Genomic DNA, 72,089 nt, shown 5'->3' with positions numbered 1-72,089 from the left:
TTGTTTGGGACAAATGATCAGTGACGAAACCTGTTCAGTGTTTTGTTCATGCCTATTTATATACATAGATGTCTATTTGTATATATATTACATAAGTCTGCACCTCCTGTATGGTCTGCAGCACCTGTCTTTGTTGTTCCCTGGTGTGTGATTTCAGAAATGTGTTTGTCAGTGCCAAACAACAGCTGAAAACATGCAAACAAACAAGGTGGTGTGCTTTTTGGTGAAACTGCTGAAATGACCCTTTTAACCTTCCCCAATCTGACCTTTGACCTATGATGTCAGCACTTTTTTTCCCCCAGTGCCACATATGCACACCTAAAGAGGCGGCCCCACGCAGCGAGCTTGAAAGCTTTTTAGCTGAGCCGGGGGCCTTACAAGGACAGGCACTGGCCAGGCCACCTCACAAGGGAGCGATAGACGAGGTCACTCAATGTGAAGCCGCCGCCGATAACATCTGCATACTGCACATTTCACACACACTGAGAACTCCCCGCACGCTTAAGCGACCCCACACACACTCAGTCAGCCTCGTCCGCCCTCTGATAGCCCTTGCAGAGGATGAAGACAAAATATCAACCTGTGTATCGCGTTGCAGAAATTAGGCACAGGGTAAATTGGCACTGGTCCATAATGTGTTACTAATAGTTAATGTTGTCAGTCTAGCAGTCTGGGAAAGGTACACCTTGTCAAGTTGACACAAAAATCAACAGATACAGGAACTCTGTGTGTTCATCTCTGCCCATTACCTTTTAACAAGACAGCCTTCACACATTAAGAAGGAATATTTCTAATGTTGCATGTTGTATTTGTGAGGAATTTAAATCCTGCAAATGTAAAACGTGCCAACTATAACAACTCTTACAGTACACATTGTAATACAAAACAAATACAGTAAAATATGAAATGCAGCTATATGCTTCAAGACAGCTCTGTGGTATAGTACAAAGAAAAGTGTGCAGGCACGTTTCATTCCCAGTAAGTGAAACAACAACACATGAGTCACTGCAAGTGTCCTGCAACCCTAATCCTTGGTGTTCTCTGAACATAGTGGGAAATTGTTATGAAATTCACATTTACAACAACTGCCACATTCTCCCTGGCCTTCAACCTTTAGTTCACTTCCCAACCCTGAAATACCCCATATTTCACAAATATTTTAAGGCAAGCAGTTGTCATGACTCCAGGAACAAACTTTTTTGATTTGTTGTTTTGCCTAGCGCAATACTGTAAATACCACTTTTGAGTGTGGTGAATTTAAACCCCAACTTCTCTCTCCATGGGGGGTTAACTGCGTTAACTCACGGCACATGGCAGGGACAAATCCAGATCTTGGCCGCGTCAGTTCAAATCAAATGCGGAATGTTTACAAGCGGGCATCTGCTACCGTTGATTATACAGTAAATAAGTTGTGAAATGAAACAAAAACACACCACAGTTAAAGTTGTATTAGTATTGATTGATTCACATCAACATGAAAGGATTACATGACTAACAAGTGGTGGAAAAGTAATATGAAAATATTTGTTCAGTGAATTAGCACGTTCAGTCGCAGTCAACGTTTCAGTTTCAAAGTTTCGGTTTCAGTATTTCAAAGTGAATGAGAGGGAGCACAAGAACCGTGAGCGTCTAGCAGCGATTGTATATGTATATGTCTTGTATATGTCTATGGGCAGGATCTCAAGCACGTGCAAAAGTTGTTGTTGTCCAGTTGAAATCTAGATTCGAGAGTCACATGCGCGCGTTGTCCGATTTCCAGCGTAATCCGAATTTTCCCTGCCATGTGCCGTGAGATAACGCAGTTAACCACCCATGGAGAGAAAAGTCGGGGTTTGGCCGAAATCGGAGTACTGCCATCATGTGAACGCACTGATTGAGAGCCCATGACTTACATTTACAGCAGTAATAGTAGGAAAATGTCTTCAGCAACACCTACATTTACATTTTTCCTTTATACATGCAAATTTCAATGCTCTATTAGCCTACCACTTTTGTGTAGTTGGTAACAAGGCTACAAACAAGCAAAACAAAGCGGAAAAACAAGTACATTTTCCATAAAAAAGTCTATAGTTTCATTTGTCTGTCAAAATAGACAAGTATCCATGAATTTCGGAAGTAGTGGACATTGAATGCATTTTGTATAAATGCAATGCAAGAATGTTCACAGTTTAGTTCACCAAGTCTACTGATACGATGAATGTGTGAAGTGTTTTGAAAAAGTGGACATGGTATTGAGACAAGTGTGAAAATAACTGTAAAAAATTCTCTATTCTATTCCTTTATTCGCCTAGCAAAACAAAGGCTTAGCAATGTTTACCATTGTAGTGAACTTAGCCAGGTTTGTCTTCAAATCACGTTCTTGGCATACACCCAAGATAAGCACTCCAAAACCAAAAACAACCTGTCACTCATAGTCCTAAGGAGGTGTGCATGTGTGTGTGTCTGGGTGTGTGTGTGTGTGTGTGTGTGTATGTGTGTGTGTGCATGTGTGTGTATGTATGTCTGTGTGTGCATGTGCGTGTGCGTGTATGGGTGTGTGTTTATATGTGTGTATGTGTCTTTTATGTTGTTATGTATGTATGTAAGTATGTATGTATGTATGTATGTATGTATGTATGTATGTATGTATGTATGTATGTATGTATGTATGTATGTACTGTATGTATGAGTGTGTGTGTGTGTGTGAGAGAGTGTGTGTTGTGTGTGTGTGTGTGTGTGTGTGTGTGTGTGTGTGTGTGTGTGTGTGTGTGTGTGTGTGTGTGTGTGTGTGAGTGAGTGAGTGAGTGAGTGTGTGTGTGTGTGTGTGTGTGTGTGTGTGTGTGTGTGTCTGTCTGTGTATGTGTGTGTGTGTGTGTGTGTGTGTGTGTGTGTGTGTGTGTGTGTGTGTGTGTGTGTGTGTGTATGTATGTGTGTGTGTGTATGTGTGTGTGTGTGTGTGTATGTGTGTATGCAAACCTCTCCCCACTGTGTGTGTGTGTGTGTGTGTTTACACTGTATGTGCACCCAGTGACACCACAAGTTCAAAGCTCTCTCCATTTCTTTTCTGTTTCAGTCAGCAATCCAGTTCTCCCTACCATCTGACCTCCTGATGTGACCTTCCTCTCCATATCTTTAAACACTTTTAGCCATGAGATTCAATCGTTTTATAGTGGCTTATAAAAGATAGCCTGGTTCCAAGGAGAGACAGACTTGACGCAGCCATTCCCAATAAATCACAAGGAAGAAATGCAGGAAACACAGCGTGGCTTCTTTTCTTTCTATAAGCCCATGTACCTTGTTGAAACACAGGCAGGCCATGCCCTTACACTTCAGACGTAATCTAAGATGCCCGCACACAATCACACAATCTGTCTGTTTACAATGGGGCTGGAACAGGCCGTTCCTCTTAGGGCCGTGGCTCAGGTCCCAATCCGTTGGAGCTCAGAACAGACCTCAGGGACAGCAAAAAGGCGTGCTGTGCTGTGTTGTGTTGTCTGATGTTTCGTAACCTGTTCTCTTCCATCCATTCCCTGGCTGGCCTGTTGTATGTCTGTTTTTCCCAGCAGCCCCTGTGATTTCTCAGCTGCATGACCACGGCTTCGGTCCCAGGCCAGCCACGGCTGTTTTCATGGAAACACAGCGCCGCATGGGCCGTGCACGTGGCCTGGCTGGGTCGCTGGTCTCGGTTTTCTGGAAGTGGACTGAGAGTTTGAAAACGGGATCTAAACACTCACAAGGCCCCCACTGTTCTTTTAACCAATCAGCTTGTCTGTTTTGTTGATTGGATAACAGGACACCTAAGGCAGAGGGAGGCACTTCATTTGTTTTAGGAGACCATAAGGATCCAATGGAGATTAAACAGATCAATGTCTCTCTCTCTCTTTCCTCTCTCTTTCTCTCTCGTTTTTATTCCTGCTCTTTGCATGTCTGCAAAGTGTAATTTAATTTCTAGCGTGCCCACGGGAGTTCTAAGATGTGGGACGCGAGGAGGCATTTTGTTGCTTTTTTCTTTTTTTCCCCTCTAAATAGATTGCGTTCAAACACTCGATTAAGCTGTTTTCAGCAATCACTGTCCTCGTCTGTGTATTCCTTCTGTTTTTTTTTTTTTTCATTTTCATTTTATTCTCAGAATAAAGCCGAGAGCCGATCAGGGCCCTCCGGCTTTATATGTAGGGGAATGCAGGCATGACCTTGATTGGTTACATAACGACACTCACCCCTTCCCCCTTCTTCAACACAACACACACATTGTCTGGGCTTACCATGGCTGCCATGGCAACGCTGCAGCCCCCCCCCCCCCCCCCCCCCGCTCACTTCAGCTCAGTAGTAGTTCCTCGTGCCACCAACCACCACCACAATCCCCCCCCCCCCCGCACACCTCCTCTTTGATCCTCAAACCTCTCTCCCATTTTCTCCCTCTTATTAACACCCTTTCACTTGGTGTTCCACGTTCACAAGTAAGAGATTTTTAGTGAGTGAGTGTTCTGCGCATGCTTCCATGCTGCTGTGTTTACACGCATGCCTTCCGTGGCACCCAGGCTGAGAAGCTGCAGCAGCGGCAGCAGAGAAGGGGTATGGCTTGGTGAGGGGGCACGTTCTGTGCAGCACTGGCGATGCGTGTGATGCGCACATGACTTGGCCAGACCAGCCTCCTCCGCCGTGACTAACGTGCCAAGACGAGAGCCCTGGCTCTGGTGTTCAGACGAGAGAAGACGAGAGGAGAGAAGAGAGAAGAGAGAAGAGAGAAGAGAGAAGAGAGGAAAGGAACAGGGCTCTGCAGTCACATGTGCCATGTGCTTTGCTAATCACCGGCTCCCTAACGCACAGCCACCATGAACCCATTAGGGGGGGGTGAGGTTATGGGTGGGGGTGAGGGGGGGTAGCTGGGTGTCCAGGATGAGTGTTTTACTGCTGGGGGGTGAGGTTGGGGGGTGGGTGGGGGGTAGCTGGGTGTCCAGGCTGAGTGTTTTACTGCTGCTTCTTTTCAGCAACATATGGCAGCCCTCCTCCCCGGCTCACACAGTCTGTCTGCTGTACCCGGCCACGGCTTCACCAAACCAGAGTCCAGAGGGCAGAGAGTGAGGCAGGCATGGGGGGGGGGGGGGGGACAGAGAGGGAGGCAGGCATGGACGGGGGGGGGGGGGGGGGGAAGGTTGGCAGAGAGGGAGCAAAAGTGGGTCAGTGGTTGAGATTTGAATCTTAATGAGGGGACCGATGGACCATTAAGATCACCTCTCGCTCACCGTGTGGCAATGCAAGGGAGGAAGGCCCGTTGGAGGAGGGTGAATGTGTTCTGGATGATGATGGGGGGGGATTATGCAAAGGTTAGGGAGCGCAAGGAGAGCCCAGATGAACAGGCATTGACCATGGGTTGCGGTTTGTGTTTGCGTGAAGAGGGAGACTGAGATGCGGCTGTGGGAGGGAGGGGGGAGCAGAGAGTGGGGTGGGGAGGGGGCTGGGTTATATAATGTGAAACTACCCGGATCCGGTTTGAGGGAGTTCTCATGAATGAAATGATCAGTGATGCCACTGGTGTGTGAATTCACATCCTTAAGCATGCACCCCCCCCCCCCCCCCCCCCCCTCCTCCTCTTCTCCCTTTCTCTTTCCCCTTCTCGCCCTCCAACCCTTTTAAAGTCTCTAATATAATGTTCTGCTTTGCTGCAGGATGCGACTCCTTAGTGTTGGCACTCGACATTTTCGTGAGTCTTCCCACAGACCGGCCTCTCTGTCTCTGTCAGGCTCGATCACATCAGGGTGTTTTCTTCCTCTCTCTGATTCTGGCTCATGCGCAGCGCTCTGCGCCCACACGAGATCTGATGTTCACATAAACATTTACAGAGTATTTTCCAGTCATCTTCCACAGGCTGTTTCCCTGTAAGTCTGTGCACCCACTGCCAGAGTCCAAACAACATGGCCCACACTACCAGCAGCAACTGACTTGTTTTTTTTTGCTTGGGGTACACTGTTCAGGCTTGGCTCTGCAACTGCAAATACCCTTACTTTTGAACAGCGACCGTGACCAAGTGGCCTGCAGCTGTTTGGTGTTTTGTTGTTTTAGTGGCAGTTAATCTCTTTGTGGTCCTGTTTGCTGGACACTCTGTGTTCTGGGTCCGGCGCTTGACTTTGGATGTCTCTGTTGGAGGTTGTTTATTTGGACAGCCTGTGAGTTGCACACACTTTCATGGTCCCCAGGCCCGACTACACAACCTTAACCGCTCAACAAATGTAAACAAAGACCTGTTTCCTCCAACTTTTTTCGTTTCAGGCAGGAGGCCATCTGTGCTGAGTTAGGGGAAGGCTAATTTTAGCAGCTTGTACAGGTTGGCTAAGAGGGAAGCAGCTCACGCAGCACCAGCACTGTTTGCCCAGAGTATTGGCTCTGCCAGGTCATTCCCCTGTCCACACATTCCGTCGGTGACCACCGCATCCCATCTGCACGTGGATGTATGCTATAAAGAGCAACAAGATAAAAAGGAGAAAGTTCATCTGTGCCTCTGACCTCTGTTGTTGTTTAGCAGTTCTGATGTGTGCAATGCAGGCCACATTATTTGAGAATGACAAATGAATGGTGTGTTGAATGAAAGAGCAATGATGGCAAAAAAGTTATAGTCGCATGAACTGGAACAACAGGCATCTTTTGTGAGTACTATACAACAGGTGTCTGTTGTAAGCAAACAAGGATCTGAACAGAATTTTGTAATCTTATTTTCATTTATGGCTAGAAATAATCTACATAATCCAAATACAATCTCCATCGTTGCAAATCCACAGGGACTTTCTGTGGCTATCCAGACACTGTTTCTTCAATCAGTCCTAAAATATTTGACTGAGTGGCCGTCCTCTTCTCTGTGGTTGAGCACAACCTGCCTCTTGAACCCGATGACAGGTAAAACAACCATAGCCCAAGGTTGAGTACAGAGGTTGGACTTGTTTTTCTGATGACTGGCAAAAATCCTGCTGGTTCACTGAAAGGATATCCTGTCAGTAGCGCAACTTCCCAGCGCACAATCTTCCTACCCACTTTAGCTTCGGAATATGTGGGTGAAAGGTACAAAAACAAATCCAGCTGGAAACCTTTCTCCCCTCCCACAGCACACTAACCGAGGAGGTCACATAATGTGCTAAATGCTCTGTAAAAACTGGGTAGCGACAGAAGCCTTTAATATTTGCAACTAAGGTTCAAAGAGGATTTGAAGACAAATGAGAGCTTACGTCTTTAGCATGACGTGACTTTAGTATTAAACGACCAGACAACAACTGCAGTGTTTAGGCTGTCCATTCCAAGATTGTTACGCAAGCTTTAAAATATCACTGCTTGAGAAAGAAAAACAAACTTTATCTGGACCTTTTTTTGTAATAGACGTGCGGTAGAGAATCACTGCAGAATGCCTTGTTATGCTGTCTTCTACAATGCAAAGTGTTTACTTTCATAAACCACCAAACATGCAGCAGTAGACATGTCCATTGCATTTGTGGTGTCTGTGGTTAAAAATGCATGCATGCATTGTAATTGTAAGGTGGATGATCATTAAGACGTGAGCTCTCCCTCAGCAGCAAAATCCAAATGTTTCCCATCATGCATTCCTGTAAATAAAAGAACACAATGTTCTTTGAGAGGATAGTCTTAACACCCCATCTGTCTGCTAAGTTGCACGCAGTTCTTAGTCTGATAACGTAAACCCGGGAACAGGATAAGTACCAGATCAATGATACTTCAGCAAGATGACCTACATTAACGCAGACCGTGCTACTTTAGAGTGAAGTACAAGCACTTAATAGTGTACTTAATGTCAAGTTATTATTAAATTGTTTTGCATATAATGTATTAACTGGATAAACAAAAGGCTAAAAGTGGAAGACTACTTACACTACTTTATTTACCACATGATGAATGCCAAAAAAAGGTCACCAAGTTCATTGTTATAGTTTTATGAACCACGACCATGAGACATAGATACTAAAATGCGATAATGTGCTTTTCTCCAAACCGCATGACTGACTCATTAAGATAACAGAACGAGGCACAGAACCACTGACCAGATAAACCCCGTTACATATCTGAGGTTAAGAAAAATCTCGCTCTATGCTTCATACTCAGATAAATACTCACAATTATCAGCCAAAAAGACCACTTATCCTTAATCACTGACGGTAGCTGCATCAACTCGCAGATTTCAGATTAGAGACACTCCTGCATATATATCTACACATTGTGTGTAAATCCTGTTGAAGTCACAAGTCTGATTCTTTATAAAGACACAGTATTCTGTGTTCTACACATTCTGTAGTCTGGGCATGTGAAAATTTCGCCAGTGTTTGAACATGCTGTTCTTGGGCAACAATTACCCTAATCTAATTCCGTTTCGTGACATTAACAAACAATGACCTAGCCACAGCAGTTCGATCTGGCTCCCTGAATGAAAGCTGGAGTCATTTAGATCAGTGAGTGGTATCCAACTGTAACGTAGGCAAAGGCCTTAATTTTAACCGCATGGCCCACGTGATCCGAGTTTATCTTTGGAAAGAATCTCTTTGCTGACTTGTGCATGACTTTATTAAAATTGCCATTTTTAACTACAAAGTAGGTTGTTGATGTTCCAAGTATTTTGAGAACATATTCCCAAAGAACAATACAGAGACGATTTAAGGTAAAATTAGTGTGTTCTTCTTTTTAATGTCACGATAAGAAACAGTTCATCCATTTTCAGGAGATAAAAGTGGAGCCACAACTGGCCTTGAACAATACGAATAAAAACCCTTCATCTAAGATAACAAGAGGAAAGGCAGACAAAAGGATCCGTACAAAAAAAAAAAAAACTAGACTTGATGCATGTTGGACCCCACACAGAATAGTACCGCACAGAGAGAACCAGAGACTTTGATCCAAGATGAACCACAAGATATCAGCACTCGTTTAAAAAGAAACAGACCTATAGATCTTGTTTAGTTAAAACTATGTTAAAAAGACATTACATGCTAATTCACAGAAGTTAAGAAATGTCATACACTTTATATCTCATGATCTACTACACAAGGGGAATCCAACCAAGTGTAGAGACGTTAGGTCCATAGCAACAATTTTAAACTGGACAGTAATGGCAGTGAAACAGGCTAAAAAAATATGGGTGACTAGGACCCAATGTGCACATTTTTTTGAATGAAATTCGCACACCTCCTCTGACAAAAAACAAACAAAAAAAACAACTCCATCTAGGTTATACCTTGTATTGGATTGACCAGTCAACATGAATACAAGGTTCTTAATGAGACCACAGACAGTACAGTACTAAAAACGTCTCCTACGCCCTACAGCCACTTGGAGCTGCAGGGGAGGAGGATGAGGGTGGATTAACAAAGTCAGCCCAACGCACTTCACTTGTACTCGGTCGGCTCGTCTCCCTCTTCACTGAGTAAACAAGTGCGAATCAGTGCCTCGGTGACTGCGTAAGGGTCACAGTTGGCCGAAGGGCGGCGGTCTTCGAAGTAGCCCTTCTTCTCCTGGCCCACAGTACGCGGGATGCGAATGCTGGCCCCACGGTTGGCCACACCGGCGGAGAACTCGTGGATGTTGGAAGTCTCGTGGTAGCCGGTCAGGCGCCTGGCATTGTCCGCACCTCCCTTGGGGTCGTAGGCACGGATGTGGTAGTGGTGCCTTTTGCCGAGCTTCTCGATGGACTCTTCAATAAATCTGTAGGCAGACAGGCAAGTAATCTCACGTTAATGGAGAGACCCCAACCTGAATAAACTTGCTTTGAACCTTACTAGCTTGATCAAATTAACAATTTGATAATGATAGGAAACTATGCTTGATGTCTATCTACCTTAATCCACCCTCGTCTCGCATCTCCTTGGTGCTGAAGTTGGTGTGGCAACCAGCGCCATTCCAGTTTCCAGAGATGGGCTTGGGGTCGAATGAGGCCACCACCCCAAAGTCTTCACACACCCTGTGCAGAATGAAGCGGGCGGCCCACAAGTGGTCCCCCATGCTGATGCCCTCACAAGGACCTACCTGGAACTCCCACTGAGAACAGAGGTGAACAAAAAATATTACAATGAGTGCAGACACACACACACACACTTCATGCAGCCAGCACCCTTCGATAACATAACTAGTTAAGACTTAAAATCATTACAATTTCCATAATACAGTTAAACATTTATTCCATCACAGATGAATAAAAGCCGTAACAACTGATTAAAACATACCTGAGCAGGCATCACTTCTGCGTTGGTGCCACAGATCATCACGCCAGCATATAGGCAGGCCCTGTAGTGGGCCTCCACGATATCTCGACCGTATGCCTTGTCAGCTCCGACGCCGCAGTAGTACGGTCCTGATGGAGAAACTCAGACTTAGAACTACTGGGCCAGCAGGGGGCTCAGTGAAGACTCTCACTGGCCATTAGCCTGAGCTTAACACAGCCAGCTCACAGACAGGCACTCACCTTGGGGACCAGGGAAACCATTGGATGGCCAGCCAAAGGGATGCCCATCTGTCCCCAAAATGGTATACTCTTGTTCCATGCCGAACCATGGGATCTGGCTGCTCACCATCTCCATGATCTTATTACAACTCTGGCGCAAGTTGGTTTCTGTTGGGATGAAACAAGTAGTGGTACAGCATTATACCAACAGAAAGACGTAAAGTCAAATGGATAATGCTGCAAAATTAGTCTAGGACCCTCACCTGCAGGCTTGCGGTTGTACTTCAGAACGTCACACAAGACCAGTTTGTTGGGGTCCTTCCTGAAAGGATCTCTGAACATGGCTGCTGGCATCAGGTACATGTCGCTGTTGGAGCCTTCAGACTGGTAAGTGCTGGAGCCATCAAAGTTCCATTCAGGGAGTTCTAAGAATAACATACAGTTGATGTTGCTTAGACACAGCAATCCACCACACCACTGATGTAATCTCAAAGCACAAAAGGCTGATTTAGGCACATCCTTGCGCTCACCTTCAATACTTTTAGGTTCAGAATCCAGGGTTCTGGTTTTGCAGCGCAAACCTTCTCCAGTTCCATCAATCCAGATGTACATTGCTTGAACCTTGTCTCCCTGGGGAAGCTCCAGATATTGCTGTTTAACATTTTTACTCAACTTGGCACTATCAGAAGTGGCCATCTTGCTGGCTATAGTGTACCTAAAACAATACAAAATGAACAGTTAAACACATTTATCAAAATCCTCCACAGATAAAAACATACGGTGTACGTTCGTGTAAAAGACTGCTTAAGTAATAATGAAAGGAATCGTCAGTGGGTATCACAGTTTCGAGTGTTAAAAGTGGTAGAGGGGGAGGGTTGGTAAGAACCACGTTATGCAATAGCCAAGGCAAGAACAATAGTTAGCCAGCGTTGCCATCTCTACGAGGCAAGCACATCGGAGTGATGCAAATATACCGAACACAACGGACACCGATTTTTTTTTTTAACGTAACATGCAACATATTATAACCGCGAATTGTTTTCTACCCCGAAGAAATGACGAAAGAGACACTAGCCTACATTGTGTGGCTACGTGTTGACCACACAGGACTGCCGATTTTAACTTGTGGTCATGGTTGCTATGAGGCGATTGCCAGTTGATGGCAAACTAAAAAAAAAAATAATAATAAAAAAAAAAAACCACCATAACAGCTTTTCACATACATTTTAATTCAAATTAAAAATACTAAGGGTCACCCAAGTGTGTACATTTACTAAACAACAAGTAAAACACAAACGAGAACATCTAAGTTAACACATCAAAGAAACAGACTGCGAGACTTGAAACAGCATGGCAATCATGACATCACTTGTTACCAGCTGCAACACAAAGACATGTAATTCACTACGCAAATATTGACATATATTACCTTCAAAGATGATAAAATGAGGACAATAAAACCGGTACTGTCTCCAGTGGGTATGTCGGATAGATCCTTCTTGTTTTTCTCTCATTCTCTTTCTCCGCTTGCCTCATGCAGTCGAACTTTTAAAGTGCATTGTCGGATCCCTCGGCCTCTGATTGGCTACTCAGAAACGTGATCTCTTCATGGCCTGGAGATGGAAAGCGCATGGGCTTAATTCATTGGATACACCCAAAAAACAGGACTTCCCTACACTAGTGCAGTGAATCTCCAATGAAATAGGACCCTAAGTAGTGTTTGACAATGTAAAGGACTATGATTATAGACTTTACAAAATGTCTCTTTTTAGGTAGTCGTGCTTTCGTGAATACATTTTTATGTTATTTCTTGCAAACAACTGATGCCATTTAGTTCACAATATGTTTTTTTGTTTCATTTAGTCTTTAGGTTATAAAATGCAAATACGCCACCCCGTGGTGGCATTTAGAAGTGCAATAAAAGACGATGGGAATATTCCTTCCCTTTCGTGTGGATGAAGTACAGGTCAAGAAAGGGACACAGTTCTTTATTCCACCTGGAAATGATACATGGCTTTAATGTTCCCTCTTAGCGCCTATGAAAGCACATCTCCATCTGTGCCTTACCCAAAGTGTAGCTCCATGACAAGTGACTAGGAATATAAGAAGACTATAAACAACTGAGTGGGCTCACTACATATTTCTATGTCCCTGAGAAAATAATAATGTGGGCGAGTTGTTTATTTGACTATGGAAATTAAGCTATGTTGTGGGATTTTCTAATAAATTGGTGTTTAACATGAACACAAAACTAAGCATCCCTTTGCTTCTGTATGAGGACGAAGGTGGTGTCGAGGTTACCTGAAGTGCATGTTAGTCTCTACAAAGGCCATGATGGAGATGGGGATGTTAAGGATGTTCCCATGATATGCTCCATGCCAGGCACATACCGACCTGAGTTGGTGTGACCCAGGAGAAAGGGGGTACTAACATGCGATTGGAAAATGTTGCCAATGTGGGACAATGGTGGTCCCATTACTAGAAACTACGAACAACAACTAAAGGGCCAATCTAACCATAGAAAGATATTTTATGGAGATTTCCAGTAACAAGGTTTTTTTTTGGCAAAAGGTCTTAACCATTAATAACCGTTAATTTGGTTAGGGTGGTTGGAGTTCTGTGAAAAGCATAACCAGTTATATTTGAGATGTTAAAGAAAATGTTTATGTAGGCTAATGTATGTGTGTTGATGTTCCTATTTTGTGGTATAAAAGATGATGTAGGGGTTGTTAATCTTTATCATTGTTTATAAACACATCAGAGGTATAACTTTAATCTGGTGTCTGCAGAGCTGTAATACACAAAGCTTACCTTGAGCCTCAGTGTGATTCAGCTTCAAGAAAAGTCTAAACAGATTGGAATTAGCCTACCATAACAAACTACAAAGGCTATATAAAGAGGAGGATTATATTTCAGTAGGGTTTAACCATCCTATCTTACGTCTTGCCTTGAGTTAAAATGACATGCTACATGGCCTGTGGAAAAATCCTCACTGTCTAAACATCAGGGTGTACTAGAGGTGTAACGATTCACCAATACGAATCAGAAACCAGTTTACACAGGCCCCTGAATCGATCTAAATGTACCATGAACTGGTTGATGGCCCAATCAGTCCTACACACCTAAAGTTACATGTCATGTTAAATGAAAGAAACTGATTTTATGAGCTGTGCTGTTTTATGAGAAACTTAAGTTTTTGTTTGGTCCCCCTGACTGATATATATTTATAAATGACATGATTAAGCAGCATGTTACCGCTGTAGCTGCTGGAGGTGGAGCTAGTTTGAATAACTTTATAAGCACAAGGACACCATATAAATCTGATGGGTCGAGAGATGATTAATGGGAGAGGAAAGAAGAAGAAAAAAAAAACTTTTGATACACAAATATGTTTATGGACTTTTTCTCTAATCTTTAATTTTTGGTTAATAATAACTTTAACCTTTGCTGAAATGAAACCATGTGAGAATTTTAGAGGGGAAAATCACATTGCTGAGCACCTGGTCAATGAGATGTTCTGGCGTTCTGTTCTGGCTCGAGGGGCTGCACAGCGACCAGGAACACAACTTCAGAACCAGTTTGTTCAGTGAGGTCCACCGCGACTGGGCATTAAAAAGACTCGCCACTGCATCCCTGCGCACCCTGGTGGACTTAGTGTTCGGGCCGCCTCCGGAGATGAAGGTGGGTGGTGATCCTGGACTAGACTTCTTCTAACACCTTCGAGCGAGGGTGCAGAAAGTCAAAGTCAAAGTGTTTATTGTTGCATGCACCAAATTGCTTCATCACAGCAAAATTCTTAAGACTTGGCCAGCATCCTCATCTACACAGAAGACGTCATACAGATAACAAGTAACATTTACCAAAAGATAACATATAACTCTATAGAAGGTGCACAAGCTAGCCAGGCAGACACGGAGTATCCGGTGCAGGTGCGAGCTAGGGCTATCTTCGGGCCAACTGGAGTAAGCCATGAGAACAAAAAACATTCGCTTTTCTACTATCTGACCAATAACCCTGGTAAACAGACTCATCAGACTCCTCTATGACTAAAAACTGTCATGTAGGCTACTGGAATAGTTAAGCAATCCGTATCACAGATAGCCTATAGGGTGACCATAATTGAGTTTGAGAAAAAGAGGACACTTCGTTGTGGGGGAGGGGGCATGGTAGCATACAGATGACCCCGCCCCCCCGCGACGATGTTTTGCCTTTTTTTCCACATACTAGATGATCCCCCCCCCCCCCGGGCCATCTTTTCCACATGCAGATGCCATGTGCTGTTGTAAACAATGCACATAAATAAATAGTGACTAGTTGCATTGTTTACAACAGCACATGTTTACAACCTCACATGACATCTGCATATGGAAAAGATACTAGTTACTAGTGGAAGCGGCAAGGTGCTCAGTGTTGCCAGATTGGAAATGGCGAAGTATCCTTTCCTTTGGAGGAAAATTATAGTGCATCTGGCAACACTGAGAGGGCGGTCGACCAATGGCAGTTCTCTGTACAGTCAGAGCTTGTGCAACACGGTGGGTCGTAAGGGAGATACCCTTTTTTAAACTTGTAATGGCATAAAAACTAGTTCGTGAAAGACAAACACAAATATCCGACGAGGCAAATTTGGAATCCCTGCAGGACGCATTTTTTAGGTCTCGAAGCCCCTTGCGTGACCCTTGCGCGACTTTTCACGTCTTGCGTGCGTCGGCCCCTTTTTCTAGACTAGCGTCAATTTTTAAGGTCATATTACGCGAGCCTCGCAGCCTGCATTCTATCAACGAATGTTACGAGATGAGGTTACTAAAATATTATGCATGTCTACTCAGTTTTACAGTGCTTCCCAAGTAAAGGTTTGAAAAGAACTTCAAGCTTCAGACTTTAGGGAACCTGTTATCTATCTGCAGAGCAAATGTCAGGCTGTGGAGGATGAGGACTCAGGCCGTGCTCCGGCTCAGGCGCTACTGGGCACCTCACTTCCTGAGCCACTGTAAGGCCCAGCTGGAGCGCCTGGCCCAGTTTTACAGTGCTTCCCAAGTAAAGGTTTGAAAATAACTTCAAGCTTCAGACTTTCTGTTAGGGAACCTGTTATCTATCTGCAGAGCAAATGTCAGGCTCATACAAAAACATTAACGTGAATTAATTGATGCTAATACCTAGCGCGGTCTCTATAGGATTCCCCATATACGTTAGCATTAAGCTAACGTATTTTCTACCACAGTAAAACATGCAATACTATGTGATTGTTTTTAGAAAACGAATGTTACGTGATGAGATTACTAAAATGTAGTCTGCATGTCTGCTCAGTTTAACAGTGCTACCCAAGCAAAGGTTTGAAAAGAACTTCAAGTTTCAGACTTTCTGTTAGGGAAACAGCTTTCTATCTGCCAAGCAAATGGCAGGCTCATGACAACACGCGCAACCTTTGGGAGCATGAACTGCACTGAGTAAATTTTGCGCAACCATTAACCCCAACGCTGAAGCAAGCAGCCGCCTTAAGACTCTTAGCTTAACTATCTGTACATTTCAGCGAATCTAGCTGGTTAATCACAGTTGTCGTAAAGATGAATTGCTAGCAGATGGCCTAGCAGTCAGCCATCAAACCAAAAAGCAGAGATAGGCCGTAAGGTGACCCTCGAAAAGTGCTTTGGAAACCTAACTTCGCTCCTCAGGCTCCGAACTAAGCGAACTTCAGCTCATAAAAAAGAACGAGTCGTGCTGAGCTACCAAAAAAAAGTTCGCCGCTGACTTTCCAGGCGATTGTCGATACGTCTATGTTTTACGCAGAACTAGAGCCTTCACAGCGTAATAAGATTTTGATCACGAGTGGTGGCACGGTTCGACATGTGATCGTTCTACACCAATGAGGTAGCTGCTTTTTGACAACAGACTGGCAAGATGGCGACCACCGTGGTTTGAATTTACGTTACAGATAAAGTATTAGCCGAAGAAGAAGAAATATCGACAGAAAATGTACAACAAAAGATATCTTCGAAACGCAAGATGCGTTACATGCATATATCTTCTGTTAAGCATGAGGAAACACAGAATTTCACCAACGCAAGGTGGAATACCTATCGAAACCTAGGAAACTTCGATCCAAATCAAGCTCTGGCCCCGTCCTACCTGCCATCTGTATAATTTGCAAGAAAGACAGCAAATTCATCGTCGCGAGTGGCAGACGTCAAAAAGAAGCTTTGTCAAAAACACAGACTTTAACAGCAGGTAAGACTGTTTCACCCTCACCCCCAACACACACTAACAGTAGGTAGTCTATGTGAATGCATCCCATCCCCCAAAACACACACACACACACACACACACACACACACACACACACACACACAGATGTTTGGAGAAGTTGAATGACTATCTAGCCTACACTGCTGCACAATCATTGTATTTGTCCAATTCTAATATGAATGCATGTGTGAATTGGCATAATGTGTTGTGCATGTGTCTGGGTGTGAAATTACATTACACCCCTCCCCCCCAGTGTTTTAGGTTTTTGATATTGACTGAATCACAATTTGACTTTAATATGGTAGTTTGTATGTTTATATGGATGTCAAAGCATGCCTGATGTTAATATGACACTGAATACCTGTTCAGAAATGTGGCTCCTCAGCCTGATGGCCTGTCTGGTTAGCACACCGCTTCTGAGTAAGCCCATTCCCACATAACCCCCCCTCTTTCCGCTTCTGTCCCTGTGTGTTGCTGGGCGGTCCCAGTAACCTTACTCCATCTCTAGAGGTGTATCCTGCCTGTGCTGCACATATGTGTGCTTAAGGACTCTTTTTTTGGGTGCACCACCTAGCACTCTTTTTACTATCTAGCCTACACTGTTGTACAATCCCTGTATTTGTCTAATTCTAATATGAATGTATGTGTGAATTGCCGTAATGTCCTGTGTGTGTGTGTGTGTGTGTGTGTGTGTGTGTGAGTGAGAGAGAGTGAAATTACAATCCAATACATAACATTCCCATGCCTATAATACCCCTATAAATTCTTTTTTCTTTTCTTTTGTACAAGGCAAGTTGCAGGAAGCAGCTGAAGTAAAGGATGACCAGAGCATCCTCATTCACATCAAGGACAGAGACTGTGGCTCTGGAGGTGCAGTACCACAAAAGTTGCTACAGAGAATATACAAGGTTTTTGAGTGAGCCTGCCAGAGCAGAGAAAGAACAGCAAGTCATATCTTAATTTTATGAAAACACATACAGTACAATGTGTGTCCTATGATTGAGACAGTTTGTTCTCACAACACGGATCTCACAACGAAAGCTCTCACAACACATATCTTCTTCTATATTTTTTGTAAGGATCGGGTCAAGATTTGATCTGAGCTATAAATTATTCTGCGAAAGGATAATCCGTCAAAGGCTGCTGATCAACCAAGAGGTGCTGAGGATGAGCCAACTAAGGAAGGCATTTATTGACCTTGTGCAGTCAAGTGAAGGTGTTGATGCTTCAACCTACAGGTAATTTCAAGGCAGTTTATTATTTGTCAAATCCAAGGGAATTTGCTCTGCTTGTCATATGCACATACTGTACATGTATTGTTTTGCAATAAGGAGGATGGCAGTGTTCTTGATAGTGTGATGTTTGTTACAGTATGTGCTTCTCTTGGGAATACTTGGTATTATATATCTGTTGCATAGCAAGTAAACTCCACCAATATTATTTTATTCACTCCGAGTTAATTTGTGAAGGTGGCTATTGTATATCAGCCACAACATGAAGCCCCCCTTTGCTGGTACTCATATGACTCTTTTTTTTGTTGTTGATTTGTTGTGTTGCAGACAGGATGTATTGAAGAAGAGACTCAGCCGTGATTTTCCACAGCTAGTGTTCCACATCCTCGCCAAACGCAACACTTCTGAACTGGTCTTTGCTTTTCTGCAGGACTGTGTTGCACAGATTTATGTCATTATAGTTATTGTGCCAATTCAAGTGAGGAACTTGATAGCTGTCCTGACACTGACAGTGAGGACTGAGTGTCCTTAATCTGTTATTCTTTAATTCTGTTTTGTACTGTTTTCATATTTTTCATAAAGATTGTTTATATGGTTGATCAGTGTTGTATTCATTTGTGGAAGAATGAATGAATGAATGACTGAATGAACAAATGGTCATTGTTTAAGTACAATGCTGCCTTTTATTGATACAAGGAAGGAGGTTTATTTGTCACATACATAGAAATACTAACGTAAAGCATGTAGTGACATTTTGTTTGGTGTTAAGGTTTTTGCCTGACCTCAGTGTTTTGAAAAGTCAATGGCCAGTGATGATGCCGTCAGGACACTATCCACAGCTGTGGGGTGTACTACGAAACTCGATTAGAGAGATAGGTATGCAGTACCACGAACGTTGTTCTCTTTTGAGTCGCTACATCACCATGGTATCTTATGCTAGCAAGTAAACCTGGTCGGGAGGAGATTTTGTGCTAAGTAAAACTAAAATCGTGTGAAAACACCGCCTACTGAACAAGCGATCTCACGTGTAAGATTCTGTCATATGTTACAGGGGAAGCTCCACCTATCCAAACCCAGTTTGACAAATATATCACATAGCTGCGGTCGTAGTACCACTTAACTTATAGCCCCAGTTAAGGTTTTAGCAAGCCTCACTCTAGATAGCCCGGCTATCTGTAACGAGATTCGTAGTACACCCCACTGTTTGCTGGGTGTTCACAGTCCATGTTAGATACTGTCAGGCGTATTCTCATGTATTTAAAACTTGATTTAAATGACTTAACATAAACATAACATTATCGGATATTGGCCTCATTGTTCTTCTTGGACGTGGCTAGGTATACACCACTGTTTAGAATCCCTTTGGCCCGATTTTGAGGATGTTCGGCTGTTTTCCTTTTTATCTGTAACGTAAATTCAAACCATGGTGGTCGCCATCTTGCCAGTCTGTTGTCAAATAGCAGCTACCTCATTGGTGTAGAACGATCACATGTCGAACCGTGCCACCACTCGTGATCAAAATCTTATTACGCTGTGAAGGCTCTAGTTCTGCATAAAACATAGACGTATCGACAATCGCCTGGAAAGTCAGCGGCGAACTTTTTTTGGTAGCTCAGCACGACTCGTTCTTTTTTATGAGCTAAAGATTGTGTAGTTCGCCGTCTGCGGAGCGGGATGAAACGATAACAGGGTTCACCATCCGGCCTAAGAGAGCGACTGACTGCTTTCAGCTACTGGCCGCTACTGAAAGATGTGTCATATCAATAACTTAACGTTATGCTTTACTTTTAGGTTACCATCATAGTAGAATTAAAGTAGTCAGCCTAGCCAGCCATTTCTTCCTTATTCTCAACTTTACGACTTTATTATCAACATGTCGCCTTTATGCTCGAGATGTTATTTCAGCTTTATTCTCAAACATTTTACTTTATTCTCGAAATGGTATTTTAACTTTATTCCCGACATTTCGACGCTAGAAACTGGTTTTACAGAACAATATGCAATCAACACAGATTATCACGTCATAGATAATTGACTGTGCGTGCATTTAGAACTCTTCGACGTGTAGTCATATCCAGCCTGCGATTATCCCAATGTAATTTAACTCAGCCTACGTCCGGATCTTGAGTCATGAGAGAGAATACTTTGACAGAGGGTTCAAGCAGCTGTTTCAGTAGGTTACGTTCAGGAAAGCTGAGACAATTGACGTTAACATAAAGGTGTATATGCTTCCATTAAACATATGTTGACAATGCAGTTGGCTTTCTGTTCTACAGTAAACTTGTATTCAGATTAATCATGTGTGCTCATTGCATTGTACTTAAACATCACCCAGCAAGCTGGTTGTACTTGAACTAATTTAGTAGAAGTTTGAAATCCATTCAATAATCTTTCAGGAGAGAAAGATAAAAGAATGTTACCTGAACTATTGAAAGATGACGTTTTTGTGGATTTCTTCAACACCTTCCTCAACCTACCTGTTAGTGGTTTTTTTTCTTCCTATTCTGATATTATAAACCACATCTGTTCATTTCAATCCACCATTTGTCACTAATGTCTTTTTTTTCTAATGAAGGTTTTTGGACAGACTCCTCTCTACCTTCTGCGTGACAATAAGTGGATTCTGTATCCGGCAGTTCAGCACTCCCAAGTATTCTTTCATTCATTCATTATTTCATTCATTCACTCATTCATTGGTAAATGGAAAGGGCTAGGAAAGAATTTAGTTAATTATCTGCTTTAGCAACAGTGGTCATTTCTATGTGTAGCAGGTTGATGGACACGGGTTTCTGCAGTGGTTGGCAACACATCGATTAGCCTTATTTAGGCAAACTGAACTATATCACCACTACTTGCTATGCACAGAGGTCCTGCAGCTTCCATCCTTTCAAACCAAAGGTGCATTGTTAAAGTGTCTTCAACTCAACATAATGATATTATATCTGTTTCTGTCTGTGTAGAATACATTGAATGATACATCTATGTATCAGTAAGTGGATCAAAATCTCGCCAAGTGCCAAATTCCTGGTAGGTGTAAACCTACTTGGCCATGAAAACAATTCTGATTCTGATTCTTCTGGTGTTTGTGAGCAGTGGAGCAGCCATGGCCCAGTGCAGAGCAGTGGCTGCTGAAGAGGTGTGTGGGCAGTGTGAGGGGCTTGCAACGCTTCAGCTCCTTCATTGCAGGCACTCGTGGTAAGGTGGATGGATCCCTGTCAGGGGCTGCATAGAGAGACACACACACACACACACACACACAACCTTGGCCTCTACCCTGTCACTGAAATTGCATTGTGTATGTATGAACCGTGTAAGTTGTCTTAAAGACCTTTTTCTTGATCATCTTTGTTTGAAACAACATAAGAGGTCATAGGACTGAGGAGAATCCATTAAAATGACACTAAATCATCAAGTAATTAATGACAAATGATGTAAGCACCATCTCATCAACCTGTCCCCTTGATATGACTGTGCTGTGGGCATGCGTTTGTGTCACCTCTGTGCCTGTTGTGAGTGCTGGGGATGATGTGACTGTGTGTTTGTGTGTGTGTGTGTGTGTGTGTGTGTGTGTATGTCTCTGTGTGCGTGTGTGTCTCTGTGCCTGTTGGTGAGTGCAGGGGAGGAGTTGGTTCTGTTCAGTGTGAGAGTAAGCCGGTTGCTCAGTCTGCCGAAGCAGGAGCGGGTCTCGGCTCCGAGTGTCCGCTACCGGGCCTTGCTCTCAGTCATCCAGCTCAACCACCTCAAGGAGGGCTCCAGCGTCACGGCCGCCTGCCACATCTCCACAGGTCAGGACATGCGTCACCATATCATGTGACGCCCTGATAGGAGAAATAACTATAACTGTACAGTACTATGTAATCAGTACAGAATAATGATAAGGCATTCCAGCACAGTACAATATAGCATGGAGAAACTGGTCCAGCAAGGTGGTGACAGCACCAAGATCATGGGTTTGACACAAGTTATACTGATGGAAATATTTATCTGTACGTTACTGTAAGTCACATTGGGAAAAAGCTGCTAACTGAAAGACAATATAGTGTAGTATAGTAGGGTATAGTGGAGAATAGTATGATATAGTATAGTGTAGTATGATATAGGTATAGTAGTGTATTATAGTATGGTATAGTGTAGTTTGGTTGGTATAAGTATAGAATAGTGTAGTATGGTATTGTGTAGATGCGTGTATGCTGTGATGTAGTGTAGTTTAGTATAGTATAGTATGGTATGGTATGGTATAAGTATAGTATAGTGTAGTATGATATAGTGCAGATGTGTAGGTATGCTGTGATATAGTGTAGTGTAGTATAGTATGGTATAGTGTAGTATACTATGTTATAGGTCTAGCATTGTGTAGTTTAACCTAATACAGTATAGCTACACAGGAGCGGAAGAGCAGTGTATAATATAATTGTATTTCACAATAAATATAGTTTGTTTTCATTTGTCTTCCTACGGGTTTTGTCCTTAGCCGAGGCATTGGAGATTCTGGCCGGCGATCACCCAGAGGATGGCAAACAGCAGATGCTGTGGAGGATGAGGACTCAGGCCGTGCTCCGGCTCAGGCGCTACTGGGCACCTCACTTCCTGAGCCACTGTAAGGCCCAGCTGGAGCGCCTGGCCCAGGGCAGACCGTTGCTGGAGGAGTACTTCCACTTGGCTTTGTGTGATGGACCTCAGGTGTCCCCAGTCCTGCCCGGAGTGGAGGAAAGTCAACTGGAACGGTCGGCTGTTAGCCCTTCCTCCTACAACTCGAAAAAAAGCAAGAAGCTTCTCTGGAGATGTCAGCTGGGCTCCAAGAAACCTCCTCAAACTACCACTGGAGGTGAAGGACAGGAGGACACTCTAGGTGTCTGTCAGTGGCTTCCTTTGGAGGGTAAAGGAAGCCTGGATGGGTGCACCAGTATTGCACACAACAAAGACAGCGACCTGATCCCCACCGCCATGCAGCCTGATGGCGTGGGCACTGCAGGAGGCTTCCAGCTGTCCATCCAGGCTTCCCGCGCTGGCAAAGACCAGGTGCTGCCCGACGTGGACGTTCCCCACGTCTGCATGGCCACCCCTGCCCTCCACGTGCCCGTCAATGTGGACGTACCCGCGCCACCTGCCAGTGCCCGTCGCTACGCCCACGTGGGTCCGGCCATGTCTGCGGACGGCATGGCTGGGGGCCCCTACAGGGTGTTCCTGGAGCACAGGGCACAGGAGGCGGCGCTACTTCACCTGGCTCTGTGGCAGGAGCTGGACGTGCTCCTCCACCTCCTGCTGAAGATGCAGGGCGAGGACTCGCTGAACGTGCAGAAACAGGCGCTGGCCAGGAGGGTCGCGGACACGTTTCTGAGTGGAGAGGCGGAGAGGATGCTGTCGATAGAGAGCAGCACCTGTGCCCGGTTGCGCGAGCTCCTGCCGTCCGGGGAAGCTGTGCCATGGATTTATGCAGCGCAACACGACATCTGTAAGGTGATGTTAACGTCAAAATCATGTTCTAGTCACTACAGAGATTAATCAAAACAATTGCAGTTGTAGGTGATGTTAGCAGTTCTTGCTAGCCTCCATCAGATCTAATCTCCATAGGGGTTCACCTTGCCCCCTCAATGTACAGTTCACACACAAAGTAATTTGCTGGCAATAACGTAGATCTTCCCATCTGGTTAATTAAATTGGACTGGAAATTTTAGATGCTGATTACACAGCCCAAAAGAGTCTCACAGTATATGATTTTTCATTTTAGCTGACAGAGTTGTTTAATTCATTTCATGAGAATACACTTAGAGTTTATGTAAGCAATATCTAAATCAGCTGTGAGGGTATTTTTATGATCGTGCCCTCTAATGAAGTGGAATGTGATTGAAATCTAATGTAAAAAAAACATTCACAGGTTCTCAGCATCTCCTATGACTCATTTTTGGATGAAGAGGATCAACATTTCAGCTCTCATCTTGTGAGTGTTTGATATGAAGTACCATGTTTCTAGAGTAACAAGTTGGTCTTGTTATGTATATATATACAGCCGCGGAAAAAATTAAGAGACCACTTCAAAATTATCAGTTTATCTGGTTTTACTATTTATTGGTATGTGTTAAAGTAAAATGTACATTTTAGTTTTATTCTATAACCTACTGGCAACATTCCTACCAAATTTCAAATAAAAATATTGTCATTTAGATCATTTATTTGCAGAAAAATGACAATTGGTCAAAATAGCAAAAATGATGCAGTGTCTTCAGATCTCGAATAATGCAAAGAAAACAAGCTCATATTCATTTTTAAACTACACAATACTAATGCTTACACTTAGGAAGAGTTCAGAAATCAATATTTGGTGGAATAACCTTGATTTAAAATCACAACTTTCATGTGTCTTGGCATGCTCTCCACCAGTCTTTCACATTGCCGTTGGGTGACTTTATGCTACTCCTGGCGCAAGAATTCAAGCAGCTCGGCTTCTTTTCATGGCTTGTGACCATCCATCTTCCTCTTGATCACATTTCAGAGGTTTTTTATGGGATTCAGGTCTCAAAATTGGGCTGGCCATGACAGGGTCCTGATCTGGTGGTACTCCATCCACACCTTTACTGGCCTGGCTGTGTGGCATGGAGCATTGCCCTGCTGGAAAAAACACTTCTCAGAGTTGTGGAACATTGTTAGAGCAAAAGGAAGCAAGTTTTTCCTCCGGGACAACGTTGTACTTTGCCTGGCTGAGGTTTGTAAAAGACCATAAGGATTGAAAAAGCGGACTGGAGGTTCTTCTAAGTTCGTCTTCTCTGATGAGTCCGATTTCACAGTAGGTGCAAGACTCTCTGGCTTGTAGGCCTCTCCAGGTCTCCGTCTAACCATCAGACGACCATGTGTTGGGCAAAGCTGAAAATTGGACTCATCAGAGAAGACGAACTAGAAGACCCTCCAGTCCGCTTTTTTCAATCCTTATGGTCTTTTACAAACCTCAGCCAGGCAAAGTACAACGTTGTCCCGGAAGAAAAACTTGCTTCCTTTAGCTCTGACAATGTTCCCCAACTCTGAGAAATGTTTTTTCCAGCAGGGCAATGCTCCATGCCACACAGCCAGGCCAGTAAAGGTGTGGATGGAGTACCACCAGATCAGGACCCTGTCATGGCCAGCCCAATTTCGAAACCTGAATCCCATAAAAAAAACTCTGAAATGTGATCAAGAGGAAGATGGATGGTCACAAGCCATGAAAAGAAGCCGAGCTGCTTGAATTCTTGCGCCAGGAGTAGCATAAAGTCACCCAACGGCAATGTGAAAGACTGGTGGAGAGCATGCCAAGACACATGAAAGTTGTGATTTTAAATCAAGATTATTCCACCACATATTGATTTCTGAACTCTTCCTAAGTGTAAGCATTAGTATTGTGTAGTTTAAAAATGAATATGAGCTTGTTTTCTTTGCATTATTCGAGATCTGAAGACACTGCTTTTTTTTTGCTATTTTGACCAATTGTCATTTTTCTGCAAATAAATGATCTAAATGACAATATTTTTATTTGAAATTTGGTAGGAATGTTGCCAGTAGGGTATAGAATAAAACAAAAATGTACATTTTACTTTAACACATACCAATAAATAGTAAAACCAGAGAAACTGATAATTTTGAAGTGGTCTCTTAATTTTTTCCGCGGCTGTATATATATACTCACCCATGGTTGTTATAGTGATGTATGGAGGCAGACTGTTACCATGTTGACATGCGTGCGTGTAGGTGGAATGCGTCCCATTGTGTAATCCAGTTTATGCTGATCATGTCCATGTCTAGTTTGGCAGAATGGAGTCAGCACGTGTGACCAGAATGCAGACAGTGCCCCCTAGTGGACAGAATACAGCAGAGCAGCAAATCAGGCGCATGACTGAGGCCCTGGCTCTCTCCCATGGTTGCTGTGGGTATGCAGACACAGAGCTCCTCTCAGATGAAACCTGGGTGCTTCTGGCATTGGAGGACGTGGCCAGAGGAGGGTCTATTCACCTGCAGCCAGGGGGACCAGTGGAGGGTAAGTTTGCTCGTAAGTTTGGGGGTAAAATGTGTCCGCTTGATGAAACTTGCTAGTTTTAAACTACCGCTGCATTATTTTTCAGTAGCACCACTGCTAGTTTTGTTACAGTGTAGTAAGCAGCTCCTTAATTCAAATAGCGTTGCACAGAATGATATTTTCACAATGGACATCACCACTTATGTCTGATGACATCGGAAGCATCCAGAAGGTGCCAGCTACAGAGAATGGGTGCCAGCCCGAGTAGAATACACAGGGTATAAAATTAACTTTTAGGCCTACCTGCCATTGGCATGTAAGGTGTAAAATTTACCAGCCAAAATATTTTTTTAATATAATTTCAATCCATCAATCAATCAATCAATTTGTTTATTTGATCAAGAGGGACAGTGTACATTCATTAACATTAAAATGAAAATGCATTTCACCAAACATATCTAAAAATAGGGCCCAGGTTGATCCCAAAGTTTCCCTTTAAATCACAGAGCACCAACTCAACATAGTTTCAACCTTGTTTGTTAATGTCCCTCTAAAGCTAACACATTTCAGCCAAGAGATATTTATTATTCAGACAGCAAAAGTATCCAAAGGAAATCGTTTGATTCCACTGTCCGTCAATAGTGGGCCTGCATTAAAAATAGAAAATTATATCAAATCTTTTCTGTTACACAGATGTGTATGATATGCCATTTGAGCAGCTAGCCCTGAAGTTCCCTAAAGTGGCAGTAGAGAGGTTAAGTGCCAATTACCATCTCTACTGTAAGGAAAGGCCACCATCAGGTAAGAACAAGCTCTCCGAGATAAACAACCTTGACACCTTGAGCTGCAGAATTATCTAGTTATTACTTTAACAAGCTATGATGAGTAGTGTTAGGCCCATGTGTGTTTTGCTTTTGTATTTCACAATCAAATAACAAATAATGAAATCCATTACTTTTCAAAATCATACACAACATCCTTTTTTACACGTATAGTAATGTATACATATGTTACACGTATAGTTATGTATACATATGTTGCACATATAGTAATGTATACATATGTTACACATATAGTAATGTATACATATGTTACACGTAAAGTAATGTATACATACGTTACACGTATAGTAATGTATAAATATGTTACACATATAATAATGTATACATATGTTACACGTATAGTAATGTATACATATGTTACACGTTTAGTAATGTATACATATGTTACACGTATAATAATGTATATATAAAGCTGACTTAGACTGTTGAAGAGGTGTTATACTGGTGATCCCTGGGACTTAAGTTGTCTTTTTATGAATGAGAAATGTGCTGTTATGCTTCAGTGGAGAACCTCATTGTCATTTCTGATCCCAACGTGTTTTGCTGTGAACAGAAGACGGGCACACAGGCAACTGAAGCGATGTACTTGCTATAGAAGCAAAACAAAATCTCTAGTTGCAAACTTTCCGCTGCATTCAGTAAACCCAACACCCTAAACAAAAACAAGATGAGATTTTGTCAACGTCTCAGTTTGACCACGTTCTAGATGTTACAACAAAAACACACCATTCTCTGCTTGACGTGACTGTGAAGTAATAAACGAGGGAAGCACAGGATAACTTATGATGATGTAATGTAAGGCATTCCCCTTATATCAGTGAGTCCATGTGCACTTCATCAAAATGAGCAGGAAGAGAATCTTTTCTATTTCAACCTAGATAGACCCACCTCCAGAAATGTGTCGTCTGCCAACTCAACCAGAAAGGATTTGAAGAAGGAAAACAGTTTCTACCACACGCCATCTATGAGGCCAAGGTTTAAGCATCCCTAACTTGGGTGATTAATTTCCTAATTTAATTTGTTCACCCCCCCATCAGAGATGATCATTTCGTTCTACTTTTGCTCTTAGAACCTACGGAGACCTGTTCAGGAACCCCACGCACCTCGATTACTTCAAACGCTACCTGCGTTACCATAGCGCCCAAGGTGCTCTGCTCTTCATCCAGGAAGTGGAACACCTGCGCTCCATCGACCCCTCCCAAAATAAAAAGGCCGTCAAACTCCAGAGACGGAAAATCCATGCCATCGTGGAGAAGTATTTTCGGCGGGAAGATGCCAGTACTGTCTTTACTTTTTTTTAGCTCGCTAGTTAACGCTAGTTAACTTTAAATGTTGTTATTATGTACAGTTTTTTTTTTTTTACATTGTAGATTAATACCGAAGACTACGAAAGAACACATATGGAATTATGTACTAAACAAAACAAGTGTTATCTACAATGTAGAACATAATAAAAGTAAAGAAAACTTTTGACTGGTACTGTATGGAACAATGTCTACTTTAATTACAGTTCATTCTACACCATAGAGTCTGTAGGCTATTATAGATTTGACTATAAGACTAATGTGACGACCATTCTTTGCAGTGGATTACTTGCAGTGCAATGCAGACATAATTAACAAGGTGGTCACCATGAGACCAGTGGTCTGTGAAATCCTGTACACCATCCAAGATGTGGTCAACAAGTCCCTAGAGGCTAAATGGTAATCTATCAGCTCAAAAGTAAAGCAGTTTACCTCAAGAAGAGTTTATCCACCCAAACCTTATATTAAATGTCTAACAGTATTTAATAAATACTTAATTAATGAGTTACTTACATGTACTTTTTACATCAACTTCTGTAATTACAAGACAATACTTATTTCAATAACATGGTCTAATATATACTTGAGGAGAGTATAGTTACCTGTTACGTACAGCCCATAAGATGCCTGTAGTAGGGACACTTACTGTGCAGTGGAACTGTCTGTCTGGACTAAAAGAAGTAAAAAAAAGACAAATAATGACTGTTAACTCAGGGTACTGCTTTGTGTGATATTGAATTTGTCTGTATAATGTTTTGTTTCCGTGGCGACAGGTTTAAGGAGTACCAGGACATCTTCCCCGTCTGTCCCACTGTTGTCCCGGACACCGTTGCCAGAGAAGTCAAAATCAAAAGCAAACTGGTGAAGCACTGAGTGTCCCAGCTTTTTTTTTTTTTTTTTCAAGATGGCCAGATAAGATCAGAAGAAATTGAGAAATTGCCAGGGAATATTTCTACCATAGTCATTGTGAATGTTGCAGATACCTGGCTTAGACTAACCGTTAAAGTTACACTTAGATTGCAAGAACAAAAGTTTATATATTTAATTATATTTGTGGTAGCGCGACTCATTTATACGAATGGGGTGATGTTTGGTTTTTTACACTCTCCCCTTCTCTCCGTCTCCGTCTCACTCTCTCTGTCTTTGTCTTTGGTCCCCTCCTTCCATGCCCCCCTCCCCACAGAAAAACGTCTGGAGCATTCTGAATCGCTTCATTAAGGGTGTGTGTAAGTTCAACGCTGGCATGTTAAACAGTACCACCCGTGGTGAGTTTGAGCAGTTCCTGCGGCAGAGCTACCCAGCCTTCTCTGAATGTAAGTACCCAGGCTGCTGTGGAGGTAGAGACAACATTGGCATAAGGTGGCACAGTAGAGAGTGGATAAACTGATCAGTGGAACTCTTACAGCAATGGAGGCGAGCCCAAGTCCTTCATCACATGACATGTCAAACACACACTTGTCGAGAGAGGAGGACACCGCCCCCCTGAAAACTCGCCTCATCAACTGCAAGCCCATAATCGTGGAATTCCTGGTGAATGACCTCTCCTTCTACCTGGAGTGTGAGAGGTGAGACTACACAATATGCTGAAATGAGACTCATCTTATCTACAAGACTGATATGGTAAATAAGCAGGATTCTTCCTAAAGTTTGGTGCCATGGAAACCATTGTCATGGTAAAAAAAAAAAAAAAAAGCATCAGCTTGCTACCAGACTCTAGCCTGGGTGCCATCCGTTTGTACGCGTTCCACTGATCTCGCTGAACAAACGTTTGTTCAGCGAGAAGGAAGCAATCAGTGGAACACGTACAAACGGATGGCACCCAGGCTAACTAGACTCACCTACAGAATACTTTTGGAAAGCCAGAACAAGAGCCACTCCTGGAGGTAGTTTCTTCAGTGTAAGGAGCCCTCGGCTAACATGGCCACTCCACCGTTTGCTACCAGCAAATGCACCTACCGTGTATTTCCATCTCCTTCTTCCGTTGCCTGCAGAGCTCAAATAGCATCCTCATGGACCCTTCCCATCCTGCCCAACATCTGTTCATGTTACTCCCGTCAGGGAAAAGTTTCAGATCGACAAAGGCACGCACCTCCAGGGTGGCAAAGAGCTTCTATCCTGATGCAATAAGGCTTCTCAACAGCTCACCCCCTTCATCTCCCCCCGGCCCAGCCCCCCATGGACTGCCCCCTAACACTCTACCCTGCAACTATTTATGCACCTCAATATATAGATATATTGCTTTTTTTTATTTACTCAAAGATATTTATTAATCTATTTATTAATTGTTATTTATTATTATTTAGCTGTGGAAGATAATGTTCACAGCATCCTAAGTTTTTTAGTTGTCTGTTGCTGCCTATACTGTCTCGTTGTCTTTGTGACAATGACAATAAAGTACTTTGAACTTGAACTTTGAAATTTGAATACGTGTCTCACCTGTGTGTCAGGTTCAGGAGCCTGGCAGACTCTGGAATGGCTATGGCTTCTGCTGGCTTGTACGGGGAAAATGACTATGCCATGCTTCATCAGAAGGCTGACATGATCATCAAACTCTTCCTCAAGTCGGAGTTCTCACCTAAACTCAGGGTACGTGTCCATAAACTAGTCACTCAGTCTGTCTGAAGACCTTCCCCCTGCTTCATCTGGTGAGAGGACCTCAATCCCAGTCCCCTCAACCCCACTTTGGAATCCTTGTAAAGTGCTCTGCTTGGTATGACCAGGAGAGGTCACTAATGGATAAGCTTGTTCTTGGATTGATTGCAATTCGGTGATTTTATAAGATTTTTTAATTCCTAATCCTCCAAGCCATAATCAGACCAACACCAAGCACTCAAACTTATTGGTCAGTTTTGCCTGACTGCTGTGAGTGACTGTGCCATCTCTCTACAGGTAAACATCTCAGAGGCCCAAAGAGACAGCATCCTTCATCTCTTTAACTCCGGCAGGGTGGACCGCACCCTCTTCTACACGGCCATCGTCACTGTCTTCCCCGTCTTGATGATCTGCTGGAAGAAGTAACTTGTCTCCTTATTAAGTCTGTCCTCAATGATATCTTAGGCTGTAATGAAATGGGATGGATTGTTATTTTTTAACCCTCCCCACCCTCCACCCCACCCCTGTAGGTATTGCATATTTCGGGTGATGATGACACTGTTTGGACAGAAAGTAGTGAAGAGGCCGAAAAAGGAGGAGGAGAAGGTCAAGACTGCTGAGAACACGGATTCCATGGATATAAAGAATAACTGGTACAAAGCGGTCAAGACCATCATATCCCTGACTGGTGAGTGTGGGCCAGCCCACAGAGTGAGTTTCATACATACGGCAGTGGCTTCAGTCCTATTGCAGCCCGCAGAGTGAGTTTCATACATACGGCAGTGGCTTCAGTCCTATTGCAGCCCTCAGAGTGAGTTTCATACATACGGCAGTGGCTTCAGTCCTATTGCAGCCCGCAGAGTGAGTTTCATACATACGGCAGTGGCTTCAGTCCTATTGCAGCCCGCAGAGTGAGTTTCATACATACGGCAGTGGCTTCAGTCCTATTGCAGCCCGCAGAGTGAGTTTCATACATACGGCAGTGGCTTCAGTCCTAGTGGGGCAGGCCACAGAGTGAGTTTCATACATACGGCAATGGCTTGAGTCCTACTGCAGGCCACAGAGTGAGCTTCATACAAAGAGCAATGGCTGCAGTCATAGTGCAGCCCACACAGTGAGCTTCATACATACGGCAATGGCTCCAGTCTTACTGCAGCCCACAAAGTGAGTTTCATACATAGGGCAGTGTCTTCAGTCCTATTGCAGCCCACAGAGTGAGCTTCATACATACGACAATGGCTTCAGTCCTAGTGCAGATTATCAAACGGCATCTTTTATTTTTTGGTGTGTATGGTTGTGTGTTTCAGATGAACATACCATTGTGCGCTTCTCTGTTCAGCGTGGCCTCAAACTGATCGTCCCACAGGGCAGGGCTGACATTAAAGGTAAACTGTTCGCTGCCCACCGCACTTTAAGAAGCACCGACGGTCATCTGAAGAGAATTATTTGTTATTCTTCACTGTTTGTGTATGTGCACTGTGGCGGCACTAACTCCTCTCTGCTTCTATCTTTCGGGCAGAGTGCCCAGGCAATGACTCCTTGACCAAGTTCTCCACCGGACCCAGAGGCATGCCGCCGTTTGCAGCGCCAGAGTACGTATAGTACAACCAAGAATCTCACACACTCTCACACTCTCTCTCAGACACACACACACACACACACACACACATACACACACACACACATACACACACACTCTCAAACACACACACACACTCTCAAACTCACACACACTCTCAAACTCACACACACTCTCAAACTCACACACACACACACACACACACATTCTCATCCATCACCACACCAGGTCCAGGCGTGCTGGAGGATCCAGCCTTGGGCTTTTTTTCCAAACACACACTTGTTTCAAAACACACACAAGGATGCACACAGAACATCAACAGTCAGCATATGAAAATGTGAAAACAAATGTAAATATTCAAGCATGGCAATACATGGGAAAAACTGGATTAGACTAGATTAAGCTCTTGCATGCTTCATAGAAGGCAAGTGTACAGAATGCAGCTGTGCATTTTTAAAGAGACAGTTTCGAAAGAACAGTTTTAAAAGAGACAGTTGGAAATCTGTCAACTTCAGGGATTGTGTTAGATTTTAGTGTTGGGCAGGATGAACAAGGATGTTCTCTTAAAAAGATGTACTCTTAAAAAGATGTACTCTTAAAGATGTTTTAGGTTATTCTGTGATATTCTATGACTGTTAGTGTTTATTTAAACACAGACATATTGTATGTCTGATGTACCTCTGAAATACCTTTCCCCTACCCTCTTACCCTTGAGCTATCATCCTCTCCAAGGCTTCATTCTCTAATGCAGTTTGTATTTTTTAATTACCAGGATCAGTTCATGACAGTTTAAAATAGTTACTCGGTCCTGTCCACTTGAAATATTTCAACTATTTAAATATTCATGAACTTTTTCTTCTGGAATGTTTCTAGTGGATTGAAAATTGCATTGGGATCAATAACCTAATGATTTCATGCTTTGTAGATGAAGTCGAGCATTTCAAATCAGCACCACAGAGTCAATGAAAACATTAGTCTAAGTCGCATAGCTCTCATAGAATACAATTTGAGGATAGTGCTTTACTTAAAATATTAATTAAATATGTCATTCAAAATGCTAGATGAACAAATGTGTTTGTGTTATAATTTTAGAAATCATAGCTTTGCCATTTTAAAAAGTCTGTTCTCATGTATTGTGCATGATTGTGTGAATATGGATGTATGTGAGACTGGCAGGCTTTTTCACACTGAAATAGTTTCTCACTCTCAGTCTCCCTATTTTCTTCTCCATCTTCTTCCATCACTCGCTCCCTTGGGCTAGTTCCACACACGCAGAGGTTCAGGTGTTTTTGTTCAGAAAGTTTTTTTTAAATGTGCTCAAGGTGTGGGTTTGGTGTAGCACATGCATAATCATGATCTCTTTCTCTCTTTCTGGTCCCTCTCTCTTTCTGGTCCCTCTCTCTTTCTCTCTCTCTGTCTTTCTCTCTCTGTCTTTCTCTCTCTGTCTTTCTCTTGCTCCACCACCCTCCCCCCTCTGTCTTTCTCTAAATTCTTCCCCTCTTTCTCTTTCTCTCTTTTCTCTCTCTCCCATCACCAGTTCCCTTGGGCTGAAGCCCCATCCTCAGAAGCAGCCTAGGTGAGCTCCTCCTGCAGTATTCACACGGGAGGCTGGCACATTCCTCCCTGTGCACTGTCAGGCGCCTTGGTGAAGGTGGCAAACACGCTAAAACAGTCTAATGAGCACACACACACACACTCGCACCGGCATATTTACACCATCTCTCTGTGGAGATGTGCTAATGATGAGAGCCCGTTTGTGCGTAAAAAGTAACACTTGTACGCAACACAATTTTTTTTTTGCACAGCTTTGGCTTTACTTTGCTCGATAGCGGGCACGGGGCGCCACGGTAAGGAGAAAGAATTCAAATTGTCTTTGCTGCGAGCGAGCCGAGTTTTTTTTCTGAAGGTTCTTGTGTTTTTTTCTCCCCTCTTTCTCCTGTATCCAGTAATACCCACTTCCTGCATCCAGAGGGCACCCCTACATCAGGAGTACACTTGCCGTCTGCTGCTGAGGCGGTCTAGGCCAAGAGACGGCTACTATCATTTCAAATAAGCGCGTGGAATAAAAGTAATTTGCAGCATTCATGTAGATGTTAATTGATTCTTGTGCATCAGCTATTTGAGAGTGATTATGGAGTGGTTTCGTGTTGTATAGGTACAATATGCAAGGTCCAAGTTTTTTTTCTCATGGGATGGTACCAAAAGTAGGGTCCATTGATGCTTTCTGTGCCTTGTAGAAGCAGCCCATTGTGCAAGCGTTAAACCTTAGAGAAATGACGCTTCTCATTACTGGTCAGTTTGCTTCCCCCAATAGGTGCGGTAATGAGCTCATTTATGCGCTTACATGTCATAAAAAGGCTCACATCTGGGTGTTAATTAGGGCCGTGTCAAAAGACATGCTCAGCACAATAAAAAAAAACCTTGTAGAATTAGTATGCGGAACAATGCTTTACATATCAGACAATTAATCTACGCTGCAATTTGAATTAAAAAGTTTTCAAACATGGAAATAAGTAGGACAGGCCAGTGGAGAAATCATTATTGTATGTGGTCTGGTTCTTAGTAAAATGACGCCTTTGTTACCATCGAGAAAGCAATTAAAACGGATGGAGGAATGGAGAATGCTTCTATTCTCCAAGAAATCTGTCTGGCTCACAATACTCATGGAGAGATGGAGGGAGGAGAGAGAGAGAGAGAGCAGAAGAGGAGGAAGAAAAGAAAAACTAGTCCATGCCTCCCGATTTGAAGCGACTGCCCAGTGTGATTTGTATTGTGCCTCGCAGTGAATGGTTCCGTGAAAAGAGGAAATGGTCCTCTTTTTAAAAAAAAGGAAAGATAGAAAAAAGTGAAAGAGGAGCGTGGCGCTAATTCCCTGCGACGGAAATCCTGTTTATCCTTGTTATTGTTCGGGAGAAGATGAGTACATCTGATACCTTGTCAGAGTTATTAAAAATGACGCTCTGCACAGTGTGAAGCCGTAGGCTGCCTTAGGCCCCGTTTGTTTCATCATACGTTGTGACGTTAGTCTTTTCAGGCTGTGCCGCTCTCCTCCGTGTCACTCCGCGCAAGCTGCTGATTTCACACAGTTTCAAGAGAAGCCGTGCATTTAAACTGCATTAAAAGACTTTTTCTGACGAAGACATACAAATGCTGATATCAAGTTGCACAGAAGGTGGTCCAAAATGCGCCCTTGATATGAATCTGATAAGAAATACATTTTGAATAATTGTTCAGAAAGTGTAAAGGATATTACTGAACTTAAAATTAATTGTGGAATCATTTGGAATAGGGATTACTGATCATTCTTTTAAAACAGGCCCACACGTTTGACCCATTTTGGAGGCCCCAGCGTATGATATTATATCAGAGCGAAGTCTAGTTGGAAACAAAATATGGCATTGAATTTAAAATAAACTTACAAGACACTGGGGAGAATACTAAGCTCTTCATGTGACTTGCCAAGTATTTTCTTCAGTCCTAATGAGGACTCCCTGTCTAATTAAGCATGACATAGCATAAATGTATGGGGCGCGGACTGGATCACTACCCCAGCCTTGTGGCTCGCTGCACTGGGGGCCAATGCCCCAGTGTTAAGAGATCTGGCCTGAGTCGACCACGCAAGCGCCCCCTCCACACATCAGCTAAATGTCAAGTCCACAGCCTTACTACGGAGAGGCACCCCACGGGCAACAGACAACCATTAATTTCTCTAAAATGAGCTCTTTTAATTAAACAAACGGGCTGAAAAATGAAGAGAGAGAGGGAGGGCGAAAAAGGGAGAGAGAGTGACAGAATTCCCGAGTGGCAAGGAGTTCATTAATATTTACGGACCCTGAGGGTTTGTAGTCCCAATTCTCTGCTCTGTCCTCTTGCACTGTAGGGAACTCAAGCCTTGCGTAGCTCCATAGAGGGCGTGAGCACGCTCTTCACACAAACACTGTTTACGTCAAAGGCCTTCAGCTGTTACAGCTTTTAGTGTAAAAATCTCTGAAGAAAAGTCTGGCACTTGGTGGAAATGCAGCGCATACTGGACTGTTGGGTAGCTCCAATGCACCTACTAATATACTGACTGTTGGGTAGCTCCAATGCACCTAATAATATACCGCCATATTGGTTTCAGTGTCATTTATGTACAGAGCCCCATAAACAGTGTGCTTTGTGTATAGAGCCCGGGGCCTATTTGTTGGTTACAGAGACTAGTTTTGAGCGTTTCCTATACACACTAACAAGAAGTAAGTCAGTTTGCCATGTTAAGAAATTCTAAACATTAGAACAGTTCTGACGTGACTATCTGGGACTGATAGGTGACAAACTATACCTCACAAATCACATGCTTTTCCCAATCTAAAATTAATCTTGATTAAATCACTTTTGTCGTAGGCAAACGTTTGAAATAATTCATACGTGATGCCTTTACTGTGTAACTCCAAATGTTTAAATGATTAGTTGGACACATCACAGATGATGCACGGATCGTTAATTTATAGGAGGCTTTAGGGGCATGTCCTGCCACAACAGACTACTTGGATCAGCATTAACAGTGGCACTGTGCTAAAGCTATCAAGTGGACACTAAGTGGATACCTTGGTGTAACAACCGCCTTCAAATAGATCCTTCCACAATATTTTTTGCACTGATTATTTTAACAGACATAATTGAAACACAAAATAATATTTATAATATAATATTTGTGGTTACTTGCTTAAATCTACAGTATGCGGAAGGTTCCAAACTGATACTGACAAAATCACATCATCTCTCATTTTATCAGTCACTTTTGTGTGTGCTGATGACTGTAGTGTGCTGTGTGTGCTGATGACTGTAGTGTGCTGTGTGTGTTGATGACTGTAGGGTGCTGTGTGTGTTGATGACTGTAGTGTGCTGTGTGTGTTGATGACTGTAGGGTGCTGTGTGTGTTGATGACTGTAGTGTGCTGTGTGTGTTGATGGCTGTAGTGTGCTGTGTGTGTTGATGACTGTAGTGTGCTGTGTGAGCTAAGGTCTTGTCTGCGAATGGGTACATTTCGCATGTGCGAGAGTCGCCATTCGCTTGGCACAATTCGCTTCACGCGAGAGTCGCCACTTTGTGAATGAAGCGCGCTTCACTTAGGACGCGAACTACAAACAAATAGCTACACGTAACCTATAAACGTTGTTGAGACTTTTATTAAAGATAACAATAACAAAACAGAGACAAATAGCCACACGGTCAAGCAATGTAATTTATTACGTTCTACGAATCCAACTGATACAAACATTTAGTCTACTGTTCGGGTAGTAATCTACAGCAACTCTTGACTTCTATTGAAAGAGATTTTGAAATCCTCAAAACCTGGTTTGATGTTAATAGATTGTCACTCAATAGAAAAATAAAAAACTAATTCATGGTCTTTGGAAATCGAAAAAGGAAATAGGTAAGGACATTCAATTAAAAATAAGTGATGCTGAACGAGTGACCGAGATAACATTTCTAGGAGTGGTCATTGACCATAAATTAACATGGAAACCACATGTTTATTATATCAAAGGAAAGATCTCTAAGATGATAGCAATTTTGTACAAATCAAGAAGCATGTTAAACTATAAGGCCTTACATATTATTTACTGTTCACTTATACTTCCCTACATATCATATTGTGTGGAAGTCTGGGGATTGACATATAAAACAACTGTCAATGAAATCATTATTTTACAAAAACGAGCCATAAGGATAATAAATAAGGTTGATTATTATGCACCCACTAACCCATTGTTTATGAAATCATTTGTTATGAAATTTAATGATCTGGTATATTATAAAATAATGCAAATAATGTATCGAGCTAAATCAAACCAACTCCCAGTCAGCATACAAAGGTTTTTTTCATTTCAAGAGACAAAATATAATCTCAGAGATGTCTGTAAATTTAGTGTACCAAATGCCAAAAAATTAATTAAAAGGAGATGTATATCTGTTGTTGGAATTTCATTATGGAATGATGCTAACATAATCTTAAGAAAGTGTAAGACATTTTTTGTTTTCAAAGGGATGGTAGCTAAAGCAATTTTTGAGGGCTACAAGTGTCCATAATGTATGCAGGATTTTGTGCTGTTTATTTGAGATCTTGCTTCATTGCTCTTCTTGTGACTAACTTTTTGGAGGCAATTCTTTTGTTTGTTTTTTTATTTCCATTACATGTATTACTTGTAAAAAATAAAATAAAAATGCATATGTTGATGGGTAGCTTAAATTGGTCAAACAGGACAGGCTTAAATACAAGCATTATTCTTCAGCTTGTGCCTTTTCAGTCACTTTGAATGTATTATTATTTGTGTTGAACTTGTTTGTTGTTACTGTGTGTGACTGAATAAAAACATAATCAATATAAACTTACATTACCACTGCACACTCACAACCTTACAGATAATGTATTGTATAGCATTTGTATTCAGTATGATATGGCAGCGCAAGATATATGGGGTATGAGTAGTTGTAACATTGGCAGCAATAGTTGGTCATTAGCGCAGATATGATACAGGTACAAGTCAAGTCAAGTCAAGTCAACTCTTTTATTGTCAGATACACAGAACAACAGAGTTGGACTGGGCACTGAAATTCTTAAGACAGGACACCATACCACACTACCATAGATACTGTAAGATTCTCTCTATATTTAGTCTAATACTCTTAACTACAAAAGGTGGTTCTCATTGGTTGTAGAGTGGAGTCTCAATCAAGGAAGCTGAGATGGTTCGGATCAGAGCCAAAGATATTTATTGTAGCAGACAAGAAATATCACTAAGTACTTTTCTGAGCCTAAGTATAACAGAGTTCTTTCAGGGCACACGCAAGCCTGCGTGGATCCGTCCTGGAGAGGAGATGGTGTCGTCTCTCGTGGTTCTTGCTCTGATCGACCCGAGTCTGGCTCACAGCCTAATTTAACAGCCAGTATAATTACGTAAGCCAAACAGAATGTATAACATCTCTACCGAAGGATTACACACACACATAGGAACACGTAAACAGTACCCATGCCCTTGCCCTTGGGCCTGATAAACCGGGCGCCTCGGGGGAATGCTACATGGTACTTACACAGAGGGGCCTGGTCAGATACAGAGTGAAACTGTCTTCAACAGGCACCAGCTGCCTTTAGTATACGTTATGGTGACATGTTAACCTTTCCTGGGTTTGGGCCTACCTGGTCCCTCAGGAGGGCCTGAGAGACATGGAGGCACCTACACTAGAGAGCTATACAAGGGAAATACACCAGAATCTAACAGTCCTCCCTCTTGATCGTTCTTAAACGTAGTTTAAAACATCAACAACAACAGTGTATTTCTTTGAAACCTGAACAATAAACATTTTTCATGGCTCTGACATTTTGTTATGCTTATATGGAAAGAAAATACAAAAAGGAAAAGGAGGGTGAGGGATTGGAAAATAAAGGATCGGCTACTCTAAACAATTCTGGGGAGATGGGTCGGGGAATGGGGAGTTTTCTCAGGTAGGGCCTTTAGGGCGGCCAACCTGGGAGTGGGGGAGATACATGGAAAGGGGGCATCTATGGAGTGTGTTCCATAGGCAGCAGTGTACTCAGGGATAGTGAATGGGACAGCAATGTAAGGTGATACCTGTGAGGAGGTTTGCATTAGACCACAAACCCAACAAGCCTGCGCTCCTTTAGCTTTGGCCAAGCCGTGCGCAGCCTGCAAGAAGGTGTTATCTCTGTGGACCTCATAATGGCTGTCAATGTCACAATTTCCTTTTATACACAGATAACATAACAACAGGGCATACAACACATGGCATGTCATTTTGGAACAGTTGTTTCAAAAGTCTTCTCCGGGGATGGCTGGTGAAGAGGGTAACAGTTCGTGGTGTGGAAAGTTCAGAAGATGGCAACACAGTTCAGATGGTGCAGATAGCCAAGCTATCTCAGGATCTCGGTCGTGGTGACGATCTTCAGGTTTCCAGCCACGGGGTACATAGGATTTAAAGAACAAGAGCAGTATCAGTTGGGGGGGAAGCAGTATTCATCTAACACAGTTATGACATGCTTTACTGCTAAGCAACTAAACATTTATCTTGATTAAAATGAACACTATTATAGTGACAAGCAAATGTGATTATAGTAGCAACAAGCAAATGCGATTATAATCCCTAAGAAGTTGTACCACCAAAAACTTATACCAACATCTCACCTGGACTGGTTCGAGAGGACAGAGGAGAAACCTGCACTTCAATTCCCTAATCTTCCTTTTGTCACTACGCCCTCCGTAAAAATAAAAAATAAGAAATTAAAGTCTTCCCGCACTCTGACCTCCCTCTTCTCACCTACTCTGTAAAACAGACGTGAAAGAGGTTTTTTACCAGCCCAATGAATGTCAATCTCAGTCAATTGGTGCATCAACTAATTTACAGTGGCTTGCATGGATCCATTTCGTCTTGTTAGCAACCCTAATGGCAGAGGGGGTAACTAACAATATCTGATATGGCCCTTCGTATCTGGCCTCTAGCGGAACTCTTTGTGGCTTGTGAATCATGACCCACTGTCCAGGCACCAGAGAGTGTCCTCCCTCTGGCGGCTCAACCCAAGCCTCTTTGACTTGTTTGGACGTCAGCTGGAGGGTCTCTGAGAGCTTGATGCAGTAGTTCATCAATGCGTCTGAGGTGAGGTGCACATCGGCTGTGCGCAGGTCCATCGAGCCTGGGAAGTTGAAGAACCGGCCAAACACCGCTTCGTAGGGGGACAGACCCACATCTTTGTTGTGCGTAGCTCTCATGCTGCTCAGCGCAATGGGAAGTGCGTCCACCCAAGGTGTTCCTTCTTGATGCATCTTTGCCAGTCTTTCCTTCAGTGTTCTGTTTGCTCGTTCCACCTGTCCTGACGATTGCGGGTGGTAAGGACAGTGAAAAGACCATTCGATGTTCAGCATTCGGCATACCTCTGCACAAACTGCTCCAGTGAAGTGACTTCCGTTATCCGAGCAGATCTGATCTGGTAGGCCATAACGAGGAATGAAATCTTTGACCAACACTTTGGCTGTGTGGGCAGCTGTTCCTCGGCGGGCAGGGTAAGCTTCAATCCAACGAGAAAATTTGTCAATGACCACGAGGACGTCTCTGTATCCTTTGCATGCCGGCAGTGTAATATAATCCACTTGAAGGCAATGAAAAGGACCAGGTGGAGCAGGGACCTTCAGCATGGGAAGTTTTACTTTCCGATCATGGTTGTTTTTCATACAGGTGACACATCGCTTCACGACATCTCTTGCCACACCGGTGAATTTTGGATTCCACCAGACTTGACTAAACCTGTTGCGCATCTTTTCCACACCCACATGTCCTAGGGAGTGAAGTTGCGTGGCTAGGTATGGCAGTAAGTTCTGGGGGGCCACCGTTCTTGTTCCATGTCGCCACACCTCGTCATCGTGTAGTTTTGCACTGTTTCCCATCCATTCCCATTTCTCCTCTTGGCTTGCGGCGTTTTGCATTTCCATTATGCTAGCCAAGCTTTCCTTCCGCCATTCTTCGTTGTCAGACTCCTTTTTTAATCGTAGGCATTTTGCGTAGTCGTTTTTCGTTCCGAGGTCAGTTTCCATTTCAACATTTCCAGTTCTCCTCCCCTCTTTTTGTCTTGCTGCTCTTCTGGATGCGTCATCAGCAAGCGCGTTACCACGGGCTTCTGGGGTGTCCAAGTTTGTGTGAGCTTTCACCTTGACCACCGCCAGTTCTTTGGGGAGTAGCATTGCGTCCAACAGGTCCGCTACTAATTGACCATTTTTGATGGGCGTGCCCTTGGCAGTGACAAAACCGCGTTGAGCCCAGAGTCGACCGAAATCCATTACGACTCCCAAAGCATAACGGGAATCGCAGTAGACTGTGGCAGACTTCCCTTCAGCCAATCTGAGTGCTTGGGTTAATGCTTTCAACTCTGCTTGCTGTGCTGATGTTCCGGGATCCATAGATCCTGTTTCCAAGACTTCGTGTTCCGTTGTGACAGCCCATCCAGCTCCCCGGATGCCATCCTCCACCAGTGAAGATCCGTCAGTGTACAAAACAAGCTCGGGATTGAGGAGAGGATCTTCTTTCACAAAGTGTTCCTGGTCCATCAAAGCGATCAAGTCTTCGCACACATGGTCATCTACTTCGTTCGTGGCGTCCGTGGGGGCAATCATGGTTGAGAGATTTGAGACAGAGGCTTTTTGGAGGGAGATGTTGGGTGCTTCCAGCACGGCTTGCCAGTTTCCCCAGCGGCTATCCGAGACGCATGGGACTTTCCTGCCAGCCAGCAAAGCATTCACAGAGTGTGGGCAACGGATGGTGATCTTCTGATCCAGCACAAGATTTTCCACAAGTTGGTTGGCGAGGTACACTGCTTGTACCGCCCTCAGGCATGGGCCAAAGCCCAATGCAGTTGTGTCCAATTTGGCAGAGTAGTAGCCCACAGGTCTCCACAATCCTCCATGTTCCTGTGTCAATGCGGATGTCATGAACCCACGACACTCATTGACAAAGAGTGTGAAGGGTCTCTGAACATTGGGAAGTCCCAGCGCGGGGGCTTCACACAGGCAGTTCTTCAAATCCTCAAAGGCTTGTCGTGCTTCGGCTCCGAGGCTGATTTTGTCTCGGGAGTCTGGTTTTCCTTTCAGCATGTCGTTCAAGGGTTGGGCGGTCTCCGTGTAGTTTTCCACCCAATTCCTGTTGTAGTTGCATATTCCCAAGAAAGCACGTAGTTCTTTGATTGTTTTGGGTTCGGGGGTTTTGCGAATTGCAGCTGTCCTGTCATGCGTGATCTCTCTTTTCCCTTGTGAAATCTTCTGTCCAAGATAAACGACTTCGTGTTGGGACATCTGTGCCTTATCATAACTCAATTTGTGACCCATCTCGTACAGGTAATCAATCAGTGCCTTCAAATCCTTGTCGTGTTCTGCCTCTGTCTCAGATGCGATGAGAATGTCGTCCAGGTAAGTGATGACTGATGAGGTCAGGCGTGGAGCTTCGGGCAGAGTCAGGTGTCGTCTCAGAGCCTGGTGGTAGATGGTGGGGGCTGAAGCCAGCCCTTGCGCAAGGCGAGACCAGGTATATTGACACCCATCAAAAGTGAAAGCTAACCAGCTCTGGCACTCAGGAGCCAACGGCACGGACCAGTAGGCGTTAACGGCGTCAAGCACTGTGAAGATCTTGAGGAACTGGTCACCAGAGGCCACAACAGGACTCAGGTGGGCGAGGCCTTGATTGGCCAGACGGTAGTCCACCGTCAATCTCCAGGATCCATTTGGTTTCTTCACAGGCCACACCGGGGCGTTGGAGGCAGATTGAGTCTTGAAGATGATTCCTTGGTCACACAAATCTTTGATGATTGGCTTCAGTCCATCGACAGCAGCTCGGTTGAGCGGGTATTGTTTCACACTTGGGGGAACTTTTCCAGTCAACATCACAGGTTCCATTTTCAGCAGGCCGCAGTCAGTTTTTTTCTTGGCCCTCACGGGATGGTCTGGTTGCAGGTACAAGGCCTTCAGAGGTGTCTCTTTGGATGAGGGGAGTGTGTCCAAATCATATTTCCTTGCGTTGGCCTGTTGCTGAAGCAGAGGAGGGGCTGATTGTGGTTGGGGTGACAAGTAGCCCTGTTGAGGTGTGAGTGGCAGTGGAGGCAGGTGGGCTCCCATAGGTGACTGAATCACGTGCCTCGGTTGGTAGGGCCCGTGGATTGCTCCTGCATAGCTTTCATCTGTTCCAAACATGCTTGCGTGAGATTCCACCGCATGGCCACCAGATGGCGTCGTCCCAATTTCGTAATCGGGAGGGGCTGAGAGATCTGGGTACTGCCCTGTGGCCGCCCCCTGTTGGTCCCACCCCCCTGGATGACCCTGCGACGCAACTCTTTCCAACGCCAGTGTCTGTCTGGCCACTTCGTCAGCAGCTTCAAATTTTTGTTCCAGCTCCGCTAAAAAAACCTGGAACAACTGGTCTTTGCGCTGGCACTCCTCTCGTCCCTTTATAAATGCATGTTTCACAAACAGTCGTTTAAATTGAGACATCACCATTTCAAAGTGCTCTTGTAGCAAACACACTTCAAATCAAATTCAATTCAACTTTCCAAAATCAGTAGCTGTAATTTTAACCACAATGTGTTTCTCACACACTATAAAACAAATCAAAATGCAACTTCCAAGTTCAGTAGCTGTATTTTAACCCCAATGTGTGTTCTCTGTGTCTCACACACTGCGAGTGAAAAATTCCACCCTTATCTCTACAGCTGGCTTCAGCTGCTCCTTTCAACCACTCGCACGTTGGCCCCCACCCTCGCCCTCCTTCTCTGTCTCAGAGAGGGGAGAATGGTGCACGCTGCGAGTAATTCTAAAAAATTCTAATTCTGATTTAATTCTAAAACCACCGCGCAGCACTAACTAAGACCTTCCTGCTAACCCAGAGTGTGGCTGTTGTAACAGCAAAAAGCAGAGCTTCCTTCTACTCTCCACGGCTATTGACTAACAAATAAAACCAATGGAAGGTGTCCGCGAAGCGTGATACTCCACCTCTGATTAGACTGGTCAAAATTAGACAAGCTCCCTGTTTCTGAAGTCTCAGTACAAAGGCTTATTTATCTGCCGCGGCGTCTTTTAGAACCCAGGTGTCTAAACTGTCCGGAAAGCTTATTACCGACACCACACTTATACAGATACGGCGATCCTGTATACCTCGACTGTTAATCTATCCAAGCATTCAGAAAACAATTGTCACCAACGGTTTCAACTTTTAGACAAGCTAATCATAGAAACAGCCTTCACACAACCCCGTCGAGTTAAGTTTGGGACACGTAAGCAACAGCTATAATCTAAACAACCCAGACAAATTATACATCGACTTTCGAAGTGAAAACTCCGAGACTGACGTCCAAACCCCTCTTACAGAATACGGCGAGACTGATAGAGTTTCGTGTACACACAACCAAATAGGTATATCAAACAAACATTTATAACAAACAAAGCATGTATCCAATGACCCCAGCGCTAGAATCACTGATACAGGTTAATCATCTTTGATGGTACAACTTCCCCACTCTTTTTTTCGTTTTAACTGAGTAGCAGATTAAAAGAGACAATGCCAACAGACTTCAATCTAAACTAGTTCAATGACTTCGTATGGAGCAAACGTGTGGGCATGTAAACGTCACCTTGTTCCCAGGGGCCACGCTTCGGCAGTCAGCAGTCGGGCAGTGCAGAGTCCTCCGTGGATTGGAGCGATCTGGCGTCAGTCCGGATGCGGCCTTCTGCGGAGTGCGTTGATCCTCAGGTCAGGCGAGGGTTCACAGGCGACACGCCGTGTCCAGTAGAAGCCGGGTTTTTCGGCACCAACTGTAAGATTCTCTCTATATTTAGTCTAATACTCTTAACTACAAAAGGTGGTTCTCGTTGGTTGTAGAGTGGAGTCTCAATCAAGGAAGCTGAGATGGTTCGGATCAGAGCCAAAGATATTTATTGTAGCAGACAAGAAATATCACTAAGTACTTTTCTGAGCCTAAGTATAACAGAGTTCTTTCAGGGCACACGCAAGCCTGCGTGGATCCGTCCTGGAGAGGAGATGGTGTCGTCTCTCGTGGTTCTTGCTCTGATCGACCCGAGTCTGGCTCACAGCCTAATTTAACAGCCAGTATAATTACGTAAGCCAAACAGAATGTATAACATCTCTACCGAAGGATTACACACACACATAGGAACACGTAAACAGTACCCATGCCCTTGCCCTTGGGCCTGATAAACCGGGCGCCTCGGGGGAATGCTACATGGTACTTACACAGAGGGGCCTGGTCAGATACAGAGTGAAACTGTCTTCAACAGGCACCAGCTGCCTTTAGTATACGTTATGGTGACATGTTAACCTTTCCTGGGTTTGGGCCTACCTGGTCCCTCAGGAGGGCCTGAGAGACATGGAGGCACCTACACTAGAGAGCTATACAAGGGAAATACACCAGAATCTAACAATACTAAACATAAATACACATATTAAACAGATACTAAACAGATAAACAACCTACATGAGCTAAACTGAACATGAGCTGGACTGAGAAAGTAGTGCAAACAGCAGTAAAAGTGAGCCAGTGAAGAGTAAAGTGGCAAGTGTAAAGTGAGGAGTGCATTATTCTTCATTTAGGAGTCTGATGGCCTTAGGGTAGAAACTGTTCTCCAGTCTGCGGGTGCGAGACCGGACACTTCGGAACCGCCTACCAGAAGGCAGCAGGGTGAACAGTCTGAAGGATGGGTGATGACAGTCTTTTAGGATCCTGCCAGCTCTTCGGAGGCATCTTTTAAGGTAGATGTCCTGAAGGGATGGGAGTTTCCTGCCGATGATGAACTCAACGGATCTGACCACACTGCGTAGGGCCTTACGGTCCATGGCTGTGCAGCTTCCAAACCACACTGAGATGCTAACAGTCAAGATGCTTTCTATAGTGCATCTATAGAAGTTGGTGAGGATGTCTGGATTCATGCCAAACTTCCTGAGTCTCCTGTGTGTGCTGTGTGTGTTGATGACTGTAGTGTGTTGTGTGTGTTGATGACTCTAGTGTGCTGTGTGTGTTGATGACTGTAGTGTGCTGTGTGTGTTGATGACTGTAGTGTGCTGTGTGTGTTGATGACTGTAGTGTGCTGTGTGTGTTGATGACTCTAGTGTGCTGTGTGTGTTGATGACTCTAGTGTGCTGTGTGTGTTGATGACTGTAGTGTGCTGTGTGTGTTGATGACTCTAGTGTGCTGTGTGTGTTGATGACTCTAGTGTGCTGTGTGTGTTGATGACTGTAGTGTGCTGTGTGTGTTGATGACTCTAGTGTGCTGTGTGTGTTGATGACTGTAGTGTGCTGTGTGTGTTGATGACTCTAGTGTGCTGTGTGTGTTGATGACTGTAGTGTGCTGTGTGTGTTGATGACTGTAGTGTGCTGTGTGTGTTGATGACTCTAGTGTGCTGTGTGTGTTGATGACTGTAGTGTGCTGTGCTGTGTGTGTTGATGACTGTAGTGTGCTGTGTGTGTTGATGACTGTAGTGTGCTGTGTGTGTTGATGACTGTAGTGTGCTGTGTGTGCTGATGACTCTAGTGTGCTGTGTGTGTTGATGACTGTAGGGTGCTGTGCTGTGTGTGTTGATGACTGTAGTGTGCTGTGCTGTGTGTGTTGATGACTGTAGTGTGCTGTGTGTGTTGATGACTGTAGTGTGCTGTGTGTGTTGATGACTGTAGTGTGCTGTGTGTGTTGATGACTGTAGTGTGCTGTGTGTGTTGATGACTGTAGTGTGCTGTGTGTGTTGATGACTGTAGTGTGCTGTGTGTGTTGATGACTCTAGTTTGCTGTGTGTGTTGATGACTGTAGTGTGCTGTGCTGTGTGTGTTGATGACTGTAGTGTGCTGTGCTGTGTGTGTTGATGACTGTAGTGTGCTGTGTGTGTTGATGACTGTAGTGTGCTGTGTGTGTTGATGACTGTAGGGTGCTGTGCTGATGACTGAAGGCTGCTGTGCTGTGTGTGTTGATGACTGTAGTGTGCTGTGTGTGCTGATGACTGTAGGCTGCTGTGCTGACTGTAGGGTGCTGTGCTGTGTGTGCTGATGACTGTAGTGTGCTGTGTGTGCTGATGACTGTAGGCTGCTGTGCTGATGACTGAAGGCTGCTGTGCTGTGTGTGTTGATGACTGTAGTGTGCTGTGTGTGCTGATGACTGTAGGCTGCTGTGCTGTGTGTGTTGATGACTGTAGGGCGCTGTGCTGTGTGTGCTGATGACTGTAGTGTGCTGTGTGTGCTAATGACTGTAGGCTGCTGTGCTGTGTGTGCTGATGACTGAAGGCTGCTGTGCTGTGTGTGTTGATGACTGTAGTGTGCTGTGTGTGCTGATGACTGTAGGCTGCTGTGCTGTGTGTGTTGATGACTGTAGGGTGCTGTGCTGTGTGTGCTGATGACTGTAGGGTGCTGTGCTGTGTGTGCTGATGACTGTAGGCTGCTGTGTGTGCTGATGACTGTAGTGTGCTGTGTGTGTTGATGACTGTAGGGTGCTGTGCTGTGTGTGCTGATGACTGTAGGCTGCTGTGCTGTGTGTGCTGATGACTGTAGTGTGCTGTGTGTGCTGATGACTGTAGGCTGCTGTGTGTGCTGATGACTGTAGTGTGCTGTGTGTGTTTATGACTGTAGTGTGCTGTGTGTGTGTTGACTGTAGTGTGCTGTGCTGTGTGTGTTGACTGTAGTGTGCTGTGTGTGCTGATGACTGTAGTGTGCTGTGCTGTGTGTGTTGATGACTGTAGTGTGCTGTGTGTTGATAGTGTGCTAGTGTGCTGATGACTGTAGTGTGCTGTGCTGTGTGTGTTGATGACTGTAGTGTGCTGTGTGTTGATGACTGTAGGCTGCTGTGATGTGTGTGATGATGACTGTAGGGTGCTGTGTGTGTTGACTGTAGTGTGCTGTGCTGTGTGTGTTGATGACTGTAGTGTGCTGTGTGTGCTGATGACTAGGGATGACTAGCAACCTTCTAATTGCTTAACAAATTTTCTACCTCCTGTACCACTCTAGCCAGATATGGTCAGCTGCTTGGGCTTATGGCCATAACTGTTGTGGTCAAGTCTGCCAGTGCAATTGTTCTCCTAATATTTAATGAGGTAATCCTCCACACAGTCTGCCTGGCTCAGGGGCAAAACACTGGGATGTCAAAGAGGGATGCCAAAGAGGAGAGCCTTATCGCCCCTACAAGTTCATGCAGTAAGGCCCGTGTGGGTGACGATGGCAAACTGTTTAATTTCTTCAGGGTAATATCCATTGAAATTGTCAAACCTAATTTCCTTTGCAGGGCATTGTATTTGCATATACACGAATTGCAGTCGCTTCCAAAGCGGCTGTGTCGATCTCAGATGCACTATCCCCCCACCCCACCCACCACCCCCATCCCCCTCCTCCTCATTGTCTTTCCCCAGTGCTGAAAGACATGTTTTAATTAAGGCTTTGTCTAGTTGAGTGTGTTGGTAATAAAGGGCCATGGTGAGCTCCTATAATACCCCCCCTCCCCCCTCTCTCCCTCTTTCCTTCCCTCTCTGTCTGTCTGTATCTCTCTCTCCCTCTCCCTCTCCTACTCTCTCCCTCTCTCTCTTCCGCTCTCTCTCTCCCTCTCTCTGTCTGTCTCTCGCTCTCCCTCTCTTCCTCGCTCTCCCTTTCTTCCTCTCTATCCTCTCCCTCTCTCTCTCTCCCTCCCTCTCTCTTTCCCTCTCCCTTACTCTCTCTCCCTCTCTCTGTCTGTCTCTCTCTCTTCCTCTCTCTCCCTCTCCCACTCTCTCCCTCTCTCTTTCTCTCTCTCGCTCTCCCTCTCTTCCTCGCTCTTCCTCTCTATCCCTCTCCCTCTCTCTCTCTCCCTCCCTCTCTCTTTCCCTCTCCCTTACTCTCTCTCTCCCTCTCTCTGTCTGTCTCTCTCTCTTCCTCTCTCTCCCTCTCTCTCTCTCTCCCACTCTCTCCCTCTCTCTCTCTCTCTCTCTCTCTCGCACACTGGTTGCAGGGGAGCCAGGGGCCCTTCTCGGGCTCAGTGCCTGCAGAAGTCAGGTGGCCCTCAGCCATCCCAGCTGTCTGTCGGGTGTCAGTCTGTATCAGCGTCCTCCAGAGGGGCCCTCAGACAATCACACTCTTTTTACATGCTACATTTGCCTTTCATCACCCGCAAATCTGGCAACACCGCCACCCCGTGCCCCGCGCAAATGCTCACACACCGTGGGGACGCAAACACACACACACACACACACACTAACACACACACCATGCGCACACAGACACACACACACACACATGCTTACGTGCATATACACGCTATATGCACGCTAAAACACACACACACGCAAAAACACACACACAGATACATGCTTACATGCTTATACACAGAAATTCATGCTCAAACACACACACACACAAACACACACACACACACATTGTCAGAAAGACACACACACTTGCAAAGACTATCTCTGTCACACACACACACGCACACATTCTCACACCCATAAACGCACACACACTCTCTAACGCACATCTTGCATACATCCACACGGACACACACACTCAACAAATACTGGGCCACACACATACGTACACATTCACACATACATGCAGGCATGCACCCACACTCACACACCAGCATACACATGTGGAGCTCGCAGTACGCTGCTGTGCTACTGAAACAGGACCAGTATCTGGAGCTGGTGTGAGCACTCCATGCCGTGCCAGTGGATCTCCTGTTGTTGTTGTTGTCTTGGCCCAGTTGGCGGTTGATGGGCGCGTTGGAGGGCCCCGGCAGATGGCGGGGTCTGTTCTCACGGAGCCAAAGGCGTAGCGCGGGGAGAAGGAGACTGTGTCAGATGAGCCTCCATCAGGCAACTGCCTACAGCCCCACACTGTTCCACCCCCCAAACCCCCCTCATCCAACTCCCCACCCCCCCCATGGCCAGCGAAGACACAGCCACAGGAGCCCAAGTTAAGAATAGCAGAAGTCTTGTCACATTGGATGTTACTGCATCCCATGTTTTGGGGGAGGGGGGGGGCTGCGATGCATGCAAGGGCGTCTTCAGAGACAAACAACTCCCGCATGGCCGTGTGAGACGGGATGCCCCCCCCCCCCCCCCCCCCCCTCCCCTCTTTGTTCCCGCAGTTGTAAGTCCCTGATGGTTAGAGACTGTCATATATCTTCAGTGTGTACACTTGAGGAAAAGCCCCTAGGTTGACATCCTGCATCGTGTGCTGGGATCTATGTCCCTTTATTAAGATGATTTCCGTAGTGTATCACAACGGGCTTATGATGTGGTTATCTCATGCGTATTGTACACTCGCAAAAACTGCTGTGCAGGAATTGGTTTGAATCTTTCGCAATTACGAGCTGTGTGCAATTAAACTTGCGTCAAAAGTTGTAAAAAAGCCTGCTTCAATCGGTCGGGATAATCTCCATGACGTGTTTTTGACAGTTTTTGCCTGAAGTTCCAGAGATGACCTCACATAGGGTTGGACCTGAGACGTTTGGAGGTGTGGGCAGGAGAGGGGAAAAGTTCACCCCCGTACCCCCCCCCCCCCCCCCCCAGAACAAAGAGAAGAGAGAGAGAGAGGGGAAGATGACTTATCTCACTCCAGATGTTTGACTTTATTCAACAAGAAAAGATCGACAACGAGCATGTTGGGGGTGGGGTATGACAGCAGCTGTGAAGAGGAAGGGGCCAGGAATTCGGTCTCCCCGAGCAAAATGAAGAGACGAAATAAATCTAAGACATGGCTGCTGTACAAGGCCGTGTCTGCTGTAGGTCAGCGAGATGCCGTCGCTGTGGATGAGGGCTTCAAGAAGTCTCTCTGGTTACTGGCGTTATACACCTGCTTCACAGAAAAAAACATTGCTGTGCATATGCAAACAAAATAACACATGCAAACATACAACCATTCAACTTTAAACATTTTTCTCCAAAATTGGCATGAAGCCTAATTGTATCAATTTCTGTGGTCTGCCTTATGAGAGCTGTGTGATATGTGCTTAATTATTATATAATATCACCCGATCAAGGCTTTAGTATTATGAATAATGTCACCTGATCAATGCTGTATTATTATCAATAATGTCACCTGATCAAGGCTGAAAAAGGCTGGACTCAGAAGCGTTCCAACAGATCCAATTCAACAATAGACTTGAGGAGGTGTTCAAAATCATGCTCTGAACCATAGACTCGAGGAGGTGTTCAAAATCATGCTCTGAACCATAGGTTATTACCTATTTGGCTGCCTTGAGGGAAAAACACCTTTGCCTTATTTTTGCAATTTGCACATGTTACCCTGCTCTGCCATGTGCATGACATCTTCACTGAACAGCACTTTAAAACCGAGGCATCATTGGCACCGTTCACTCAATCTCCTCCTTATGAACCGTGACAAACTACTTTTTAACTTCTCAGAGGATGCTCTCATCTGAGTGTGGTCGAAGAGGGGGCTCTGTGTGGAGCAAACACACTCCTCAGAACTAGCTACAGTAAAGTCTCTGCAGCTGATACATGATCTGCTTGTTTTGTCTTGAAAGACGTTTTTTCCATATAGATGAAATGATACCGTGTATTAATATGTTCTCCCGTTAGCTTTCTACATTCCACATGTCACAACGCACTATGGTCTCTCTCCTCAGCCCCCTCAACAGGATCCTTCCCCTCAGCGCTTACCCCGTCACTTAGGTCTTATTCACCGCTTTCAAAAGGCCATTTCACTCTTTGTCCATTAGTGTGTATATTTTCAAAATGGACTCAATAACACATCAAAGGAGAGGGATTGTCTTGCCAAAGTAACCTTTGCATGCATAGCGTGAAAACAGCATATGTGTTCCGTTTTTGTAAAGGTTCACCGGCGAAATAAATTTATAAAACCAAGCAGATGTGCTAACGCAGTACGGCGCGGGTAGTATGTGTTGCTTTGCCCCTTTGAAACATTGTAGGCCTACCTGTTCTAAGGTCAGATCAGACTTTTGCATATTTAAGGGGTATATTAAGTTATTTTTTATATATATTTAAGGGGTATTTTGCTCTTGCAAATCGGGCGAATCGGTCCTTGACTGCACCTGGACAGTGTGTGCACGGGGTCAGCGAGGAGGTTGCTATTCATTGGCTGCCGTTAGAATATCTGCTGCGCAAGGAAGGTTTCTCTATGCGGTAAAAGCCTGACCCACATTATTTAAAATTTAAGGACTTAAATGATATGAGGAAAATAGTTTCGTTTTCCATTAGAGACCTTTGATTGAAAAAGGGCACCTAAAAAAACGGCGTTTCCATTAGAAATCTAATTACCCTCTGCTGAAAAGCCAACGAAGAGGGGAGATTTCATTGAATGCGCAGCACTTTGTATTGATAGACCTCGGAATGTAATAAGTTCGCCAATTAACTATTTTCATTTGATTTCTGAAGATTTTATGATCTTTTACAATATCAATTACACGATGCGTTTTGTGTGCTTATCTTAATGATGTGGGGAGATATGAGAATGGGAGCCTGGACCAAGCTAATTAATGTAAACCCCAGGTTTCATCATAGGTGTTAATTACTAAAATGCGTTTCTAGGTCATTAAGTCTAGGCGTCATAAAACGTGACATTTGCAGGGATAACATAAGTGCATATGGCTTTTGCGATATTTAACGTCACATTTTAACGACAGAAATCACTGGGGTAATGTAAGGCATGTTGTTTGCTCATATTAAGTATGTTTACAGAACACTAAAAGACCGAGTGCGTAACGACAGATCGTCCACACTACTCTCACCTCTGGCACAAGAACAGCCAAGCTGTCAGCGCAGACGACATGTCGTAGATTGAGGTCAGGTAAGTCTAAACGCATTGGTCTGGTAAGGGTTCTGACAGATATCAGTCAATCAACAACATCAAGTCAGCGTTTTTATTATGCACAGGCAGCGTACTCAGGCAACATTCAGCAGTCTGACGGAGCTGTTCGTGCAAAAAGATGAATTTGCTGGCGTAAGCCACAGTTAATGTGGCATTGTTAAGCACAGTAGTTATCGCCACAGTCTGACGCAATAGTTTCAAAACGACAATAATTTTATGATAAAATTGAAGAAAATATAGGCTACAGAAAGTGAGTTGATGAAATAAATAAAATATCTTATTTTTGATTTACCGAAAGCTTTTGACATGTCTTTCTTTTCAGTTCGTTCTTGTGAAGTTTCTTTTCTTTTAGAGCTGTTTTAATATTTCAGTTGGTCCGGAAAATATGCCAGTATTGACCGTGGATGTTAACAGTTCAGGCTTTTCTATGGTCGCCAGGTGGGGGCACTATAGCCAAGAGATCTTCCTGGTGTGCTGCACACTAAAAGACAAGCTAAACAGAGATGATGGAAACCACATTCTCCTATGATAAAATTGCATGTTTACCAGACCGCCGTAGCGTAGGCTACATGCATAATTCTTAATATTTACAGAACAATTTCTGAATTTGCAGGTTGTATTTACCGGACGTGTGTGAGGGAACTGATTGCTCAGTAGCATTTTCTCGAAGATTTGACGGGAAATTATCTCTGTTTTGCGATAATATAGACCATTATTTGTACACATACAAAAACAAAATTAAAAACCTATGTTGTTCTATCATCTTATTTTAACGAAAATCATTTGGATTTAATGTATCTTCCTAACCTACATGAAAACAAAAGTGAGTTATTACAATTATTTTTGAGCTTTGGACTGTAATAGTGAATTGGGATGTTTGTATATGAGTTTCTTGTGGCCTTAACAGGGTATTTAAAGATAATGGAAGATGGCCTTATACTTCAGTTGTAACTACAAAGAGGGCAATGAATCTGTCACTTGCATACCAGCAATGTTTTTATTTGGTTGGATGTTTATAATTCAGTGTTAGTTGCCCCCTGTTGAATCTGGTAAAGTGATCCTTTTTTAGTCGTAATGCAAACAACACTGTTCAATTAAAATGTAATTTTACTTAACAATATAGTATATTAATGCTATTCAGCATGTACACACACACACACACACACACACACACACACACACAAAGACCACAATGCAAGCCACAACAGCTGTTACCATCTGATGCTTGTACAGGTCACACTGAACTGCAGGCCAGGACAGCAGCTGTTTCATTCACTGGGCCAGAACAGGACCAGGCTCCGTCTGTGCCCCACTCTTATCTGGGACTGGGAGGGTCATTCTGTGTGTGTCCTCTCCTGCCTCGGCCGCTGAGTGGGTGTGTTTCCCTCCTCTGACGAGCAGGAGACGGGTGTACGGCACAGTGCGGAGCATTATTCCTGTTTTCCCCGGCAGCCTCTTGCACGCGCTCAGAGCATGCCCACTAATAAGCCTGTTTCGCAGTCTCATATACTCAGCTCTGTTCTCCAGTCCCTCATTGGTCTATTTCCAGTTGAGCAATTAAAAGTATTAAGTGTGTGCATTGAAGTGTGTGTGTGTGTGTGTGTGTGTGTGTGTGTGTATGCATGTGAGACTGACAGTGATGTTGGCTACAGGTCTGTGCCTGAGATTGTTTATGAGGTTGTCTTTGTGTATTTTGGGTCTATTTTCATTTTCTGTGATAATGCAGTTTAAAATTTTGCTCACTTGCATATTTATGATGTGGTGACGGAGTACATTCTTTTGTGATGTGTTTGCGTTTGATCTTTTGTCTGTGTGTTGTTTGTGTGAGCGTGAATGTGTGTGTGTGTGGTTTTGTGTTAGCGTGAATGTGTGTGTGTGTGGTGTGTGCCTCCATCACCTATTTTTCTCAGGTGGTTCATTTTGCAGTATGCCTGATAGTGGCCACTGGCTTAAGGTGCATTCAGTGTGTACGCAATTTATTTTTATGCAGGCAGACTAACCAGTAAGTGTATGTGCATGCATGTGTGGGTGTATGCATGAATGCATGTATGCATTTGTGTGTGTATGTGTGTGTGTGTGTCTATGTGTGTGTGTGTGTGTGTGTGTGTGTGTGTGTGTGTGTGTGTATGGACGTCTATATGCATGTATGGGTGTGTGTGTGTTTATGTGTTTGTCTGTGTGTGTGTGTGTGTGTGTGTGTGTGTGTAAGCATCTGTATGTGTATATGTGCGTGTGTGTGTATATGTGCGTGTGTGTGTGTGTGTGTGTGTGTGTGTGTGTGTGTGTGTGTGTGTGTGTGCGTGCGTGCGTGCGTGCGTGCGTGCGTGCGTGCGTGCGTGCGTGCGTGCGTGCGTGCGTGCGTGCGTGCGTGCGTGCGTGCGTGCGTGCGTGCGTGTGTGAGGGAGAGAACGCCGTGGGGAGACTGAAGCCTGGTCCTGCTGTGATTGATGCACTCCTGTAGCTGACCGTGCGGAGGCCGGAGCACAGGGAGCCGCTGCTGAAGCCTGATGTTTATTTGTGGTCAGAAACCGCTTCGTTCACGGGGCCTCGCTCGTCAAACAGCTTAATCCTCAAGCACCCGCCGTCCACCGCCTCACCCCACAGACAAAGACACCAGCGCCAGGAGGCTCTGCACGACGGAGAACGACAGCAGCACAATATTCAGATTTAGACAGAGGTAATATGGAGAACACTGAAAGTTTCATAAATATACAGCCGACCGGCTGCAAATCGCGCTCCGATGTAGCAGAGCTCTTTGACATGGTGGTCCAGATTGATGTTTGCAGGGAAGATCGGGTTGAGCTTTTGTCTCATTTTTCTGTGTTGACAAGAGAACGCTTGTGTTTATTTCCTCTCCCAAATAATATCACTGCCACAAAGCACTCTCACACAAATACACACACACACATACACACACACACACACACACACACACACACACACACACACACACACACTCGCACCGGCTGCATTATCCGTGTTTATTAAAGACAGGGATTGGCACTGTGAGTGCTGAGTGTTACACTGACACTCTGATGGCAAACACACACAAACACACACACTTTATTTGAGTTATTTTGTCTCTTTCCAAACAGTGCTGAATGAGGAATGATTCTGCTGCTCTGTGATGTAGGAAAATAAACCTTTTGCGAAGGCGACGTGCCGCTCTGGTTCAAGGAAGCCATCAGCCAAACACCAATCAACAGGCTGCAGCCTGGCCCCCACGCCGACCCCCCAGTGGGGCTATAAGGTTTACACCGCTGAGCCTTGGGCCGGGGGGGGGGGGGTATACAGGGGGTATGAGGGGGCGGCAGCAGGGGCAGACTTGGGGGAAGACTTGGGGGCAGTCTCTCTCTGTACTCTCCAGGGTTGCTCCAGAATGGAGGGGAAAATATTTTATACTCTCTGGGAAAGAAAGAATTGAGCTGTGTGTGTGTGTGTGTGTGTCTGTGTGTGTGTGTGTGTGTGCAGCGCTGAGTGGGAGTGGTCACTGCGTGTCAGTACACCGACCCCCATCTACCTACCCCCTCACTCACACACACAAACTCACCACACACACTCACTCACTCACACACACACACACACACACACTCCCCTAAGCCCCACACTGAAAGGTCATGGCAGTAGTAGAGGAAACCACCTTCTTGGCCGATGGGACTTGGACCTGGGGAAATGGGCGGCTCATCCATCAGTCGAGTATCAGAAGTCTACTCTCCGACTGCACCTGGTCTGGCCTGGCTATGGCCCTATCAGTGCCTCTATCAGAGATAGGCTAGATTAGGTCCTAATGTCTCTCTTTTACTGCTAACATTTTTTTCGTTATCGCTTTATGCCCTGCTCTTTTCATCCAACGAACAGCAGAAAGAAAGACATGTCTTAGAAAATGTGTTCCCCCTCACCCCTTAGCCTTTCCCTCTGCTGATTGATTTCGCACGAAAGCATTATTGCTCTTTAGTCCCACTGTATTGAGTTCCTCTCCCCTCTCACAGCCAGCTCTTATGCGTGCTCTTCACCGCTGAGCCAGAACCAAGAACCTGAACCTCAGCTGTCTGATCCAATACTCAAAGCCCAGAGAACCAAAACAAGCCGTCGGTGGGCAGGTCTCTGTTGGTTCTGGCTGAACATCCATCACACAATTTATGTTTGAAAGACTACACAGAGGCCCAGAGTATCTTGTTACTCCCTTGACTTCTTCTTGGAGACAATTTATCATTAATCCTCAATGTCAAGAGCAGCGACATGTTACTAATCACTGAATGATAATACTTCTCATTCAAACACTTGACGTTAAAAAGTGCAGTAAGCGATTTTAATCCAATACACTTTTTGTCAATTTCAAGGAATGTCTCCTCACAGTCCCATAGAAGGCCATTTTCGTAAATGTGATGATCCTGTTAGTCATTATGATGAGAAAGGTTCTCAAAATAGTGACTTAGTGGAGGAGAGTGGGGTAGGATGAGCTGTTTATTTCCTTAAGTCGATCTATAGCCAAGGGAACACGAGACAGAAAGCAAACAAATGCATACAGCACAAGTTCAGGATGTGTGCAATCAGCTGAAACCTTAACAGTGTGCCTAACTCAAATAGACAAAACAATATGTGGTCCCCAAAAAGTGGTCATGTTACGGGTAAGGGAAGCCATCTGAGGACACTGTTATTAACTATTGTATTGACCAGATTTTAAAGTATATAATTCTAAATGTAATATTTAATGAATGGGGCAACCGTGGCCTACTGGTTAGGGTTTCAGGCTGGAAACCTTAGGGTGGCCGGTTTGATCCCCGACCAGTAGGAAAAATGCAAAGAATACGAAAACTATGAAATTTGTGTCAGTCAGTGTGTTTGTGTTATTAACCAGAACATGTCCACTGGACACAACACTATCAACAACAGAAAATATAATGTAGATATGGGTACAAATATGTTAACAGTCTACACAAGATGCAATAGCCAATAAACTAAAGACACATGTAAACAGCCTGTATTAAACCCATTCATCATGAGCCCCACATGATTTGTGGGATTTTTCCCCTTGATAAATACTCCACATATCTTTCCATTTTCCATTGCTTTTATTTTCGACACATTCATAATCAAAGTAGGCCTAATCCCAAATAGGACTTTGTCGCTTTCTCCCGACTTTGGCCGCCATGATTCAAGACGAGGGGCGTGTAGCCTACTAAAATAGATTTAGGCTATGTATGAAATACATTGACATCTACAGTGGGGAAAATAAGTATTTGAACCCCTTGCGATTTCACAAGTTTGGCCACTTGCAAAGAAATGTGTGATCTATAATTGTAATGGTAGGTGTATATTAACAGTGAGAAACAGAATATCAACAAAAAAATCCCCAAAAATGCATTTTATAACATTTATGACTTTATTTGCATTTGATGCAAAAAATAAGTATTTGAACCCCCAAAACTGACTGACAACAATGACTTAGTACTTGGTGGAATAACCCTTATTGGCAAGCACAGACGTCAGACGTTTCTTGTAGTTGGTCACCAGGTTTACAAACATCTCAGGAGGGATTTTGGTCCACTCCTCTTTCCAGATCCTCTCCAAATCTTTAAGGTTGTGTTTTCAATGGGAGGGAATGAGGGAATGAGGTTCAAGCCCAATATTCCACATTACATGGCCCCATCCATAGTCCCCTTGATCCGGTGGAGTCGTGCCTTGCGAGTGCTGCAGTACTTCCAAAAATTACGGCGTGGTGTGTTGCCAATGGTTTTCTTGGTGACTCTGGTCCCAGCTGCCTTGAGATCATTCACAAGCTCCCCCTGTGTAGTTCTGGGGTTATTCTGCACCTTTCGAATGATCACTGATTCCGCACGAGGGGATATCTTGCATGGAGCCCCAGACCTAGAGCGGGTGACAGTTGTTTGGTGTTGCTTCCATTTATGAATAATCGCACCAATAGTTATCTGCTTCTCACCAAGCTGCTTGCCGGTGGTTTTGTAGCCCATTCCAGCCTTGTGCAGGTCTACAATCTTATCTCTGACGTCCTTGGACAGCTCTTTGGTCTTGCCCATGGTGGTGAGGTTGAAGGTGTGAAGTATGATTCTTTGGACAGGTTTCTTTTATACAGGTCACCAGTTGAGAACAGGTATACCTTGTTAGACCTAATGAGGACTAATCTGTGTGCTTTTTGGGCACATAACTGGCCACTGGGAGCCAGAATTCTTGCTGTTTGCTTGGGGGTTCAAATACTTATTTTTTGCATCAATGCAAATAAAGTCATAAATCTTATAAAATGCAGTTTTCTGGATTTTTTTTGTTGATATTCTGTTTCTCACTGTTAAAATACACCTACCATTAAAATTCTGGATCACACATTTCTTTGCAAGTGGCCAAACTTGCGAAGTCGGCAGGGGTTCAAATACTTAGGGCGTATTCAGACCAGGAAAGTCCGATAGTTCACTTGCTTTGGTCCGAACCTTTTTTTTTTTTTTTGGTGCGGTGCGCTTTCAGACTGTACGTTTCAGTAAACGGACCAAATTCTGTCAACAAAGCCACGCGCCCCGAGGTCGTTCAGCTATTGGTCAGAAGAACCGACACACGCAACACAATGTGCTAAGACAGTTCATGGACGCTTTCCGTGCCGTTATTGCTAATATTATCAAATCTATATGCATTTTCAATGTTTTGCTATTTTCACAACTGTGTAACAATGTTACTGCTGCTGTAGAGAGCTGAGCAGAGCTGAATCCATATAGCCTACCATCTCTTAATCACTCCTCCATCATCTCTCTCTCTCCCTCTCATGTTTATATGCACCCGCGATATACATTTAATGCTCTTGTTTCTCTCAAGTAGTAGGCTAAGTTCAAATTTCTTAAATCTGGGCTCTTTTTAAAGGTAATTCGATGGTGCATGGAGCCAGCTAGGTGTCAGTTTTGAATTTGACCCTGGAAACCGGCAAAAACGCTATAGTTTACAAATGCACGGCGAATTTTAAATAAAGACGGCCGCCGCCAGTATTTGAACTTCAGCTTGGCATCACTGGAAGAACCACTTTTTGACAGGGTGTCCCGAATTTTTATATAGGCCTAGGCCTACGTCTGGCGTAGTTTTTTCAGTTTGAGCCTGCACTGATCAGGCGAACGATTGAAACCTCTTTCATTTTCTCAGAAAATATGCCAAATACGTCGCGTTTTTATGTGTACGCTCCAACATATATGAAATGTGGGCATCTGTCCAAATGTCCACAAGCGCACGGGTCTCCTCCTCGGCCCAGGTTTGTCCCCTACTCATTGTATTAAGATTTTTTGTTTTTCCCAAAAGTTTGACAAATTAATACCGGTAACAGTAGCACTTTACACTCTGTTACCCAGCAACACCAGACCAACGACGGAAGCCCCCGAGGTACAAAATAGCAAAAAGTCTGGGATTAGGTCCAGTCTGCTTTCACACCTCCAAAAGGTCCGCACCAGGGTTGTTTGATCCGGACTGAGTCCGACCTTTCAGCTCGGTCTCGGTCCGCTTGTTTGGTCCGGACCAGAGTTCGGTGGTTTGTATTCAGACCATCCCAAAAGGTCCGAACCAACGAAAATCTGGTCCGTTTGGTCGTTTGGTCCGGACCAAACGGGGTAGGTGTGAATACGCCCTTATTTTCCCCACTGTATATGACAGGGACATTCGGTCAGTGGGGGCGGGGCAGTCATATATAAATATTCTATCTATTCCTGCATGATTCCAATCATTTCGAGCATCTTTATAATCAAAATCGCTGAATTTGCGCATGTCCTGTTCAAACAGTAAGGAAACATCGAGACGCTGAGGCGGCGACGAGCTGTGCCTCAACTCAGATTGCGCAATCGATCACAAACTGGGTTGAGCGCATGCGTAGAACATATTTAGTCTTTCTGATCTGACATAAAAAAAAGCGCAGTGAAAAAACACGTAGTCGGAGTGGAAACAGTACACCTACCTCAATGAAATGGGCTTGCAAGAGCCCACCGGTAGGGTATATGCCTTTTCTCCCGTTGCCCTTCTTCTAGCGAAAATTGAAGATTCTATAGCTAAGCTAAAAAGTTTCTCAAATGTGGATTTACAATCAAAATGTGAAGTGATCAATAATGGGAGACCAACGCCGGAGCAAAAAGTTAATCTTCAAACGAAACGACGGGACAGAAGAAAATTCGATCGACTAGTCACATTCAAAGCCAGATTGCTTTGAACATTTTTGGAACCTCAAGAATAGATTTGGTTTTGGACGTACAGCGGAGGCTAAATATTAGCAAGGGAAGAGGAGGCTTCTCACCCCTAATTCGCTAACATTACATTGATATCAGAGTAAGCCCTTGCGCTGATTTCCCATTATTTCTCTTAGGATTGTTTAATGTCTATGTGAAGCCATTTTACATCACACAAGTGGTTGTGATCACTCTGAACCGAAGACTGCTTTGTATTGGTGAGCTGATTTTGAGAAAATAAACTTAAATTGCAGCTATTGAAGTCGTGTTTCCTGGTTGCTATGGTTATGAAGTTGCTACGCTAGCTGATAAGCTAGCTAAAGACACTTGGCGATAATAACCTTAATGATTTAAATGTAGGAATTTAATTTGTATGAAATTAGCTAGTTATCTAGCTGATGTTATAGTCGCACTCAAATTATTATGGGAAAAGGAAGAAACCCTCATGGTGCTTGTGCAACTGTGTATGAAAGAGTTCATCACAAGCTAGCAGCTGCCAACTGTTTGTACCTTCTATGTTTGTGTAAAGAATGCTGATATGGAAAACAACCAGTAGTCAATGTGCAAGCTGCCAATTGAATGGTGATATAAGATACTATATTGGGTTTATGTGTTTGTAAATCTGACTCTGAAGGAGTCAGTGCCTCACTAGACACGAACCACACCGCACGCCACTGCCAAATAGGATTCTCGCTTCCTTTTGCCGCATGATAGCAGGCGAGGGGTGTGTTTAAAAGTGGTACAGCGGAAAATGGACTACTAGGCTTTGTATGAAATTAATTGACATCTATGAAATACATTGACAAAAACTAAACCTAAGGACATTTTCTCTATAATTCTATTTTATTTTAGTTAGTTTTGTAAAGACACAATACAGTTTCAGTTAGTTATCGTTTTTTGTAAAGCCTCGTTTTTATTTCAGTTAACGACAAAAAAAATCACACCTCGTTTTCGTTTTTTCGTTAACGATAATAACCTTGGCCCACATCCACGGTTGAAGTGCCCTTGAGCAAGGCACCTAACCTCGATCACTGCTCCCCGGGCGCCGCCAAAGGCAGCTCACTGCTCCGGGTTAGTGTGTAATCTCACTTCACTGTGTGTGTGTCACTTCCCTGGATGGGTTAAATGCAGAGGTGGAATTCAGAGTGTGTGTGTCTACACCACCCCTGCCATAGAGAGGACTTTCACTTTCACTTAATAATTAAATTCCCCCTTTTTGCTTTTTTTATTGGTGTTCATTAAATAAATATTGCAAGTAATTTGTCTACAGTTTTTATACCTGAACAAGGTTTAAAAAGTCTCTAGGATAGACATGGAAGTCTTAAATTAAATTAAACTTTTATTCTTTTGAGGAGCATCCAAAGATGATTTGTTTTTCACTTTCACTGTAGACTCAACTGTTTATTTATATCACAAACTCTGTAGCCAACTTTGATATAAGCACTAACATGCTACATATGAACAGAAATTGCTTTTCAAAATGGCATAACAAGAGCGATGCTTCTACGTCATCCACAAGGAGGTACACAAAGACTAAGGCCAAAAGCACATTACCTCTTCTGTAATTACGTGGCATGACAGCTGTTATTCTACATCTAAAATATGAAATACAATGTCAGTTATTCATTGTTAGGATGCATCACTAATTTAAACACCACATATTAAACTTAACTTCATGCAAACACGGGGCGGTAAAATGAACCACCAGTTGAGCTAACCCCCAAGGTTAGCCACCATTTTGTGCTTAGTCTAGTAACCCAGAACTACACTTTTGATAATAAATTCACATGTTTTACACACAACCAGTTCATCAACATTATATCTGATATAACTTTTCACACTGAGATAAATTACCTTATATGCCAAAAAAAAAAAATGCCAACATCCAAAATCTTCCACAGCAAGATATGTCTCCCCTATCTCAAAAATAATGACTTAGTATCTCGAAATAATGAGAAACCTTCTAAAAATAATGACTTAGTATCTTAAAGTGGCTTAGTTCACTTTTCAATGCTTTTCAATGGTTTGTCTGGCTGTTGAGTTCAAATGTCAACAATCTTTCTCCAGTATTACGGACTTCTCATTTAGTTAAAACTTAATATTTCAATACTCAGTGTTATAAAAAGTAAACCATGCAATTTAATAGTTGAGGAAATAAAGCATCACTCTTCGTATCTGATAAAAACTGTGGATGGGGAAATCTGAGCCGGTATTAATTACATCAAGTAATTAAGTAATGACCATTACACACACATACACATGCACCCATACATGTACGCACACGCATACGCACACGCACACGCACACGCACACGCACACGCACACGCACACATACACATACACACACACACACATACACACATACGCATGCATACACACATACAAACACACAAACACACACATACACACAACGTTTGAACTTCATAGTCAGATTAAACACAGGCTGGGGGCTGGTGTGGAGGGTGAACGTGGCAGTTGAGAGGCAGGTCAGAGCTGCGTTCACTGTCTAGGGTCAGTCTTTTCATGGTCAAATATTTATAATGAATACATTACACACACATATACATGTTTATATTTATAATGAATACATTATAAATATTTATTCACAAATGCAGAAAATGAACAATGTCTGTAAAAATGGCTGTGTGCCAAGTTGATGTTTATGCTAAATCATATACCCACCCTGTCAATTAAAGTCATGGAACGTACTGTCTTCAGTGATTTTGATTTGATTCATTTCTTAAATAATAAATATATGTTATTTCCTAAAACACAAATAAACATACATTGTAGTGTAACACATTTAGCAGGAGTTGATTAATTATTCTAAATGAATAATAATAACTAAACCCCTTGTACTTTGACACACTTTGATAGACCAGAGATATATGATACAATGATTTCATTGTATATCTGAGGCTTAATATTGTACTATTTACCCTGGGGCTTTGTGTAAACTCAGTGATAACACAGGTCAGTGACTTGGTATAAAAGGCGTTTGACATAGTTTTAAACTACGTTGGTTGGTTGTTGGTCTAAAAAGTATAATAAATACACATACACACACAGACACACACACACACGCACACACACACGCGCACACACACACACACACACACACACACACACACACACACACACATACGACTCACCTCCCTGCTCCCTCAGGCCACATCTGCAGAGGTTTGTTTTAGAAAGGGCCGCCTTGGCTCCCTGCCCCCCCACCCCCCACCCCTACACACACACACACAGCCCCAGGTTAATGGGCCTCCTTTAAAATTAACGACCCCTAAAGATATACAGGTTCCCAAGGTTAAAGGCATGATATATGATTTTTGTGCAGTAATTGTGGAGCGCAGATCCATCTAACACATTCCCTTTAGATGAAAGGACTAATGTCTGACGTCCAGGTTTGTTTTGGTAGGGTTGGTGCAACAGGGTGTGTCGCACAGACCGAGCCGGAAAAGAGAGCAGACTACTTAGCCCTGCATCAACAAAACGCACATACCTTACAAAAACAACGCACGCACACACACACACACACACACACACACACACACACACACACACACACACACACACACACACACACACACACACACACACATACTTACAGACTCACACACACAAACATCTCTTACACTGTCGGTGTGTGAGCTGAAGGAGCTGAATATGGGAATTGTAGCCATGAAAAAGGTGTGTGATCGTGTCTGATGTTGCTTCTCTTCCAGGGGGCTGTCAGGTACGAACCCAGCGCTGTGTTAATGAAGAGAGAGATTTGAGGCAGTGTTAGGGACGGCTTGTGCCACCAGAGAGATGGAGCAAAATGCTGATCACAGCGTCGTCTGGGCCACCGACAAATGTAACTGATTAACAGCGCTGGGGGCGAGTGGCGGGGTCAGCAGAGGTGGTAGAGCATCAAACGCCGTCGCAGATGTAGCCGTGGTACACTACAGAGACTACAGACGCAAGACTTCTGTGTTTCTCTGTGAAAAGTTTCTAGGATTTTTTTTCTTCCCTCCCCCATTTTTCAAAACCACCCTGACAGCTCCCTTTTCCCAGATGTGGCAGGGAATGTCTGTGTGTGTGTGGCTGTGTGTGTGTGTGTGTGTGTGTGTGTGTGTGTGGCTGTGTGTGTGTGTGTGTGTGTGTGTGTGAGTGAGTGAGTGAGTGAGTGTGTGTGTGTGTGTGTGTGTGTGTGTGTGTGTGTGTGTGTGTGTGTGTGTGTGTGTGTGTGTGTGTGTGTGTGTGTGTGTGTATGTGTGTGTGTGTGTGTGTGTGTGTGTGTGTAAGTGTGTGTGTGTGTGTGTGTGTGTGTGTGTGTGTGTGTGTGTGTGTGTGTGTCTGCATGCGAGCATGCATCTACTCCCTCATCTGAACCCCCTTGATAAAGGAACGGATCAGAAAGCGTACAGCCAGCACTTTGCTCTGTGACTATCTGATGCACAGCCAGATTGATCCCCCATAATGCTTTGTGTTGATGAGACAATGAAAAATGGCCCCCGCCACCGACTTGTCAATATCCCGCTCCGCAGATGCCCTGAGTTTTAAAGACGCTCTGGGTTTTTTATTTAATCCGGTTTTTCCTTAAGATGATAGCTCTTGTTACATTCTCACTGGCTGTCTGTCAGCTTGACATTGCAATATTCCCCCACTCCTGCCTTCCTGGTCGGTTTCATTTATTTCAAAACACCATTTCACACCCGGCTGGCTTTAACAAGGCATTATACAGTGTTGAGGGAGAGTCTAGGAGATAGAATTGTGACAGATACAACACTTTTTACTGGCAAAAAATACAAAATATTGTAAAAAGTAGACTGCATGAAAGTGGTAGAGTTCACCATAAAATTGTCTTTGTTAGTGTGTGTGTGTGTGTGTGTGTGTGTGTGTGTGTGTGTGTGTGTTTGTGTGTGTGTGTGCGCGTTTGTGTATGTGCCTGTCTTATGGGTGGGTTGATGAATGATTGCTCTCAGGTTAATTCTTTCCATCTCCCTGTGAGTAATATTTAAAACATAAGCATACACACAAAGCCAACACTACATTTCTGTTCATCATTTTTAATGGTCACTTATACTGGTTTTCACTTGAGTTTGTTCACTGTTGAAGGCCTTATTGCAATAATTCATTTTGATTGGTGGTTAATTGTTTATTTGGTGATTACATTGTCATACCTTTTGTAATATGCACATATATATTTTGGAAACAATTTACTTAACTATGCATAATACGTTAAGTCTTTATGGGGGTTTACAACATATTTATAATGCTTTATAAAAGGAATGACAAAAAAATGACTAAATGCTATATTATAATTTCTTTCTGATACAAAGGTAAACAATGCATTGTAATACATATTTTAAATATTCTTGACATTATCAAAATAATACAATTGTGTTCATTTGAGATTAAAATCTTAATACTTGATACTGTTTAAAGGCCCAGTGCAACTTTCGAGGCTTAAAAATAAACATTCAATTTCTAGTCTTTTTTACACGTAGTAAGTTTCAATAACTCCATACCATTACATATCGACATTCAAGGAGCAAATATGAGACGTCGTCTTGTGGTGAGAACTGATAGAAAATCGTAAACAACAACAATCGCCGCCATTTTTCCCCCAAATCTTTATTTATTGGTGCCACCAATAAATAAAGCAGGATTCCAGTCAATGGAAAAATGGCCCCTCCCCACCGGCGATTGTTGTTTATGATTTTCTATCAGTTCTCACCACACAACAACGTTTCATCTTTGCTCCTTGAATGTCGATATGTAACGGTATGGAGTTATTGAAACTTACTACGTGTAAAAAAGACTAGAAATTGAATGTTTATTTTTCGAGTCTCAAGCCTATAAAGTTGCACTGGGTGCCTTTAATATACAATACTTTACAATAGTGACTATAAAAAAATGTTTTCGATTATATGGCTCTAAAAATGTTACTGAATGATGTATCAATGCATTTCCAGCCAATATTGAAATAAGCCAGGATTTCAATGAAAGATGTGTAGTGTCACATATTTATAGTACACCAGAGCTGTTTACGTCCTGGTTGCACTATGAGAAGAGGATGGCTGCATACAAGCTCCCAAACAATAGGTTAGTAAAGTACGATAACATAAAGACCAAACAATAGGTTAGTAGAGTACGGTAACATAAAGACCAGCCTTTAAGGTGTCCATACTGATATATGCATTTGCAATTACTCAACTTTGTTTTCCGTGTGGCAATAGAATGAATAAAGATGTTGACCGTACTTGAACGTACTTGAACGTAAATGGCGCAAGAGCAAAGCTCAGAGTGATTTTCTGAACTATAAAAGGCATTTGCTCATGTATAATTGTGAAGCAAAAAAAGCTCGCCAACAGTATTTTTCACAGATTATATCAGAAAATTCTAACAATTCTAAAGTCCTGTTTAACACCATTGACAAACTAATCAATCCTCCCCGTCTGATACCCGATGAGCTCCGCACAAAAGAAAAGTGCAACCAGTTTGCATCATTTTTTAGTGATAAAATTTCAACTGTCAGAAACAACATTATGTCATCTACTACTGTGGGTCTCAGTCATGTACCTTTTAGCCAAACTCTACTCACTAGCACAGCTACTCTCCAGAATTTTTCAGTAATCTTCCAAAATGAACTTGAAGAAGTGGTACAGAAACTAGGGTCAGCTACTTGCTCCCTTGACCCTGTACCCACTAAGCTGTTTAAGCAGGTTTTTAGCTGCGTGGCTGCTGACGTACTTAAAATTGTTAATACATCATTACTATCTGGTATTTTTCCTGTCTGTTTGAAACATGCCATTGTTACTCCACTGTTAAAAAAACCAAGCTTCGATCCCCTGACTTGTGACAGTTATAGACCCATATCAAACTTGCCTTTTCTTGGCAAAATTCTTGAGAAGGTTGTTTACAAGCAACTTGTGTCCTATCTGTCTCAGAATGCCATCTTTGATCCCTTTCAGTCTGGTTTCCGTGTAAATCACAGCACAGACACTGCTCTAGTCAGAGTGGTTAACGATCTTAGAATTGCTACTGACAATCATAAATTGTCAGTCCTTGTTCTTCTTGATTTAAGTGCTGCATTTGATACGGTTGATCATGCTATTCTGCTTCAACGTCTTGAGCATTTAGTTGGTCTTCAAGGTACAGCCCTCGCTTGGATCTCATCTTACTTAAGCGGAAGATCTTTTACTGTCTCTATTGATAATCTTTTTTCTGACACAAAGCCTATTTTATACGGGGTGCCGCAGGGGTCAATTCTTGGTCCTTTACTTTTTAACTTGTACATGCTACCTCTTGGGTCGATCATCCGGCAACATAACATCTCGTACCACTCATATGCTGATGACACCCAATTATATATGTCTATTTCGTCTGATGATCCCAGTCCTTTGGGGGATCTCACTCACTGCATCTCTGCCATAAAGACCTGGATGGCCCAAAACTTTTTAATGCTAAACAATGCAAAAACAGAGGTTTTGTTGGTTGGCCCAAAAACACTCAGAAATAAATTTTATCCAACTCTTAATTCTGTCTTTTCAACACCTTCGGAGGAGGTCAAAAACTTAGGAGTGACCCTCGATGCTGATCTTAATTTTCAAAAGCACATATCCAACATTTTTAAGGCATCTTTTTACCATCTCAGAAACATTTCTAAAGTACGCAACACTCTCTCACAACATGATTGTGAAAAATTAATGCATGCTCTTGTTTCCAGTCGCTTAGACTACTGTAATGCACTTTATGCTGGTTTAACTCAGCAAATGTTAAACAAACTACAACTCATCCAGAACGCAGCTGCTAGAATACTCACTAGAACTCCCAAATATAACCACATCACCCCTATTCTTAAATCTCTTCACTGGCTCCCAGTTAAACAAAGAATTGAATTCAAATTACTCCTTCTTGTCCACAAATCATTAAATAATCTAGCCCCTCCCTATATTTCTGATCTAATATCTCTTCATAACCCAATCCGTCACTTAAGGTCCTCCAATAAATATCTTCTTAATGTCCCCAGAATTCACACAAAAAACGGTCATGGCGCTTTTAGTTACTGTGCTCCAATCCTCTGGAATAATCTACCGATAGAACTAAGGTCACCTCAATCCATATTCTCTTTTAAGAAGGGTCTTAAAACTTTTTTATTCTCTTTGGCATATAATTCATGATTTTTCTCTTTTACTCTCTTTTTTACTGATCTTTTGCATTTTTATTTACTTTATTGGGTTGTAAATGTTTTCAACTATTTTGTATTGTGTTTCTTTTACCTAATAAGCGCATTGAGTCTATGTAAATATGAAATGTGCTATACAAATAAAGTTTGACTTGACTTGACTTGACCTCAACGATAGAGACCAACAGTATAGCAGCTAGATGCACATATTTATACACTTACACTGTTCTTGGTCTATTTAACTTTCTACTATGTTATTTCTTTTTAGTTTCACTTTGAGTCAAGTTTGGGATATGTTGGATCTTGTTGACAGCCAAGGCAAGGTATACAACATTGTAGTTATCCTCAATTGAAAAAGATGCTGTCCTGATTGTCATAGCGATGGGTCAGATATGGACTATGAAGAGGTATATGCTGTTGAATGCCCACTGAATTTTTGCAAACAGATCATGACAGGAATATTATCAGTGATGATGACCTTTCCTCAATATGTCAAATAGTCACACTAGAATCGAATAAAGTGTTCTATTGGCAATGCTTGGGACTACCAGTGAGTTGAGTTTTAAATGTGTTAACAACTGGGCTCGGATATAGAATTTTTTTGATAACTGCATCTTGGAGAAATATGTTAACTCACAGTACAACACATTATCCTATGGCTCATAAAACATACTTTTCCATGAAAATTTAAAAAATGAATAATGATTGATTATTTCAAAGGGTTTCTATAGACACATTTTAGTTCTGAATACCTGCTTCAAGTGGTACTTAATTTCTAGAATTAATAATTAGATATCAGAAATAATCTAAATAATAGAAGTTTCTCAGTAAAACTAAGCCATTAACACATAAAAATCATTGAGAAACATAGATAGAGAGAGAGAGTGTGTGTGTGGGTGTGTGTGTGTGTGTGTGTGTGTGCCCGCTGGCACCCACAGCATCCGCAGCAGTGGTGGCGGCGGTGGTGCTGCTGCTTCTGCTCCTGCTGCTGCGGGTGAAACATGCCGTGGCTGACATATCAGTGATGTTTATTAAGAGACGAGTCTATCAGGCCTCATAAGCCGCTCGGCACAGGAGGCCCATCTTTTGTTTCTTCCGGAGGGTGTCATCAATCTTACGCGGCTCCGCTCTCCTGAGCTGCTGATGGGAGATCACGGATCTCTCTCTCTCTCTCTCTCCCTCTCTCTCTCTCTCTCTCTCTCTCTCTCTCTCTCCCTCTCTCTCTCCCTCTCTCTCTCTCTCTCTGTCTGTCTCTGTGCTGGGCTCGATGGGAGAGGCAGGTATGATGGCACACTGAGGAGACTCCATGCTCTGTTGAGCACCTCCAGACAGGCCTGAGAGTGGTGTGTGTGTGTGTGTGTGTGTATGTGTGTGTGTGAGTGTGTGTGTGTGTGTGTGTGTGTGTGTGTGTGTGTGTGTGTGTGTGTGCGTGTGTGTATGTTGAAGGGGGGGGGGGGGGGTGGGGGGGGGCGGCTAGGTATTGGAGTGTTGTTTGGGGTAGTAGTAGTCAGGGTGGGGGAAGCGGTGATGATGGGGTGGACTGGGGTAGGTGGAGGGGAGACGACGGCATGATTCACTCTGGATTACTGGGCGAGATGTGCATGGGGAAATGATGATTCTGGACACTCCTGCTTCGCTCTTGACTGCCCCTGCTCCTCTGGCTCCCATCCCCTTCCCCATCCCCTTGCTCGGCGCTCGCAGCCTCTTTAAAAGGCAATACAGGCCCCGCTGACAGCCAGCATTCAGGGCGCCCAAGATGGATGTGCAACATTCAGGCATGGACGCACAATAGTCACACTTTACATTCATTTTCACAGGGACTCATTTCACACTTAAAAACAAACACAACCTCAAATACACACACACACACACACACACACACACACACACACACACACACACACACACACACACACACACACACACACACACACACACACACACTCGAAGAGCCAAACACACACATATATAGAAACACAGTTACACACACACACACACACACACACACACACACACACACACACACACACACACACACTCACACACATACATACACTCAAATACAAACACACACACACACACACACACACACTCGAAGAGCCAAACACACACATATATAGAAAGACAGACACACACACACACCATTTGAAGTTTATCTGACACGTATGCCACAATTGCTATTAATGTCTAATAGCGAA

General features: G+C 43.6%; 2 protein-coding genes across 2 annotated transcripts; one reads left to right on the top strand and one right to left on the bottom strand.

Annotated features, from left to right (window-relative positions):
- Positions 1–8,651: 8,651 nt before the first annotated feature.
- Positions 8,652–11,946, bottom strand: glulb (glutamate-ammonia ligase (glutamine synthase) b). Its single transcript, XM_080833346.1, has 7 exons — positions 11,835–11,946; positions 10,936–11,120; positions 10,669–10,830; positions 10,427–10,573; positions 10,188–10,315; positions 9,803–10,002; positions 8,652–9,669 (listed from the first exon to the last, which is right to left on the bottom strand). Exons 2-7 carry the CDS (start codon positions 11,099–11,101, stop codon positions 9,354–9,356), a joined length of 1,119 nt encoding a protein of 372 aa, XP_080689472.1. The 5' UTR covers positions 11,102–11,120; positions 11,835–11,946; the 3' UTR covers positions 8,652–9,353.
- Positions 11,947–13,912: 1,966 nt separating this feature from the next.
- Positions 13,913–34,238, top strand: rgsl1 (regulator of G protein signaling like 1; the record flags this gene model as incomplete). The annotated part of the gene is given in 23 exon segments (XM_080859539.1): positions 13,913–14,086; positions 15,310–15,392; positions 18,205–18,311; positions 20,971–21,072; positions 21,495–21,662; positions 22,349–23,334; positions 23,753–23,815; positions 25,645–25,876; positions 26,549–26,656; positions 27,576–27,672; positions 27,767–27,975; positions 28,283–28,400; positions 28,775–28,862; positions 29,185–29,314; positions 29,407–29,566; positions 30,449–30,587; positions 30,891–31,015; positions 31,124–31,281; positions 31,901–31,978; positions 32,113–32,185; positions 33,710–33,748; positions 34,119–34,180; positions 34,183–34,238. Coding segments are annotated over 23 exon segments (3,555 nt in total).
- Between the last annotated feature and the right edge of the window lie 37,851 nt (positions 34,239–72,089).

Source organism: Sprattus sprattus (assembly GCF_963457725.1).
Source record: "Sprattus sprattus genome assembly, chromosome: 2".
Classification (NCBI taxonomy): Eukaryota; Metazoa; Chordata; class Actinopteri; order Clupeiformes; family Clupeidae; genus Sprattus; species Sprattus sprattus.
Note: the sequence above shows the minus strand (reverse complement) of the source record. Positions and strands in the feature narration are given on the sequence as shown.

Bases quoted from the DNA above. Each gene is read 5' to 3' on its own strand.
- glulb (XM_080833346.1), bottom strand. From the start codon at position 11,101: ATGGCCACTTCTGATAGTGCCAAGTTGAGTAAAAATGTTAAACAGCAA. The intron at 10,316-10,426 runs GTGAGTGCCTGT...TTTCTCCATCAG, and splicing joins TGGTTTCCCTGGTCCCCAAG to GACCGTACTACTGCGGCGTC. The intron at 10,003-10,187 runs GTATGTTTTAAT...CTCTGTTCTCAG, and splicing joins CAGAAGTGATGCCTGCTCAG to TGGGAGTTCCAGGTAGGTCC.